Source organism: Phycodurus eques, chromosome 8 (assembly GCF_024500275.1).
Source record: "Phycodurus eques isolate BA_2022a chromosome 8, UOR_Pequ_1.1, whole genome shotgun sequence".
NCBI classification, from domain to species: domain Eukaryota; kingdom Metazoa; phylum Chordata; class Actinopteri; order Syngnathiformes; family Syngnathidae; genus Phycodurus; species Phycodurus eques.
In genome coordinates, this window is record NC_084532.1 from 13,974,462 (window position 1) to 14,046,550 (window position 72,089).

Here is a 72,089-nt window from a genome sequence, read left to right on the forward strand (position 1 = left end):
TGCTGATAACAATCATTGAACTCCTTCAGATATTAATTTTATACATGCATGGTGCGCTGTCTAATTTTCCTGCATATTTATCTTCTGCCTCTGTGCCTGCGCAAAAAAAAAAAATCCCAATTAAAAAAATCAAGTTGTTGCTTGCCACTGCAACACCAAGTTTGGATTAAAAAAAAGCACAGGCCTTGCTGTGAGGGATGTTCAAAACTGGACTTCTGTGCTCCCTCACGAAACAGGATTTGAATGACAGTGTTGGAATTGACAGAAGTGGATGAGAAGGATGTTGCTTTATAAGGTCTTCTCTGGCCTGAGGACGAGGGTGACAGGAAGAAAGATCTGGGCCATGGAGAGAGAGAGAGAGAAGGAGAGAGGGAATGGCCCTGAGCTGACAATGTTGCCCTAATGTGAATGACAAGGTCTGTGCACAGATCAGCCCTCAAACCAGCCTGGATGTGTGGGAGATGGATGATGGCGGATGAAGGCAAAGTCAGAGTGGAAGCGAGGGAGGAATAAGAAGAGACATGGGGAGGTGAGGGTGGGGTTTGAGGGTGTCCAGCCTTCAAATGCGTTGGCCTTAATGGCATGGACAGCTCTGACATTTAACCACTGAGTCATCTTTGGATGAGCGGAGGTGGTGGTTTCTTAAAAATGTAAATGTTCACGAGGCGCTTACCAACAAAGTAAATCTGCACAGGAGAAGGGAATTGTTAGCGCTCCTTATTTAGTCCCTCCTAAAGAGTTTCCCTGTACTCGGTTCTGCTTGGTGGCCAGCTCAATTCTCACACCACTACAGCTCATAATACACAATAGGTTGCCCGGCCAAAGGTGCCCTGTGGAGTTCCCACAATAGCAAACTAGCAGAGCAAGTCTGGGTCATTGATATCGTCAAGGTTTCCCTATTGATGCCGGTTACCTTGTCATAACATCCTCGTTATTCCAGAAAGACAATTTCATACAGGGATGATCAAATTACTCCAAAGTAACAAAGGAAGTGCCTGTTGTCAATATCGGAGTAGCATGTGAATGTGTGCTGAAATATCATGACAATAGATAACCTTTTCTTTCTTGGCTCAGGTTGAACTTGAAAGCAAAGTACAGGAGGGTAGAGCAGGTTCATTATCTGAGCGATATTCTTTACTTTACCTTGGTAAGGACCACCACTAAAGAAGCTAATATGGGGTTGCCATGGCAGCCAGTGTAAAAAACAAAATCACAGTTTAAAGTACAATTGTAGTATTACGGCAAACATTTGCTTCAGAAGGGTTCGCAATACATAACACTAAGGATTTGGTGATACTTTTTATTTATTTATTTATTTTTTAAATCTTTTTATGGTCAATTGATAGCAAGATCACGCAAAAATCAAACGATGACACATTTAGGGAGAGTTTTTCTTCCACTTCTGTGCAGCATTGCAAAGTTGTGGAACTCTTGCCTTAAGTTCTCATTGAATTATGTATGAATCGTAATCACAAAATTCAGGCATACACGAAGTGGGTATTTGATGATGTTGCTGATGCAAATTAGGATTGTTAGGATTTGGTGATGGTCTGCTTTCCTATGACTACCATTGTAGTTTTGCTGATCAAATTTGTGATTATTAGTAGTGCAATTTGAAGACGTTTCAGCCAGTCACGTTGGTGTTTGAGAGGAAAGCCTAGAGTTACATTTATGTGTCTCACAAGCGGGAGGACATTCCTGGTGAGGGTGCTGCTGGCTGCCCGCAGGTACAAACCGGCCTCCTCTGTCTGTCTGCTGATATCAAACCGCAACGTGATCTGTTTAGTTGCCTGACTTAATGCCCACCTGCTCACACGCCTCTAGTGTGTGTGTGTTTGTGTGTTTACGTCTTGACTTCCTCTGTCTCGTCACAGATGGAATGTTGCCTGTCTTTATCTGCAGCCCTGCAATTACAGACATACAGACACACACAGGAAATTATGTATGGTTCCCTGCTGGAAAAACAAAAGCCTAAACTGGACACGTCCCTGTCTGAATCTTGTGCACATTTGGCCAATTTTTGATCACTTGATTTGGTGGCACCTGCACAATCTTAAGAAATTCAAGATACACTACAAGATACACTATATATAGATAGTCAAAACTAGGCATTTATAAAGATTTTTTTTTTTTTATAAATGCCTAGTTTTGACTAACTGCCTGATATCTACATAAAAAATGTTATTGTGGTTACAATTTGCAGTCGTGTGTGTGTGTATATATATATTATACTTTACGGCGATCTGATCGGTATCGGCCGATAATTAGCATTTTATGCTGATCGGCTTTCATGTCATAATTCGCCGATCCGATCAATGATGTCATCGATCGGCTCTGCACGAGACATTTAACTCCGCGTCTTCGTCGCGTTATGAATCCAAAAGCGAGTTGATTTTTAGCCTTGTCACGTGTCTTGTGGCGCAGTACTGTAACTATCAGACAGCCAATTAAGTTTTTTCAATCTTGGTGTGGGACTATTTTGCGGTGTCTCAGACAAACAACACGTAAGTTATTTGCAGTCTGTGCATAACTGAAGTATGTCGTGGGGAACGTCATCGAAATGCTTCAACACAACAAATTTGATCGGGCACCTGAAGAATGTACACGAGGAGGAGCATGCCGCGTTCAAGCAACGCAGCGTGGGGGGGAAGGAAAAGTCAAATGGACGTAAACTCTGGACAACACCCGTCCATATAGCCATATTAGAAAGTTAGAGTGAGCATGTCATTAACAGTATTTGTTAAAGTAAGTTAATTACAGTAAGTTAGCAGAACATTATTTCTGTCATGTTGTAATGTTGAGTTGACCTAAATTTATGTCAGTGGCCAATCCTTGAAGGCCCCCTAGAGGACATTGATGTTTTAACTTTTGTCTAAAATGCTCGAGAATAATTTTGAACATACAGTACTCGGTATACAGTACACAAGTATATATAATTAATGAACAAGTCATTTAAATAGACACATTGTCAATCACAGTGTACATATAGTCAAACAACCATTGACACTCATATTCACACTATAAAAACTATTTCGTCTTCACTGAACATAAGAAGCATGTTTTTGGCATTTGGGAGAAAGCCGGGGTACCTGGAGAAAACCCACACAAGAACAGGGAGAACATGCAAGCTCCACAAAGGAAGGCCGGCATGTGGATTCAAACCCCCAATGTGCGACCCACTAGTGTATTGTCTTGCCAAATGTAGAGCATTGTCAATAAAAATCATTGAATCCTATGTATTGTATTTATTTAATGCAATTTAACAGTGTTACAAATATTTCATGGCTTTCAATTTGTCGATGTAAGTTTAATCTTTATTTTTTTCTTTCAAATATATATATTTTTTTACTCTTAGGAACGAGCTAATACCACTACGTTTTTTTAAATAGATTTTATTGTTCTCAGTTTTCCCTTATTTTTGTCCAAAGACAATGAATTGCAGACCTTGCTATTCATTAAACAACATTACAATGTATTTTTTTTCACCGTGAGGGGGGATTACTAAGAGTACATAAAGTCCATGCGTCTATGGATTTTGCAGTAGAGAATAATGGCATGAGAGAGGAACAAACTGAGGAGAAAGAGCGAGAAGTGAGTAATAGCCACTAGGTTGCAGGAAGAGTATACCTCTCCCTCACTTTACACTCACTTCCTTTGACATACACACCTAAAATGCAAGAGAGACTCCTTAGGGCACCAAATAATAACGTCCCCTGTCATTATCGTCACCCGGGCGAAGCACCCTCCAGTCTCTAACACAATCCGTGTCGTGTCATTTACATTGTGTGGTAAAATGGGGACATCAATAGCCTCATCCAAAAGCAGAGCAAGTCCCTTCCTCTCTGATTCTCAAGTGCTTTAATAGCCGGCAATCACACTCTTGAGTTGTGCCTTGTCAGAACTGGGAAGAGAACGAGCGACATTCAACCAAAACCCGACTGATGAAACTCAGCACAGCCAAAGCTTACCTTGAAACCAGTTGTTTTAATGCAACAATCTTGCATTTTCAGACAGGATTTCAAGAAAAACCTCATTAATTTATATTGTCACAAAAGTTATACTCACGGGAGGGGTACCTGCAGCTTGTAATTTGGGTGCTTGTGCTTTTGGAGGGAGACTGCAGGATGCTGAGGTTTGGGAGGGGCACCGGTTGAGTTTGGGGGGGTTGACTATGAAGGGGTTTGTGGGATATGTGGTGCAGCTGTTAAACCTAAGAAGATTGGTTGGGACTGCTGAAAATAGACAAGATGAAGCACGCACACTCAGGGGCCAATGCTTTTGCACGCATATTTACTTATGTAAAAGGCCAGTGAATTGAGATCTGTCATAAAGACCCATATTTCATCGGAAATAAACAGTAACTTGCCACAAAGGCTCGGCATCAACTCTTATAAAGGACATCTCCACCACGACTGTCCAGTTTGGTTATATGACTCAATTGTTCATTTTTAAATTAATAGACAGAAATTGTTACAAAATACAGGTAATCCAAAAAACAAGTCTATTTGAAGCATTCACATCCATAGCATTGTAGTCATCTTTTTGCTGCATGGCCTCATACCGTAAAAGGCAAGACTGTGTGTGGCATGCGGCGACAAATGCGGGGATGGCGAGCATGGTATACTGGTGTTAGACCACAGACAGACCCAAGGTGCCGTCGTATGTGTGCCTTCATCATATCTGGACCTGGGCAGAAATAGAATAATACAAAAAATAAATTATGATCAGAATCATTTTAGGTGTTGGTTGATATTACACGCTATTAAAATGTCATTTAATACACACACTTAGTGCTGCAGCACACACAACAAATTTAAGGTTTTCTTTCATATAATTTCATACCACGTTTGTAGTGGAAATGTGTGTTTAGAATTACTGGCTAATGAGTAACATAACTCGATGGAATAACTCTTCAGTAATGCCCTTCATCTCCCCTATATAAGTCAAACAGTGTTTTTTATATGTACAACAAGCCCACTCACAACCTATAAACACTGTGGGTGGTCTTGAGAAAAAAAGATGAAGAACCCACTTGAGTGTACATTTGCACGTGAGTCATCTTTTTTTTTTTTTTTCTTTTCCCTTAAAGCAGTACATCAGTTACGTTTCAGTGATCTCAGCATGTTGGCCAAAATGTATAAAATTACACCGTCAGCTGCTCTGTTCTGCATCTCATACACTGACTACAAAAAGTGTCACTTTTAGAAGTTGTGTTAAAATGTTTGCGAGAGAGAGAGAGATTGAAAGAACCCACCCATAATGAAAGGGGTGTCTGCCGAAAAGATCCGACATGTCTCCAATTGTAAGTAAATTCTGGGCTCATTTGTGGCCGCTTAGCCCATTCAAATTCCAGTTGAATATAATATTTAAAAGTGTATTTTAAGCCGCTTTGAACACAATACTTTGGAAAGATTTCTCAGAGATTTTCCCCACCCTATTCTTTGCTCTAAGAGGCATTTGGTTCTTGGCAAACATTCGGCAAAGGTTAGTGCAAGAGCTTCTATCTAAAAATATACAAAAGTGCACAAATGCTGTGTTTAAGCATTTTTGGTTTGCATACACAACTGCCCCCCCCCCCCCCCCCCCCTCCCCCCGATCTTAAAGTACAAATTTGCATGCAGATGCTCAGGCCAATTTCAAGGATCTCCTTTTACCCATATAGTAAGTCTCTTTCTTTACAGGCAGTAAGTCTTTTGTTATTTAAAGCAGTCTACACAATGCTCTGTTGAAAGCCATGCTGCACATAAACGCTGTTGTAATAAATTAACTTGATAATTCAAAGAAATTATAGCGACAAACTGTAAATGCAGTTGCTAAAGAAAACACAAATCGCTCTTTAAAATGGTTGAAAGGTGGCTTGCAACAAAGAAACTTGTCAGTAAAATATATTTCTTCAGAATTCCTCACAGCCAGATCACAGAGAGAGAACAATGGCTGACCTTGGTTGGATGAAAAATTGCTTCAATTGTTCAAATTTGGCTTTGATGTTAAAAAAAAGTGAGAAGAGTAAGCACAGGAAGTCTGCAACAGGAAAAATTCGATCTTTTGTGCTGCCTACGACTGATCTTGTTTCCAGTTCTCAAAATTGCATTGAGAAAGTATTTTCTTCTTTATGCTCTCAGGATCCCCTACAGTTTCATTTCCATCTCTTTCAGTCAATAAAAATCGGCAAAAGTAAATGTATATTTGTGGATAAGTTGACCAAGCTAATGTTAGTAATTTATTGGGTATTGGACAGATGTAACGTCTCAGCAAGCGAAGGCTCCCATGACCTATTGATTCATAATATTTTCTCCCATGTGTAGGGCCACTCCCCACAGATGCCACAACCCTTTATATTGTCTGCCTATTGCGTTTCATCCACTAACAATTCTATTAGTAGCCGGCAGCCAACATGTAACGTCCATTATTTGACTTGACTTGAGTGAATGAGTGGAAGGAAACCGAGCCGAAGCTAAGGAAAGCAATAAATGTACTGTGCGTGCTAAACAAATAGCCATTGTCAGTATTATGGACCACTAAAGGATTGCTATGGCTACTTAAAATCAAGTGTTGTTCCACCAAGATCATTACACAGTTGTTTTTTGTGAAATTGGTAGTTTTTGTGGACAATCATACATTGGATTAATAACCGTCCGCCCTTTTTGGGAGCAGAACACAGGTTACAATTTTCATTTGGATCACATTCAAATGTGTGCGTTTGTAACGGTGCTTGAGCTGCTTTTCCTCATTGAGACAATACCATCCAAGACACGGGTAACAGTTTCATTTAAACTGATAATATTATTGGATTCTGGTTTGTTTTGTTGAACAACCCTTGCACATCATAACAATTAGAACGTATCAGGTGGCATACGTGATGGTTGTTGCCTATGCATTTCCAGTTCACTTTTAAGTTCCCTTCTTTTTAAATCCCTCCCAATTGAAATTTACTTGCAATCTACAATTCCTATGTTGGAAAAAAAATATTCACTTTTCTGCTCACTACATTGGTGCAAATTATGGGATAAGCTGCATGTTTAGGTTTTGTTTAAACCAAATGTGCTGCCAGCTAAATGGGCCGTGTTACAAATGATCAGACGTTTGAACGTTTCATAGCCACATGGTATTAATCATAAAAATGCTGATACTCACGACTGACTACTTCAACTTCTTGCTTTGGTCTTCACTGGTTGTAATCTTTTTCAATACAGTATACTGTAGGTAATCTTGTTTGAATCACAATTTGTTTCTGTCTTAATCATCCTTTGGCGGTCACTTCATTTGAAGGTGTGCTGCTTTGTCAGCTCTCAAGTTGCATTCGCAAGACGCTGAGCGATTATTTTAGGCTATCCCGTAGCCATTTTTTCTCTCCTATGACAGCAGGGTCAGGCAGGCAATAATCACAGGGCTTACGAGTGATCAAGGGCGGGAATGAGCAAAGGAAAACAAACACGAGAGTTATGACTCCAACTCTCACCAAACAATTGAGGGCTATGTTGAAAGTTTGATGGACAGATGTTCTCTGTGGAAAGTAACCACTTTTTGGCCTTGAAATAAAATTTAATAACTGACATCCAATTGAGAAGCATTGGTAAAAATACTAAACATGTTGGTTCTTCTTGTCAAAACAAAGCCAGAACCAAATAAAAGCGGCATAATAGGCCGTAGCATATACTGCTGATAATTGCTATTGATTTTGGTTGAGAGGTTAGTTAGTTTTATTAAGTAAAACATTTTTAATACAGTACATCTAATCAGTTTTTATCCTGAAACCCATTAGGGCCGAGCTCCAGAGCTTGCTTACATTATTTACCTTATTATGTTTGATTGTGCAATTAACACACTGACTTTGGTAGTTTATCAGAATATATCTGGTTTTACCATATTGTGTCTGTTTGTAATGAAACTAGTACAGACATCATGTAGCACTAGACCACCCAGAACAACTAACTTTCCAAACTTAAAAAAACAGTGTTAATTATATCCATCCTCTAGGTGTGTCTCTCTGCTCAAAACAGACATCTGAGTGAACACAAAGGCCTTTTGGAGAGAATTGTTTGGTTAACATGTTGCCCAAATGTATGGCATACTGCATGGACATTTTTGGCAGAGATTGCAAATACTGTATATTAAAAGTTGTTGGATGGTCACAATCACCCAAAGACAGGACAAGGTTTTTGTACTTGAAGTACACAACAATGAAAGGGTAAGGGCAATGGCACAAAATTTTGAATTTTCAAACTGATATTGTGAAATCTTAAAGAATTCCACAAAACTATGAGTCAGTCCTCTGATTCAATAGAAGGCCATAATATTCATTATTGGAATTTTGATCCAATTGATCCAGCCATACTTTTATCACACAATGATCGTGGCCTCAATGAGATGCACTACAAGACTATACTGTATATAAACTGTGTTCATTTATTTGTACTAGATTTTTAAAGAATGAACATTGGTGTGTTGACGTTTTTGGTTGATTGGTAAATTATTGCTCTAAAGTGTCAAAACATTAGACGTTTTAAAAAAAATCTATTCATTAGTTTGTTTGTTTGTTTTTTTACATTTTGACACAAAATTTCATGCCCCCCATGCAAACAAAAAAAAAATTAAGTATTCTGAATTTCAAGTTAATTTGAATGATATAGATTATGTTAGGTAATACTGGAATTGTGTCGTAGTGTAAAAGAAAGCATTTCTTCGAAATTGTCAGGTCAAATAATTTGGGGGGGAAAAAGTGCTAAAAATGACAAATCATTTCCTTTAATTTCTCTAACGTCATTTCACACTTTCTTCTCATTTCATGCTGAAAGATATACATGTTCAAGAACTAATAAACAAACATTTACTTCAAAATTCAGCCGGGGTATGAATCCTTTTGGGCTGAACTGTACATGCAAACGATCACCTACACCTCTTTGCATACCTGTTTCAGACCACGAAAAAACTAATCTATTGCACCTGTGTGCAGCTGGTGGCGTTCATTCAAAAAGAAACCCCCTACGTTACACAAAGGTTAATGGCAATACAAATTCACATGCTGGGTTGGCACTTTGCCATCATTGATAAATTCTACGCAAACACTGAGGCAGCACGATGGTGGGCTCATGTTTACGATGATGCCGCACAATCTCAGTGTAAATGAGGCAATAAAGACGTGGAGTTAGTGTTCACTCAGAGCTTTGATCCTGTGCTCATTTGTCCCTGGGATTGTTGTTTTTGAAGTGAAAAGGATTTCCATGTTCTAAAACCTAAAAATGAGGACACCCAGAAGGAACTAATAATCAGTAGAGCAGCACAGGCTCACAGCATCTGACCTACGATGGAAAAGAATACCAACAAAAAACGTCCATTATTCCTGTCCACTGCTTCCCTCATAATGTTTCTATGTGCTATCCGCCACAGATCAATGGCTTAATCGTGTTCCTGTTGTATTTGGGCTGGGATGCTGTTGAAAGCTATTTGCACCATGTAGGGAGGCTAATGACCCTGATGCTCTTTGTTTGGCCGGGAGCTCTGATGAAGCGAAGGTAAGTAAACTCATGTATTCTCCAGGGGCCAAGCTAATGAGTGGGAATGAGAACACGAGCTATGGTTCATCATCTACTTAGCAAGTTCGGACTTTTGACCTGCTCGTACAATGATAATTGCAGTATTTCAGTAATAGTGATATTTAAATAAATCAACGACCTTAGTCATTACCGGACAGTGACACTTATGCTTTGCAATAAAATCTGGATATTTCAGATTTCATTCTTTGCCATATTAGAGTATACTTATTACTTTTAATTTCTTGAATATTGACAGTACTAAAAATACTATGTAAAAGTATATATAACAGCAGTCTGACTAAAATCAACATTTAATGAACAGTAAAACTACAAACAAAAAATTTACTTTAGAAAACCTACACTCTGCCATTATTTTTCAGCGCTACACTATTCTGGCACCATGGAGCCATGCATGTCACACACAAATGTCATGTTGTGTTATGGTGTGACGTAAGGTGGCGTGAGTTGTGCTGTGATTGAAAGGATTTGATTCAAATCAAGTCTGGCTACCTCTCACTACTTTGGCACGCATAGAAATATTTAAGCTTGTGACTATAAAAGAAAAAGGGCAAAAAAGAGTGACTACAAGAATAAGGACCCAAGTGCACTGTGTATATGTGTGTGCATAAGCGCTTTAGTGTGTGTTGGTAATCCCTCCACCGGCAGACTAATGATAGGTCTTATCGACACCCAGCAGTCAATGCGAGCCTTTGTCTCCTCTCAGGAGGCTTGACAGAAAGCTTTGGAGGGCCCCTGCCTCTGAGTCTGTTCGTTCTTTCAGCCACTGATAAAAATGAATGCGAAAATCGCCACTGTTTTAATGCTTCATAAGCACAATACATCCCAGTTCTTTTTTTCTCAAAGAAAAAAAAAAACAAACACTCTGCCACTCAGGATGGTTTATGGACACAAGTGTGTTAGTGCACAAATGTGGGAATGCCCAGATAGAACTAATAATATATAAGTACTGTTCTCTAAGGGATAAAAACACTAGTGTCAAGGCTTCCTTTACTCCGATGGCATGTTTTTTTTTTTTTACAGTTTCAGGAGTTAAGCTTAAGGGTTTTGGGGAAGCTATTGTTTCCTGCTGATTCTTGACCTCAACCTCATTTACAACTGGTAATTGCTTCACTCCCTATGAAAAGGCATTGAAAAATGAAAGAAAAATGACTGATTGTACTTAAAGTTGTACAATATCTTTTCACTCTGGAAATTGTACAAACAGTCCTAATGTTGGACGACAATTATAGTGTTAGCCTTTTGAGGTACAGTACAGCCCTGCGATTGGCTGGCAACCAGTTCAGGGTGTACCCCGCCTCCTGCCTGATGATAGCTGGGATGGGCTCCAGCACTCCCGCGACCCTTGTGAGGATAAGCGGCTCAGAAAATGGATGGATGGATGGGTACATTAGTTGACATTGTTCCTTGTTCAATAAAAGTAACCTTCTCCTCTACCCCTTAGTTCACAACTTAGGAGTAGAAACACTTAAATTCTACCTTATTCTTTTGTTTACTTTGAAAATCGACTAAAGCCGTGAAATAAATATCAACAGACTGACTGAATGCCTTTTAAATTACAATACCAAATAAAACATGATTATGGTGCATCATAACTGCCAAAATCTCTGGTCTGGTTTACTGTAGTCACAAATTCCTTGTGTGTTTCCAAATTCTTTGTTTTCAACATACTTGGTCAATGAAGAGGATTCTGATACACTGTTTATGTAACACACCCCTTAAATCATTTTGAGACTGCTGCCATGTCAAAGTCAATAAAATGGGAGGTCCATTAGGTTTATTCTTTATTGTTGATGACGAACGGAGTCATTTTGTGCCCCTCACCGCTGTAAACCGCCGCCCGTCTTCCGCTCGTCCTTTTGGCGCGAGCGTGAAAGTGACAATGACTCGCTCTGTCCCGCTGTCCTGCAGTGAATCAATCGGACTTGACTGAGTGACTCACTTGGCTGTCACTTCCCGTAAGCGTCTTTTGAAATATGACACCATGTGACAAAGTGTGGCGTTGAGCTCTCTGCCTGTGCACGCGAAAATAAAGCCACCCTACCTCTTTTCGTCCTGCAGGTTTAGAGAGACTTGGACTCAAAGAGCAAAGAGAGAAGACACTCAAGAGGAAATGAGTGGAGAGTGGGTGGTTTGAAGATACTGTACTTTTTTCCTTTTTTGTTCTTCTTCTTCAGTCCCTGGCTTTACGTGCTTTATTTGAGCAGGTTCCTAAAACAATAGGCTGGTATGTAGTTGTGCATGTGTTTACATTCATTCTAGTTTGTTCATGCATGGTGCAGACATCAAATCCGATGAATGAAAGAGGGGGAACAAAAACAATTTCTTGATATGCAATGTAAGGATGTGTGAAAAAAAAAAAAAAAAAAAAAAGGGTCCGATCAAGCAGTCGTTGGACCGCTGACCTCTTGTTTCCTGTTTTTGTAAAGGCTGTCTTTGGAGGCCACAGGAGATGGAAGAAAAACCTGGAGCCATGCAAAGGCAGCTCTCTGCTGTGTCCAGGCGACAGGAACAATTATGGTGAAAAGAGAAAGATGGCACATGTGTGTGTGTGTGTGTGTGTGTGTGTGTGTGTGTGTGTGTGTGTGTGTGTGTGTGTGTGTGGGCAACTAAAGTGAAGTGACCACGAAGCTGTGACTGCTAAAGAAAGAAAGAACAGAAGGGAGGTATAGGAGGAAAAAGAACTGTTGAAGATTGAAAATAACCATTGAATACTATTGCCTTAATATAAAAGCATTAAGATGAAATGAACATATTTAATACAATACACTGACTGAGGATATGGAACATGGTTATTATGGGTGGCCTACGGCAGTTTTTACCGGTTTGTGGTCTTATCATTCTTGTCAAAATGCAATTGTACTGAAACTTGCACTCAAATTATGTTTTGCGTAAATGCCTGGACATGGATACAGAAAAAAATTCAATAATACAATGCATACGTCTCAACTATATAAAAGAATAAAATAAAAATTAGGGCCATAAATCTGAGTGTGGTGTTTAATTTTGTGTCCAATACTATAAAAGCTTGGACAGCGATGCAGTCATCAGAGCTGGTGACCAGAGGTTGTTGTCATGACAAAGGCAAAGAAAAAAAACATTTTCTTCCCTTCTCCACCGCATCTCCTCTTTTACTACCCCCTTCTCCATGCTCATCTTGCATGGGTCAGTGTTTTAGTGCTGCACACAGACAGACAGACAGACATAGAGAGCGAGAGACAGACAGAGAGAGAGAGAGAGAGAGAGAGAGAGAGAGAGATGCAGTTAACTGAAAGGTGGCTCTTTTCCCAGTTTTGCTAGTCTTTTGCTTGTTATGCTCTACAGTATGTGGTAATTATAGACTATTTAGGCCATCTAATGGATGTTAGAGGAGTTAATAATAATGCATTTGGTTACAGTCTACAATATATATCATATTACATTATGCTATATTATATGATATTAAATGAATTTCTCATGTATTCTTTAAAAATCGATACAGCACTTTATACATAGGTAGAGGGAAAATGAAAAGAAATGTCACATTGCATAGACATATACCAGTACCTCGGGGCTGTGAGAAAGGTGTATGTTAGTTAAAATAAATATGCAATCTCGAATGTTACAAATTTATACATAACACGTTAAATTTTCACTGCTCACGGAAATTCAGAAATTCAATCTGACGCGCTAACTTTTCCGCACATTCCAACAACAGAGCTCACTCAGAGTGCAATTCCGAACGCATGCCGAGAATCATGACGGCCTCGCTGGCACCGCCATATTGATAGCTGTTATCATATCATATCATGTCTGTTGCGACTGCATCCGTTTAAGCTTAGCTCACGAGACGGCAGATTTATTTCTTGGAACTACTTCAGAGAGCGCATCTCTCAAGTTAAAAAATGTCAGGTAAAAGGGCAAGTTACGCTGCTCCTTTCAAGAAGAAAGTCATCACTATTGCCGACCAAGATGGGAACCGTGAAGCAGCTTGGCAGTTTGACATAAACAAAGCTAATGTGAGATTCTGGACGAAATCCAAGGAGAACCTCCTACCCCATAAGACTGTACTATTTCCAAACAGCACTATATACAGTGGGTACGGAAAGTATTCAGACCCCCTTAAATTTTTCACTCTTTGCTGTGTTGCAGCCATTTGCTAAAATCATTTAAGTTCATTTTTTTCCTCATTAATGTACACACAGCACCCTATATTGAGAGAAAAAAACATTCAAGAACAGTCACGGAGTTGTTCTGAAGCCACTCCTTCATTATTTTAGCTGTGTTTTTAGTTAGGGTGATTGTCTTGTTGGAAGGTGAACCTTCGGCCCAGTCTGAGGTCGTGAGCACTCTGGAGAAGGTATTCGTCCAGGATATCCCTGTACTTGGCCGCATTCTTATTTCCTTCGATTGCAACTAGTCGTCCTGTCCCTGCAGCTGAAAAACACACCCACAGCATGCTGCTGTCACCACCATGCTTCACTGCTCAGACTATATTGGACAGGTGATGAGCAGTGCCTGGTTTTCTCCACACATGCCACTTAGAAATAAGGCCAACAATTTCTATCTTGGTCTCATCAGATCAGAGAATCTTAATTCTCACGATCTTGAAGTCCTTCAGGTGTTTTCTTTTTTTTTTTTTGCAAACTCCATGCAGGCTTTCTTGTGTCTTCCACTGAGGAGAGGCTTCCGTCGGGCCACTCTGCCATAAAGACCCGACTGGTGGAGGGCTGCAGTGATGATTGACTTTCGAGAACTTTCTCCCATCTCCCGACTGCATCTCTGGAGCTCAGCCACAGTGATCTTTGGGTTCTTCTTTACCTCTCTCACCAAGGCTCTTCTCCCCCAATTGCTCAGTTTGGCGGGACGGCCAGCTCTAGGAAGGGTTCTGATCGTCCCAAACGTCTTCCATTTCAGGATTATGGAGGCCTCTGTGCTCTTAGGAACCTTAAGTGCAGCAGAAATATTTTTGTAACCTTGGCCAGATCTGTGCCTTGCCACAATTCGGTCTCTGAGCTCTTCAGGCAGTTCCTTTAACCTCATGATTCTCATTTGCTCTGACATGCAGTGTGAGCTGTAAGGTCTTATATAGACAGGTGTGTGGCTTTCCTAATCAAATTCAATCAGTATAATCAAACACAGCTGGACTCCAATGAAGGTGGAGAACCATCTCAAGGATGATCAGAAGAAATGGACAGCACCCGAGTTAAATATATGAGTGTCACAGCAAAGGGCCTGAATCCTTATGGCTGTGTGATATTTCAGTTTTTCGTTTTTAATAAATCTGCAAAGATTTCCACAATTCCGTTTTTTTTCTGTCAATATGGGGTGCTGTGTGTACATTAATGAGAAAAAAATGAACTGAAATTATTTAGCAAATGGCTGCACTATAAGAAAGACTGAAACATTTAAGGGGGTCTGAATTCCGTGCCCACTGTGTGTGTGTGTGCGTGTGTGTGTATGCGTGTGTATGTGAATTAATGAAGTACTAGTTTCATGAAACGTTTTTAAAAGTTCAACCAGTAAAAGGTAAAAACAGCAGAATGTTTGTGGAAAACAAGGACATGCTGGAGATGACAGACCACTAAAAGGTAAAAACAGCAGAATGTTTGTGGAAAACAAGGACATGCTGGAGATGACAGAGAGGATGTAGGAGGTGAATCAGGCAGGAAGTTAAAGTCTTCACTCGGCAGCTGTGAATCAACCAACACCAGAGAAACACATCCAAATATACACAAAACATGCAGACGAATGCAAACAGAAGATCCCACTGCAGGTATACAGCTGAATGAGGCAAACTGTAAGAAGGTCACCAGAGGTCACACAGTCACACAGTCAAGACAATGTGTAAGCCTGGGGTAAAGTGAGTTCTCTTACCTCTCTTTCATAACTTTTGTCTTTTCCCCCTCTGTGTTGGAGGCACTTGTTCTTGAGTCTTCCTCTTATGGCAGCCCCGGACATGACCTGAACTAGAACAGAGCCAAGAAGGGAAAGACAGGATGAAGTTAGCACATACTATAAACTTTATCATCAACTGGCAAGAACAATTAAATATATATCCATTTAATTTCCTTCGAGAATCCTGTTATTGCCACTTCAAGTCAATCTCACCACAGCGCGTTAAAAAAAGTATGAAAAAGATACGCGCAGATGGCTGTCATGACTAACTGCAGAATGTGCTTACATAAAAGTCAGGTATATTTACTTTGTTTTGTGTAGTGTTCAAACTTTTACAAATTTTTGGAAGGTAGAAGGAAACCGAGTGGTGTGTTTGAGGAGAGGAAAAAAAGTTTGCCCTGTGTAACAAGGAATGAGGTTCAAGTTAAGGTCAGGTAAGTCAGACTGGCAAAGTAGCAGTAAAGACACAATATACAGTACAATGATTATTTTTTTCTAAATAAGGCTGCCTCGTTGTCAGTCACAGTTTGCAAACCTGTATTGACTTGCTACTGTCTGCACACAGTGCTGCACACGTAATCTACTTCCTATAGTAGTTGACAATTAACTGTGCCACTGGGAAGCATGATTATCATCACTCCACTGTCTCATAAAATGACAGGGCTTGTGCGCGCGAGTATGTATATGTGTACAGGGCGTCTGATGAATTTGCTCACAGATGTGACAGCTGCCATCACATGCACCCGCACACACACACAAACACACACACACACACACAAGCGTTTTGTTGTCTCATTTGTATCATACAGCTGCACAGACAAAGCACTAAGGTTAAGCAAATTCTGTACAATGGCCAGTAGACAATGCAACATTCCCATCCATGGCCTATCTCACACACACTATCTTCGTGTTGGAAAAACACTAAAAACTAAATAAACGACTTGCACTGTCTGTCGTCTTTATTCCTGTGAACAGAACAGACAGCCTCGCTCCTCTCCTCATTCATTTTAATGATAAAACCTCCTCTGTCACTCTTTTTCCAGCTCCGCCACCACCATCCCCACCCCCACCCCCAAACCCGCACCGCACAAGCTGGGTGGAGACCCTCCCAAACAGCCACGCAGAAACAGTGATCCTTTGTTTAAAACACCCCAAACCCCCAGTCCACCGACAACACCCCCACACCTCACCACTCTACTTCTCTTTTGTTTGCCCTTAACCATGCTGTGGACGAGACTGTTTGGCGTTGAGGAAGGCATGCCTCATGACGAAGACCATGACTAAGCTAGGGATGTATGGAAGGGGGAGATACTTGGGGCTGGAACAAACAAACCAAAAAAATAATTGTCCTTTTTGCAATTGAGATTGTCCTCTTTTTCTTGCATGTGTCTCTATGACACTAAAAGCCACCTTCGATTCTACAGTCATAAATTCATATGCTGAAGGCATTTTGACTTTTTACCATTAGTAATTTTAAACACTAAAGCAACAATGTGGAAAAGCGAAACAAACCTGACTCTTGGTTTTATTTTCGCTTCATAAGAGGGAAAACATAATTTTACAAACACACAGCTCCAAAATAGCTGGGTTATATTCCACACAAGTCGCCCATAAAAATAGTCTCAGTACACAGTTTCAATATTTTTCTTCCAGCAGAGAAAATACTCAACTAGTCCTAGCAGAGTTAATTTTAGCCATTTCATTTTAGTACTGAAGCCAGTCCTGCGAATAAAACAAGTTCTTCTCTTCTAATTGGTCTCAAGGCAAGTACCATTTCAGGTGGTTTGGGTTTGACAGCGCAGTCTAAAAGTTCCTTTTTTTTTTTTTGTTTGTGCCAAAAACATAAATGGACAATTGGGTACAGATGCTATGGCGGTTCAGATCATTAACCCAAACTAATGTACAAATGTCAGGTTTATAAAAAAAACAAAACATATACAAACATATATATATATATATATATATATATATATATATATATATATATATATATATATATATATATATATATACACACACACACACACACACACACACAGTAGGTACGGAAAGTATTCAGACACGCTTACATTTTTCACTCTTTGTTATATTGCAGCCATTTGCTAAAATCATTTAAGTATTTTTTCCCCCTCAATGTACACACAGCACCCCATATTGACAGAAAAAAATTGCAATTGTTGAAAATTTTGCAGATTTATTAAAAGAGAACAACTGAAATCTCACACAGCCATAAGTATTCAGACCCTTTGCTCAGTATTTAGTAGAAGCACCCTTTTGCGCTAATAGAGCCATAAGTCTTTTCGGGAGTGATGCAATACGTTTTTCACACCTGGATTTGAGGATCCTGTGCCATTCCTTGCAGATCTTCGCCAATTCTGTCAGGTTGGATGGTGAATGTTGGTGGACAGCCATGTTCAGGTCTTTCCAGAGATGCTCAATTGGGTTTAAGTCAGGGCCATTCAGGAACAGTCACGGAGTTGTTCTGAAGCCACTCCTTCGTTATTTTAGCTGTGTGCTTAGTGTCATTGTCTTGTTAGAAGGTGAACCATTGGCCCAGTCTGAGGTTCTGAGCACTCTGGAGAAGGTTTTCGTCCACGATATCCCTGTACTTGGCCACATTCATCTTTCATTCGATTGCAACCAGTCATCCTGTCCCTGCAGCTGAAAAACACCCCCACATCATGATGCATGATGCTGCCACCACCATGCTTCACTGTTGGGACTGTATTGAACAGGTGATGAGCAGTGCCTAATTTTCTCCACACATACCGCTTAGAATTAAGGCCAAAAAGTTAATCTTGGTCTCATCAGACCAGAGAATCTTATTTCTCACCATCTTGGAGTCCTTCAGGTGCTTTTTAGCAAACTGCATGTGGGCTTTCATGTGTCTTGCACTGAGGAGAGGCTTCCGTCGGGCCACTCTGCCATAAAGCCCCGACTGGTGGAGGGCTGCAATGATAGTTGACTTTCTAGAACTTTCTCCCACCTCCCGACAGCATCTCTGGAGCTCAGCCACAGTGATCTTTGAGTTCTTCTTTATCTCTCTCACTAAGGCCCTTCTCCCCTAATTGCTCAGTTTGGCCAGCTAGGAAGAGTTCTGGTTGTCCCAACCATCTTCCATTAAGGATTATGGAGGCCACTGTGCTCTCAGGAACCTTAAGTGCAGCAGAAATGGTTTTGTAACCTTGGCGAGATCTGTGCCTTGCCACAATTCTGTCGCTGAGGTCTTCAGGCAGTTCCTTTTACCTAATGATTCTTATTTGCTCTGACATGCACTGTGAGCTGTAAGATCTTATATAGACCTAATCAAGTCCAATCATTATAATCAAACACAGCTGGACTCCAATGAAGGTGTAGAACCATCTCAAGGAGTGTCACAGCAAAGGGGGCGGCACGGTGGTGACTGGTTAGAGCATCTGCCTCACAGTTCTGAGGACCGGGGTTCAATCCCCAGCCCTCCCGTGTGGAATTTGCATGTTCTCCCCGTGCCTGCGTGGGTTTTCTCCGGGCACTCCGGTTTCCTCACACATCCCAAAAACATGCAGGATAGGTTAATTGACAACTCTAAGTTGCCCGTAGGTGTGAATGTGAGTGCGAATGGTTGTTTGTTTGTATGTGCCCTGCAATTGGCTGGCAACCAGTTCAGGGTGTACCCCGCCTCCTGCCCGATGATAGCTGGGATAGGCTCCATCACGCCCGCGACCCTTGTGAGGAGAACCAGCTCAGAAAATTGATGGATGGATGGACAGCAAAGGGTCTGAATACTTATGATTGTGTGATACTTCATTTTTTTTTTTTTTAAATAAATCTCCAAAAATTTCAACAATTCTGTTTTTTCTGTCAATATAGAGTGCTGTGTGTACATTAACAAAGAAAAAAAAGAAATTAAATAATTTTAACAAATGGCTGCAATATAACAAAGATTGAAAAATGTATGGGGGTCTGAATACTTTCCGTACCCATACCACATACCAACGTGTGTGTGTGTGCGCAACATGTATCTCAAAATCTACACGTACAGTATGTGTCATGGCTGCCTGCAGTTAGAGACGCAGACGGAGCATGACAGACACTGTGTGAGTGTGAACATGCATGTGTGTGTGTGCATGCAACTCCCAGTGATGCAGCTCAGCCTTGATCTAGACTCCCACCTCCCTCGGACTCTCCCGCTGCACCTCCTTCATTAATCAATAGGATGGATGAAGACAGACTTCTGCTGGGATGCGAGGCAAAACAATAGATGGCGTGTGTGAGTGTGAATGTAAAGGAGGCAGAAACGTCCTCGGGGAGAACCTAGCAGACATGATGCAAGGCTTCAAGGCTTCCTGCCCACACAAAATACATTCGCACTGGATTCGCTTTCTTGTACCAGCCGAAAAAACAGACTCCATTTGATAGATGATTTGCATACATTATGTGTCTGTATGTGTGTGTGTGTGTAAGAACCCAAACCAACTGAAAACGGCTTCATCCAAAAGATGAGGAAAAAAAATAATCTCCTTTGATCAGGTGAGATTTTCACCCCAAATCCAAAAACTGTGCACGCACACAAAACAGTTATCACGTCTGATTCGTCAGTCTACACTCTTAACCCTTAATACGCGCAAACTAAAGAAAGAAAAAAAAACTCTTTAAATTAACAAAAAGTAAAAATGGAAACTTCACAAATGACAAGCCAGTCGTGAGACCATCTGAAGACAAAAATAGCTAATCTTGTGTGTCACCACAACTGATCTACTTGGTGTATCTATTGAAGCACACCCTTGAGGAGAGCACGTTGTTAGCAGTGCTCATTGTGACTTGGCAAGTGACATTATTTCTCATTAGTGTGAGTCAACTCTAATTCAACTAGAGTAAAGCTGATTTTTTAATTGTAAATCATCTTGATTTACATGTATTATGTGTCTATGTTTAGGATGCATGCACCAATATACTTCACAAGCCATGCTTTAAACTGACTTTGACACCCATCAATCCATTTTCTGTACCGCTTATGCTCACGAGGATCGCGGGCGTGCTGGAGCCTATTCCAGCTATCTTCGGGCGAGAGGCGGGGTACACCCTGAACTGGTCGCCAGCCAATCGCAGTGACTTTGACATTTGTATTATAATTTCCAGTGGAAGAATATTGTTTGGACTATTACTTAATTTTAATGTAACCTATTTCAATCACATGGTCCACTATATTTCAAGCTTTTTAATGACCTCTGTAAATCAATTTCAAGACTTTTACTGAAGCAATCCTGAAATACGTGGCATGTGGTTTCAATTAGGAGTTACATTTGAGTTTTCTTTATAAGTAATCAGATAGAATGTGCGTTGTTTCCTGGTCTTCCAAGCCAATCGAAGCTAATCATATGTTATACAGCACTACATATACTGCATACAGTTGTGTTATGGCTATTATGTAAACACTCAGTTGCACCTTTCGTCTCAATATGATAGGGGGGAACAATAATCAAATAGTCAAGCAATTGATCGTTTTGAATTTAGTTGATTATGTAGAATTGATTGTTGATTAATCAAGTCTTTAAGTAATTGGGTTAAAATGAAGTGCAGTAGTTGGCTGCGCCCAGTAGAGGCACTGTTAATTAAATCCCAACAACTTTGTGGACTGAAGAAGAACAATATTACATTACCTATGGGTGTTTTGTTTTGTTCCATGTTTAATTGTTGAAACAACTGCTAAAAAAAATCCCCTTAATAAAGATGTATTTGTGAAAAATAACTTTTCATTCACAAAAAGCATAATTTTATTCCGATTAAATAAATGTGATTCATTACCTCTAGTTTCGATTGCTTGCCTTTCTCGCAGAGTAAAATAAAGTGACGAAAATCAATCATAATGAGGATTATTTGCTTTGAAAAGGCAGATGGCTCAGAAAGGCTCTTGTACTGAATCGGTGAGTGTGTTTTATTAGCTTGGGTAGTGGAAAGGTTCACTTAGGTCTTCCTTTAAGATACTTTTCATGTCGAAGAATCCACGTTAAAAGTAGCTGAAGCTTTAAGGACCTATTGACAACCAGCTCGCACATTACACCCAAATAAGACAATCCAGGGTGGTCTTCTGCAGAATGAAGAATGGGGGCAAAACGGCACTGAGTATCGATAAAGTTCTCCCCATTATGTTCCATTTTGTATGCAGGACAGCAGTCTGTAATTTTTATGGACTGTTGCTGCATGATACTGTGCTTTTGGTTTAGGAACCGCAGTGCCTATTTGCTGGATTGCGATTTCGTGCCTGTCAATTCACTTGTACATTTCAAGTGACTCCTATATGACCATGTTTACATTAACTGATCACATGAAACAATCCGCTTGTGCAATCCTCCAAATTGACAACTACAGAACTCAGCTGTCTGGGCCAGGCAGGAACAGCACGGAAGTAAACCGTATAATAATAAAAAATAAAAAATTACGTAACGTTTTGTTGGACTGGCCTGACTGGGCTGGGCCCGTAGACTTACAGAACATGGGGGTAACCTTGGTAATACTCCGGTGGTCATCAGCAATTATTTTCATTATTAGATGATGATGACAAATCTAATGTATCATATTTGGACCATACTTAATGATGTATGCTTTTCCAGTAGTTTTGATTTTCAGTGCTTTTTTACATGTTCATTTGTGATGTTTAGGCAGACACAGTGTGTAAAACGTCATAAATCGTTGTCTTTCACTGACATCAGACACGTGTTGACTGGGTAGAGCCAGTCTGTTGACAATGAAGTCGCATTGGTAGATATCAGATACATACCAAATTTTTATCTACAGTACATTTGGAGAAGGCGTGATTCCAGTCTGAGCAAGAATAAAAATGAAATAAAATTAGGAAAAGATTCATTTGTTTTCTCTTTACGCTGCCATGACGCAAATGCGAACTGTGGTGCTTTTGGGCAAAAAAATCTGAATTGTGTCCCTTAAACCTTGTAGTGAAACAATAGACAGAAAACATTGTCAAGTTATCGGAGATGAATTTAGGAAAATTAAAATAGAATTCTAAATTTGGAGGTTTATAGCACTAACATAGTCAGGTGTAAATGTGTATGCCACTACTAGTTTCCAACCATTAAACAAATTTGATGAAAATTACAAACTCAGACGAACTCCCGTGTTACTTTCTTACCCGAGATGCCCTGATTGTTGAAGTACATTGTGTACTGTGACATTGTACCCATGCCTGACACACAGACAAAGAAACCAATGTGGCCCTCGAGGGCAGATGACAAACACTCCTAAACCATGGCCAGACATAATCCCTCCCCTCCCGTCAAACCCCACAACAAACGCACAGTGGAGGGGGGCCTATTCAGTGCATATTAGGGAGGTGAAGGAGGCCAGGCACTGGGGGACCCTCCCCACACGGCTCTCCTAATCATCTGAGACAACTCCTCCAGAGGCAGACCGCCACGAAATCCATTCCCGCCTCAAACCATTTGCCGCCATAACATCCCTCCTTTCGCCCTCGTTGTACCCCGCCCAACATATGACCCAGACACATCTAGTGTTTACAAGGGTGGGCGGCCACGAAGTGGGGAAGCTGACCGAAATGAGCAGTCTCTTGGGAAATGTAGCATAATTGTCCACCTTCTTGGGCCAAATTACACAAACTTGAGTGAATTCAAATATCCATACATCTAATGACCCCCTTGTCATTTTAACAAACCGGCACGTTCCGTAGAGCGTGCCACTGATGCAGAATGATGAGCGAGACCCCGTTGTCTCGTTATATTGTCTTCAATTAGGTAGGAGATGATGAGAGACAATAAGAGAAGCGCTCGTAATCATGAGGCTTCCCGACTCACGCTGGGAAACAGAACTTCATTACGCCCGATGGTCCCACATCAACGATAAAACACAAAATATATATGGGCTCATTCATGGGAGGTTTTCAAGCACAAAAGGCTCAGAAAGTGGAAAAATGAAAATGTCACTTAGGATTCTGAAACAAAGGCTAACTAAAGATATCTACCCGAGTAATCACACATCCTCATTTCATGTTAAATTACCTGACTTCTCATCCTTAACCCATGTTATTTTGGGTACAATTTGTGGGTAAGCCGGAACAAGAAAGTATCTGCTTTTGCACACAAAAGCCATAGGAGGCAGTCATGTATCACAGACAGAGCCTAAAGACAGCGTTGTACTCGTTCCTGTTGTGCTATGACAACAGAAATGAACAGAACCTGGGCTGTGTAAAATACTGCATCTAATTTCGTATGACAACTCCGGCTCACTTTTGCCTCTTGAGATATGAAGTAGTAGTCCACTAAAAACATGCGCTTGTAAAAAGTACAAATAAAAAAAAACTTTAGAAGAAGGAGTCAGTGGTATTTTTAGAGATAGATACTTTTAGTGGAAGAAGAGATGAGTGCTTGAGTGAACTTCTAGGGAGGAATTTGCTGACATGAAGCGAAGCGATGATGTCTTTTCATCTTCACTGCCGCATAAATGTTGTACAAGCTTAGTTCTGAGAGAAAAAAGCTCAGACAGTGCCTACATCAGCTCAAGAAAAGTTGAGAGCACAGGAGAGCGTTCAGCTGAAAAATGACTAACCTGACATCTTGCTGCTTTCATGGAGAAACCTCCTCATTTGAATCATATTAAGCATTGCTAGGACCAGCCGACAAATACGCTACTATCATAAAACTGTGAAAATTCTCTCTATTCAACCTGGCAGCTGTATTGTCCTATCCCAGTCCTCTTACAACTACCCTTTCACTTCTGATTACAGTACAAAGAGCTAATCTGAGACGAACACTTTGTCAAAAGTAAGAGGATTTTATTTTCTTTAAATCATTAATTGAAGAAAATGGTGAAAGCCCTTCCCCAAAGAGGCCAAAAGAAGGTTTTCAAAGATAGGTCCATTTATTTATTTCCATGCATCCAACTGGGATTATTATGACCCCCATTACTCATTCATACCCTTCAGCGGTTCTTCTAAAAAGATGCTGCTCACTTTTGGTTTGTACATTTGTAAACCACAGTGTCGATAAAGGATGGTTGTCAAGTCAATCTGCCCTCGGGCCCAATTACCTTCCCATTAGGGTTTCGCTTCCTTATCTGATTCCACCAGGCAGGGTGCGATTATGGCCATGCCAGCCTGATTACTTTTCAACTATATCCCTGTTTTCACTCAGTTTCATTGATGGAAGCCAGTCTTCATTATGCTGTTACAGTAAAAGAGTGTATCAAGAATGTTCTTTTTATGATGCTATCAGCCAAAGGTCCGCAAGTGACTTCCTGTCTTCCTGGAAGTTGTGTGCACGTGACTTTGTGGGAGCCGGAAGAATGAAATGGCTTCAAACTGCCTCCAAGTTAGCATGCGTTAGCGTTATCCACCGGGCCGTAACTTAAGAGTCCGCAGCTCACGAGGCTGTGTGAGCAAAGTCATTGTTATGTGCAGTGGATTCTCCTGTGCTGTCAGGGAAACTCGGCATTTGATGCACACGAGAGTCGGTGTTGCCACTCCAACCCGCGTAGGGGCGCCACTCGTCGTCGGAGACCATAACGAGAAGAATAAAAATCCACCCGAAGGCAAAAGGAAAACCACCTACTTTTCAAGTGGAGCAGAAAGGTTCGCTTTTTGAGTGTCGTGACTCCGTATGAGTGGGTGCACACGTATTGATTACAAGTGAAGAAATAAAATGCAGTCAAATACAAGAACACTGCACGCATAAATCTTGAAAGCTTGAAATACACAGTGCTAAGTATGAGTAAAGTACAATTCAATATAGAAATTGAAATAATATGGATAAAATATTACACCCCTTGTTGTTAATTTTTAATGCCAGGTGCAACTAAAGTTACCTTTGTTTGGACAAATATAATGATGAAAACGAAAATATAAGAGTTGAATATAAGAGATATCTAGCTCTTGCTATTTTCCATGGTTTTCTTGATAATAACCCTTATGATATTTAATAATACAATTAAGCTTTTGTAGTCTTCAGGTAAAATGTCTTTAGTGGTACCAGGTAATGTAATGAAGAAATTGAAGAAACAAGGGTGGTCTAATATGTTTACCCGCCTGTGTGGAGTTTGGGTGGTCTAATATTTTTACCCGCCTGTGTGGAGTTTGCATGTCCTCCCCGTGCCTGCGTGAGTTTTCTCCGGGCACTCCGGTTTCCTCCAACATCCCAAAAACATGCGTGGTAGGTTGATTGAAGACTCTAAATTGCCCGTAGGTGTGAATGTGTGCGCGAATAGTTGTTTGTTTGTATGTGCCCTGTGATTGGCTGGCGGCCAGTTCAGGGTGTACCTTGCCTCTGAAGATAACTGAGATAGGCTCCAGCATGCCCCCGACCCTTGTGAGGATAAAGCGGTACAGAAAATGGATGGATGGATGCTTATACTGTTTTAGATTTTTGCTGGGATATTGTTTCAGTCCCAGTATCGAGGTACTTTATGCGGGTACAGTATCAAATTTTGGTATTGTGACACAACTAATGGTTATACATTAATCTCCTTTTTATTTATGATCACTTGTAATGATTGTGTCCTTGTATATGCAGACAGGAACAACATTTATTCATTTAGCCAGGCAGTTTTCAAATTTAAAGATAGTTTCTTTTTTTTTTATTGGGAAGCAGATTATAAATGAAAGTGTTTAGCTCTGCTATAGATAACAATTTAAGGTGTGCACCATGATGTGTGAAATATTTTTGTTAATGGAAACCCTTTGACCTTCAATGAAGGTTGATAACATGATATTGACCCGGATTCGGTTTAATAGGCATTCTCACCCTATACCGAGTGAACAGAGAGGGTCATGAACGGCCTTAACCACAGGCCAAATGTTAAATGTGTTCATCAAGCTGTATGGTGCCGCCATGTTCCTCCATGCATGGTGCAACAGTGTCGAGCAGCGAGCATCTGCCTTGTTTCTCCTCCAGATGGTAGCGGCAAGTATGAAGATTAGTTCATTAACCTCACAGTGCTTTAACCAGTGGCCCATGCAGAGATCTTGCTCCTTCCACATCTTCTTGAAATTTATTAACACTTATTAATAGCGCGGGGAAACTTTCACTAATGGCCCGAGGTGATTTGTGTTGCTGTTATCAAAAACTGCAGTAATTATAGAGTACATGACATGCTTCTGATTAGCACTCCTGTGATTATTGCACCATGTCAAGTCATCAGGTTTTTTTTAAACCCCTTTTTGAAAGATGTGGAATAAATTTTCCAGAAGAGGAAACATTTTAGAAGAGAAAAAAAATACTATGACTTACTAGCAGACTTTAACCCATGACAATAGCATGAAAATAAAGAGAAAAGCATCTGCAATTTTATTCCCCTGTGCTCACAGTGTGAAAATGTAACTTGCAATACTTGTCTGTGTGGGAGCTGCTGACATTGAAGGCTTGCACCTGAAGAAAGAAGGAGCATGCAAGGGGTCAAGGGTCGTCTTGTAGGCTAAACCGGAATGGAGTGCTCCCTCTCCCTGCAAGGACCAGGCAACTCCTGCGGTGGGTTCACACAACGCGAGGCTTTCACACCCCTTGCTTGCATTTCCGCCTCCACCTCCTTTTCTTTTGGAACGGTTGCGGTAATCCATAGTCGGCCCAATTATCCAACCCCCCGTGCCCGTTCCATTCAACCGTTTTCTCCCCATGGATGGAGATTCAAAAACAATTAACCTCTTCACGGCTAGGACTTCTCCCAAGAAAGGGCATGGTGGTAATTGAATGACTGCGTTGACCATTCCTTCACCACTTCACGCATAAATCTGGTTATTGAAAATCCTAATCTGTGTCTTTATGATTGTCCAAAGTCATTAACATGGAGGTTGTTGGGTCACACTAGGTATGCACTATTTCACTGCAAGGAGGATTTAACAGGTCTGTTTACATTTGACCTACTTAAACTGATTGTTTGCATAATTTGTGTTTCTCAATGCAATTCTGACATTTTTCGCACAGAGAGAAAGACCTTTATTTCAACGCAGCAGTGCTGATTTGCGTTAGACTATTTCACACCAAGTGTCTATAAGTCGTAAGAGCACCCCCCCCCCCCCACATCCTTAGCCTTCAATAAAATGTTCTCTTTTCCCCCTTCGTTTTGGAGGGGCCTCCTATTCATCTCCAGGTAGAAAGCCTCAAAGTGTAGGAGGGAGAACAGCTTGTTGCACCCATTGAACTTTTTATTACTTCCCCCTTCAAAGGGTGGTGGCGGAGGAAGAGATATCCTCAATCTCCTTGACGCCATGACAAACAAGTCAACTTTCAGCAAACGCACAAACAAGTGTCAGGATTGCGACTGGACCCATGTGCAAATTTTTTTCTACACTTGTCACATGTGACAAGATTACGTACGCTGTTTTGGAAGCTGAGGATAGAAATAATCCTCAAACAAACATGTTTACCAAAACTGTCAATGTTTGGATCAACAGCATCAATGTTTTTTTGACAGCTGCAAGAGATACTAAATAACAGGATATTGTTTTTTCCAGGGTTATGAAACTTATACCCCATAAATATATGTATGACTGTATAGATCTACCTACCAATCTAAAATGACTGTTTTCCATGAAATATTCTGTCTCATTATCACACAAATGCAGCAGCATGAGTGTGATGTAATCCCTAACCAACACATCAAGACGTCTGCCCTCCTCTAAAGGAAGATGCTTTTGAGGAAGACGAAGTCAAAATGAATGTATGCTGATGCATTTTACCTATGACCTCCTATAATTAGAGTTTCTTTCTGCTGGACTTCAGAAGCAACTTTCAGCCCCCCTGCTGAAAGCCCCCGGCCTCCTGAGTGGAGCGGGGGTGGGTGCGGCAGTCAGCAACTGAGCGTCTGACTTAAAAAATAATAATAATAATAATAAATGCAAGAAATGGCATCTAATCTTCAAGGTTTGTTTCATTTTGGAGATTTTTGACATTCTCCTGAGTGCATATACAGTATTTATGAACATAGAAGACAATCCAATGGAGCCCTTGTACATTCACTTACTGGACAAAAAGACACAATAACTAGAGTTTTAATGTAGAAGAAGCGTGTTCAATGAAACTAGCATACACACGGAAATGCACGCACACACACGCGTACAGAACTCTTTGATGTTTCCTTGTGAATGTCTGCTGCAGCTGTGTGAGTCATTCGTTCTTCAATCTAACATTTATGTACAGTGGACCCCCGCAAATTCATGGTTTGGCATTCCAGAATTCACTTATTCACAGATTTTCTTTTTACGCAGAAAAATTAGCCTATTCACATAATTCCGTAACAAGGCAAAAAGTCTGAAAATGAAATTGGTTTTATTGTTGTGGCAAAATATTGTCTATGTATTGTCTCTTTAATTGAGACAACAAAGGGTTATTTTCAGCCATAAACACGCCAAAAAAAAACATCCAGCCAGTTGTCAGCTCAATCAAACTTTCGCAGCCGAAGGCAGAAGGTGGTAGTTCCGCACACCCACATGCTAACTTAATCTAAAATCATAAATCTAACAGCAGCAGTGTTAGATTTGTGATTGACAGTAAGTGGGAGAGGATAAATAAGATGGTGGCACCCATGTTTGGTGAGACTGCTTTGACTCCAGATAGTTTCACCAAACTAGGACTAAACACAGCATCAAAGCTGGTTGAATCCGTAACAATAGCTAACTGGAACATTGCTAAACCTATCTAAGACCACCAGTTCGTGTTGTCATTACATGGATCAAGCGGTTTCGGGTCAGTAAACACAGAAGCGTAACCATTCTGGGCAACCTCGGCCTAGGAAGGAGCAGGCTTCTGGACCGCCCAAAGAAGCTTCAGCACCACGATGTAACTCAGTGCTTGGCTGTGCCGTCAAATGTTTGTTTTATGCTGAAATGCACAGCTAAAGTAATTCATCAGCATCATTGTTTACGTGTACGTACAGGTACTGCACATTGTGTGTTTGCGTGCTTACCTGCAAGCTAAATTTACTGTAGTGTATTTTTAAGGGTACAGCAATGTCTGAAGACATTTGTAAGTGTTTGAAATGCTATTAAAATGTTTTTGGTGGCATATATATGTTTTAAACTGTTAATATGGGCAATTCTAATCACTTTTAGGGCAGTGTCAATTATTCGAGGTTGGGCTCAGTCCCTAACCCCCGCGAATAGTGGGGGTCCACTGTAGTCTACACAACAACAGCAGTGGCGTAGAAACTGGACGCCCAGCTCCCACATGAGCAGAAACTCCTAAACAACATTGCGTGCCTTAAAAAGTACAGACAAGGATGTGAGCGGGGGCCAGCTGGAGCGGGAGGAAGACATAAAAAGAATAGGAAAAGGCAAAGGAAATGAAAGAACCACCTGTGTTTCAGGTGGACTGGAACATCTCTTGATTATTATGTCTAGCCTTCAGGTGTCTGGTATTTGGAGCGACTGTTAGGTTGAGGGTGGTGGCGTTTGGGTGGGTGCACACATGCACAAAGAGGGAATAAGAAGGTTGCCTACATACCACCAGCATCAAGGAAGGGAGGGGGTGAGAGGGGTGCAGGGAAGAAAAAAAGTAGGCTCATAAAGATTTGATAAGAAGATCTTCAGCTAAGTGACATTCTGTGTTGCTTTCCTTTTTTAATAGATCAGCTCCCCTTCTTTGTAGCTCCTCAGTGCCGCCTTAGAGAATAGGGCAGACACATTTTATAGGTCCTAATTAAAGCCATATGATGCCTTTTAGAACATCAAATGGCGCTGGTCCTGCGCGCCATTGCCTGTGATTGTGCAGAACAAACGCACGATCACGAGGAACTCATTTTTAGGCTAGACTTTAAAATTTAAATCAATTCTACATCCCCCACTGCACAGAGCCTGTTGACCCCACCAATTTCAAATCAATAAAGAGGTTCTGGGAGTGACATGACCTCTCTAGGGTGCAGCCGTGGTGGTGGTGGTCGGGGCTGGGGGGGGAATGTTATGCGACCGGGAAATGGACTAAAGTCAGTAGAGCATGTTCTTTCTGAAAATGTATCTCACATTTTCCGAGCGTCATCGTGAATATGTTTCCATATTTATTTCTCTATCGAGCTATTTACTGAAGTAGTCTAGTGCTTTGAACCTGACAAACGACGTTATGGACTGTCCACCCTTATCCTGCCCTGAGGGTTGAAGTGAAGTGCAGCCCTGTTTATAGAGTCCTTTAAGAACTCATTTTTTCCCCCCTCCGGCCGCCTCAGGCCCCCTCCCTAATTGTCCTCATTGAGCCTTGTGGAGCGGGTGCACAGCCGGCCGGCCAGCCAGACGGCCAGGCTCGGGTCATCGGGTTTACCGTGTGCTTTTTATCTATATTTCATGCTATGGCGCTGTGCAGACAGCCCAACCCACCCCCACCCCACCCACCCCTGCATGTATCACAAAGGAAAAAAGCATGAGGGTGCACAAAGAGAGGTGACATGATAAGCACACGTGCAGATCACATTGTACATTTTATACAACACTAATTGTGCTTATTTCCTCTGTGAATGCAGACACTTCGGGGGACAAAGTATTACATTTGAAAGAAAAAGATTGACCAGGTTCTTAAATTGCTGATATTGAGATTTGCCATTTTTTAAATGAATTTCTAGATTAGCATCAAACAGAAAGAAAATATATCAATATGTTCTACTTACGATTCATTTTAGCAACTTATGGGCGTTTGTGTCTCGCCCCGTGCATCTCCGGTCGTCTGCTTGCGGAAAAGTGTGTCGTCCTTCCTCGGCAGTGAGAGTCATCATGTGCACATCTTCATGTGATGGATTTTATTTTTTTTTTTAAAGCACATTGTCACTGCACACCATAGATGTTGGACGTCCCATTTGGCCGGTGTCAAGTCTGCAATGATGCCTGTGTTGGTCGCTATTGAGCATTGAAAGGAGAGCCAACATATAGAATGGCGTCATGTGAGCAGGGGGGGCGTGCGCCATTGGCCAGACACGCACACTGCGACCAAGCTGCGCCGTGTGCCATTGGCCCAGGACGCTATGCGAGGCGCCTCCTCACTTGGCCGTGCACCACAGTGGGAGTGCGCCTCTTCTGTTCATATTTTCATCCGCGGCTGCAAGGGAGGGGAGGGGCTGTGTGGGTAGGACGGGTGCACTCAATTCAAAGAGAGTTTAAAAAAAAAAAATTATATATATATATATATATATATATATATATATATATATATATATATATATATATATATATATATATATAGTTTTTTCCTTTTTTTTTTTTTTTTTTTGCAGTAGTAGTCGACCACCATTGTCAAAATTACATTTTTAACTTATCCCCATCATGATTGCAAAAATAGGATGCCATGCAATCACTATACAGTAGCTGTGGAATTTAGTGGGACGAATTTGTGACAGTTCCTCTTTTTCTTGAATAAAATATATTCAATTAGTGAAAGGTGGTCAAAATCTGTCACACCGAACACAAATTTCAATAACTGCTCCTACTGTATGTTGGATAGACCTATACCAACCTTCCTAATCTATGTTTGATGGTAATGAGGTCTGAAGACATTTATTATTTAGAAGGCAGGGAGCTAATTGGAAGGCACAAGCAATAGGTTCGGATGCCAAGGAGATACTTTGATCTTCTCTATACAAACAAAGGGACCATTAATTTACTATTTATTATGTATTGTATATTTTGTTCTCATCCTCCATTGGTTTGTACACTGCTGGACTTCACAAAGGCCAATGAAAGAACATCCTGTCACTATCTCCATCTGGTTCTCGAGAGTGTGCAGGCAGAGGAACTCAAGGTTCTGTATGGTTGGGAAATAGAGCGCATGTAATCTGGAGCGCACATCTTGCCGCCCTCCCCTGCTCCGGCTGCGCCATTAAATCAATATTCCGCAAAGCTTTCTCTTGTTTTCACATTCACTTGACTGCTGCCATGATGCGCCACAAGGGTCGGCAGGCTCTCCCTGATTTTTTTGGGCACTTGCAAACCCTCATCACCATGACCTCTCCTACCTTTTCCATCTACTTCATGACAGACACCCTTATTGCAGTAGCTTCCAGGCATGGAATTTGTCCCCTGCCATAACTGGAAGTGACAGCAATAAGACAACATGCTATTGTGACACAAAATATAATTCCAGCGACACCCCTCCAATGTTGCCAGACAACACTTAATAACTGCTTGAGGAATATGTTCACATTAGGGACATTAAATAGCTTTCAGAAAACACAATCCAAAACAATTCAGCTCAAATATAACGATGCTTGTGAATATTCTCAGCATTGAACTTTTGGATTTATGGATGATGGTATTTTGAGTGGATGTTTTGTCCAGATTATTATTATTGTTATTATTATTTAACCAGACAGCATCTTAATACTTTTCAAGATTCACAAATTGTGTCGTGCTACATCACCCTGTTGCAAGCTACTGGATATACATGTGCTCCTTCACACTCCATCGTTATGAAAGCAAAAGCCTGCCTCTGCAAAATGGGTCAAACACACTGCAGTCGCTCCATCTCAGCAAATGCATTGTGTCTGTGTAATTGTGCGAGTGGCGGGCTTGCGCATGTGTGATTGCACATCAAAGGCAAAAATTCAATATTAAAAAACGCAGTCTTAGCCGAACGAACCAGGGTTTGAGAAAGTCAAAGCATTTACTGTTTTCAAAGGGCGGGGGTTAGGGGCTCTTTGTGAATCTGTACAACATGGTTAACCCCCAAAGCTGACATGTCAGTCGTTAATACCTTTAAACAGCCAAGAGGGAGATGCTCACCCTGGGAAAAATCTCCAGTGGCGTCATATTTCCTGTACCGCATTGCGTCGCATGCCCTAGACATCTACCAGACATTTGAATGCACTGGATTTGCCCCAAACTCTGAACTGTTATTCACCCTTGGTTCTTAGGTAAAGATACAAAGTAAGACTCCTAGGTAGACACGTACACACCCACAGATATTTACTCACTGAATTCAATCCGTGGGGTTCAAAGCTGTGTCAGTCAAAACGGGAAGAAAGCTGCATGCCGCTGTCTTCGAGACCCATCACTGTGTGGCGTTAATCTGTTTCATGTTCCATCCCTATATTTAGACTCGTGTTTTGTGAACACTTGGCCTAATTCTCTGAGAGGAAAGGAACCTTTTCAAAGCCGTTAACTAGTTGCAAGACTCATCTGGAGATTTTCAGCTGCGCATTCCAACAAACACCTGTTCTTGTCTTTGTTAGGGCTAAGAAATACTCTCCGTTTCAGCGAGGAAATTGTTTATTGTGAATAAAGAAGATGATGCAATGAGTCCTTGAGAAATGTTGTGATGGGCTGACTGATTGCTCAAATACAGATATTTTCCAATTACTTCCAAAAATGACATACACTTATGTTGCCTTTTCCACCTTAAGAGATGTTCTTCTCATCACCATCATTACATTACCCTAAGGATCTTGTTAATCATTGAGGAAAGCAACATTAAATCGACCAAATAATTTTCGGACATTATAATCAGTTAACTATCATGTGGAGTCGTTCCTCTTTTGCAGCAAAAACTACTTCTCTGTATCCTGTAGAAAATGGCTTTGCCCGGACGGTTCTCAGAAAGTTAAAAGCATAGAATCGTCCAAAATGTCTTTTAATTAGCCTTCAGGTGTCATTGTGATACATGGCCGTTACGTCATAGCCCATTATTTGAAAGTGGTCGGGAAATAACTGGCTAAAACCTATCCTTTTATGAATCCTGATCTGGTCCAGGTGGGAAAAGGGATGTGGTTCTACTAAAAGCTGTTACCTTCATCCTCTGCACATTTACACATGGACACAAAGATGGACTATGAGGTTCAAAAGCTTGTCTCTTAGGTATTAAACGCTACAAGCTTTGTCCACAGTAACAGGCTACACTGGGAGCCTACATGGCATCTGCCTCCCAGCTTCTGGAGCCAAGGCATGAAGCCAAGGGAGGGGGCCTGAAGCCCAGATAAGCGCTTCCTCCCCTGGTCACCGCAACACCACAGGGACCGGACAAGCCTGGAGCCTCAGCTGAGCACAACTGATAATATCCACATGAGTATGAGTATGGGTGGTTGGGTGCATGGGTGTGAGAAGCTCGTTTATAGGGTTGCGTGTGTGACTTGGTTAGGAGCATGCATGGATACACAAGCTTGCATGTTGGTCTTCGTGTTCATATTTAACAGCTAAGACACCATTGCCTTTCCCAATCAGAATAAAAGTGATAAAGCCTGATGCCAAAAGAAATGTGTTCACATGGATTTCATCACAGGAAACCTAAATGGCGCAGCACCAAGCCTACAAAGACAAGATGTATAGATCTGTATTTGTAACCAAGAACTCAATTCTGTCTTTTATAAAAATAACAAATAAGAGTAATTCTTATTTGTTATTATTATAAATGTATAAACTATTTTTTAAATAGGAATTGTAAGCAGTTTTTAAGTAGGGCAAAAAATGGTGTATGAACATATTACATTCACCACATTTGACATTTTACTTGGTTTTTATCCTTTTTTTTTTTGCATCCCGAGAATAATTGTAACATTGTGGGCAAATCAATTCTGTCACCATTGTTTTTTTCGAAGGCGAGGAAGGCAAGGCAAAAACGTGGAGGACCCAAGTGCAGCGAAGCAGGGAGGCAAGGCAGGATTGTGGGAGTCTCAAAAAATTAGATTTAATCTCCCAAAAAGGGCAAACAAGGAACATGGGTAAAGAAAATTAAACGAAGTCCCACAACAGATAACCAATGTAACAAAGAAACACTTGAATAAACCAAAAATGGAAACAAAACATGACTGGTGAGTAAGAACAGTCAAACAGTTTGACGAGACAATGAGGAACACCTGGACAAGACACGAGTGGCTGGAGAGAGCCGATTGGTCGACATAAGGTGGAAGGTTGATGACGACAGGTGGACACAATAACTAAGTGAGCACACAACAAACATGGAACACAGGAAAACATGGAACAAAACTAAACAACCCAAACCAAAACCCAGACCATGACAAATGCCCTATTATTTTTCTCTAATTAATTATATAACCTGATTGTAATATAGTCTTATTTCAAATGATTTTTAAAAAGTCTAATTTTTTTCAGCAGTTTTGACCTTATAATTTTAACTTATGTTTTGAGCACTCATTTACTTGTCATGCTGAGAGTCACCCCATAATGAGGGAGTGAGGCCAAATAAAACATTTTTTTTCATGTAGACATTTAAAAAAACAAAAACAAAAGAAGATGAACCAATCACTTTTTATAAAAATGTGTTCTCAGTGTTGACATTCATTTGGAAAATTATGAATCAGTTTCACATGAATGCCAGTTGTTAATACATTTAAAGAGCCAAGAGTAAGAAAAATATATGACACAAGAGTTGCAGCATTCTGAAAAGATGACTCTGATGGTAAATATACAAAACAAGAAGAGTCCAGTTAGAACTAACTACACTAATTACACTATTTAATTTAGACACACAAATAAGTACACTTAGACACCTTGGTTGAACTGCACTAATTATACTGAGAAATGTTTCTAATAATGAAAGTAAGAGAGTGTATTCGAATAAACCTTGGTGCAGGAAGTAAAAATGTTACTTGCCTCATGTGTATCCAATTGTCAAGCCAAAAAGAGTGTTTTTGCTTTTACTGTGAGAGACAAAAAAACATGCTGCAGTAAAACAGACAGCTCAAGAGATAAATGTTGCTGCAACTAGAGTTACATAACATAAACATTCCAAAAGGTCACATCAAATAAAATTCCAACATATTTGCTGATTCTCAGGTGTCACATTGGCCTGGTGTATTAATTTGCTCTGTGATCTAAAAAGCTTTACATTCCAAATTCCACATAGTTGTTTGCAATATTAAGTTATTGTAAAGACTGAGGTATTTTCCTTAACTGCATTGTATTTTCAGTGTATGGCATTGTGTGGATGACAAAACAAAGCTTTATTGTTTCAACTATTTTATAAATGGTAGGTTTTCACAGTGACTGTGTTGTCACCTCCAAATGAGAAACCCCATATTAAATCAGATGACAAACAACAAACATGAGAGGGAGAGAGCCATAGAGCGAACTATCCAAATATTCAGGTCAGCTTTGAGGCCTCAGCTGGAGCGGAGGCCCACACCTGTCAGCACCCGGGGGCCTCTCGCTCTCTGTCGTCTTTCTGTCTCTCTCTTTCGGTCCAGCTGGACGTGCAGAAGCTGCTCAAACCCCCACCCAGCCTTTACCTCCTAGATCCAGGCCAATTCAGCCCAGCCATGCATAACCATCTCAGGGAATTCAGTCTGGATGCTTCTTGTTCATTGCATCCATTCCTTTAACTCTCTTGGTAGCTTGTCACTCTGTCCCCATCGCTGTCTCTTTCATTTTACTGAATGTCCCATCACCCATACAGTATATTGTTGCCATATTTCATTTTCTGGCACATGGCGGAACATTTCATTGTTACCGCCAGCTTGTAGATATTATTTGAGTTGACTTATCTATTTTTATGCAACTTAAACTGGGTTGCGCTGGTATGATGTCACTTAATTTACATATCTTATAGCTATTGTCATCCTCTCGACACTTCCTGCGGTGGAAATTCAACCGAGATCAGGGTTAATCGTTCCAATGGAAATAAAATGTGGGGGAAAACGATTTTAGATTGCCAATGTCTGACCTGGATCTAAAATCTGATGTTATTTTTTCTTCTTTTTTTTTTGTCTCTGCAGGCAAAATCCTTCTTTATTGTTACTTGCTGTGCACCAGCTGGAAATAAAAGGATGGTACATGATAAGTTACAGTCAGAATACATTTTGTAGCAGACGTCAAGTAAGTCCTCCTCGCCAGCAGGTGGGACAACACTGAGACCGTTTGACACATCGGGGAATCATCATGTGGGTCAGAAAGAAAAGTCTTTGTTCATAAATATCTGTCAATGCGTTTATTCATTCACTCATTCATTTTCCGTACCGCTTATCCTCACTAGGGCCGCGGGCATGCTGGAGCCTATCCCGGCTATTTTCGGGCGAGAGGCCCTGAACTGGTCACCAGCCATTCTCAGGGCACATATAAACAAACAACCATTCTCACTAACATTAACACCTATGGGCTTTTAGAGTTTTCAATTAACCTACCGTACATGTTTTTGGGATGTGGGAGAAGACTGCAGCACCTGGAGAAAACCCACTCAGGCACCGGGAGAACATGCAAACTCCACACAGGCGAGGCCGGATTTGAATCCGGGTCTTCAGAACTGTGAGGCAGAAGTGCTAACCAGTCGTCCACCGTGCCGCTCATTGTGTTTATTGAAATGGTATTAAGCAAAATTATTTGTGGTGATCTGCACCCTGTGCCTCCCCTGCAGAGCACGGGGGGTGCTCCGTTCCTCTCTCTCCCTCCTTCTCCAGCAATTACCACCTTCTCACCTGCGCTCTCTGGATCCGGCGCCAGAGTATTCCCGCACTTATGTGGTACATTGGCCTACTCGTCGGCTGCACTTTTGATTTGAAGGAAGTTGCTTGATTGCCTGGGCTTACACTTACACTCTTGTGTTCTCCTTCTCCTCCAGTGCCTTCCTGTGTCTCCTGCGACGTCGTCCGCCCCAACCACACTGCTAGGCTCACTCACCTGCTCACCCTTCAGTCTTCCGCATGCTCCTGCCCTCACGGACCACCCCCACGCCTCTGGATTCGGGATTTAGCACCATCCACAATAAACCCCCTCTATAACCGCTTCTTCTGTCTCCGTCTGCTTTTGGGTCCAGTTTAAAACATCTGGTTATCAACCTTGACAGTATTAGTGGTATCAGTATTGGTGAATAGTCGAGTGAATAAGTAAGCCCTCCTCGGTAGTAGTACTACACTGCGACCGTTTGACACATCGGCAAATCATCATGTGGGTCAGCAAGTAAGATCACAATTATCTGTCATTGTGTTTATTGAAATTTTATTGATCAAAAGTACTGGTGGTATCAGTATCAGTGAGGATTAAAGAGTGAAAAAAAAGTGGTATCTCTTACTGTGAACCCATACAAATTTATGATCACTTAATATTACTACATATACACAACACATACATGGATACCTAATTTTGAAATCAGAAACCAGCAAAAAAAATAGATATATAAAATATAATTATAGTAATAATAACAATAATAATAATAATAATAAGAAGAAGAAGAAGAAGAAGAAGAAATTTTCAGTAATAAATGTTTCAATTTATTTTAAAAAGTGTGATTGGAAACCCAAAAAAATCTTGCAATATCACAATATGCAGTTCTGGTATTTTAGCAAGAGAAGTGAAGTCGACACACATGATTTGCTTTCGCGGGCCACATAAAACGATATGGCGGGTCAGATGTGGCCCCCAGGCCATGAGTTTGACACCTCTGCTACTGCCATTTAATCTGAGCAAAAGGGCACTCTGTAGTGTCATAGGTACTTCGTTTAGATGTGTTTATGTGTAACTCATTCATATATTATCAGCATAGAAATTGTCTCTTGTGTATTTTAGAAGTTGCGAAAGTACTCATACAATGTACTTAAATAGAAGTACAGATGCTTGTGTAAAAAAGGCTCTGATAAAAGTACAAAATACTGATTCAATTCTAAAACTTGAGCAAAAGTAAAAAAGTACATATTATACAGTATACCCGTTTTGACTTGGCACGACAAAAAACAACTCACAAAGTAGTTTCCCTCATTTTACTCTATATAGTGTTAGAACTGAAACGAAGGGGTAAAACATATCTCGTTGTTGTTTTTTTCAAGACCAAGCGCCAGCTAGCATTGGGTCGACTGTTATTCTATCAAAACAACGTGTTCCCATAGCTCTGTTAATGTTTTCAGGGGCCGAGCTACGTGGTGGGTGTCTGTCGAAGTTAAGTCAGCCACCATTGGTACCGGGTGCGGCCACTCCGTGGAAATACTTCCGGCTGTGTCCCTGAAATTGCGACCTGAGTAAATAAACCAATGAAAAAGCAACATGAGCTTATGATAACAACTGAATTAAAAAAGAACAAATAAACAAGTAAAAAATAAAAAGCCTAATTCAAAGAAAATTTGTGCTGCGTATTACGCTTTGTTAGTTCCCAGCACTGGTATACCTCCACCCGCGACCCTAGTGAGGATAAGCAGTACGGAAATTAGATGGATGGTATACCTCCAGACGGCACGGTCAGACTGGTTAGCACATCTGCCTCACAGTTCTGAGGACCGGGATTCAAATCCCGGATCCGCCTGTGTGGAGTATGCATGTTCTCCCTGTGCCTGTGTGGGTTTTCGCCGGGCACTCCGGTTTCCTCCCACATCCCAAAAACATGTGTGGTAGGTTGATTGAAGACTTTAAATTGCCCATAGGTGTGAATGTATGTGCAAATGGTTGTTTGTTTATATGTGCCCTGCGATTGCCTGGGGACCAGTTTGGGGTGTATCCTGCCTCTCGCCTGAAGATAGCTGGGATAGGCTCCAGCACGCCCGCCACCCTTGTGAGGATAAAGCGATACAGACAATGCATGGATGGTATACTTCCATTTAGCTCCAGGATATCATGTAATTTCTCAACCTGCATTGCTTTGTATATAAGAGTATATATTAAAATTGAGATAAAAAAGGATAGAATTTAGTGGTACCCCTTCGTCTGTGTATTCATTTTGGGATAAGTAGGTTCCCAGCAGTATGCTGTTTTTTGAAAGATGTATTTAGTTATTTTAAGTGTGGCTTCATTAACCTCATCGAATCTCCATTTTGTCCTGCAGCAAGATGGAGAAGAGAATTGAATAACAGTGGGTATATTTTCTCTCGCTGTATTCATGCTGGATCCTAGCTGACAAGTTCACTGCTAAATTATTTAACTGTTGGTACCTGTGAGGCAAGCAGGCCGTGTTAGGGGCTGCCCCCGTATGATCTATAATTAAGTATAATGCAACATGAAAGTGCATAAGTCATGAGAGTAGGGTTTGGACAAGTCACTCAGACTTCCTCCTTGTTATCCATTTGGTTTGTATGCTGACTCCAGCTGTTTTCCTTTTGAGTCATATTTTATAGACTTTTGCACTGCCATTTTCCCTTCTGCTTGCTTACTTGCTGAATTCGTGCTGTTCAATGTTTGCTATCAACAGTTGACACTCAGGAGCCAACCATATCACGTCATGTTTGATCATGCTATTATTGCCTCGCTCCTTTCTGAGTACACCGTATTAGATCCAACAGGGCCCCTGTCTCTTGGGAAATGTTTGTTTTGTTCCTCCTGGCAGCTCTATCTTAAATCCTTTCAAAACTCTCTCATGGAAATAATCCTGACGTGCCTTTTAAAAAATGGCCACATCAAAGATGTTTGGTGGCCATTTTAATTTCCCATTCTTTATTACTCAGCATCCATCCATTTTACTAAGCAAGCATCTGGCTTGATAGAGGTAGATGCAGTTGTCTTGTACCTGTATAGGACACTGTACCTGGATTTGTAGCTTTGCGTCAAAGAGCACCTTTCATGTAACAAATGCAACTCAGCAAATTTACTCAAGGCAGTTTCCACCAAGCTTTCCAATTAAGCTTGTTATGGTTTGGAATGCTTCAATCACGAACTCACCTGCATGAGCTCAATAGTTTGACACAATGTGATCTGTAACAAATTCAATGAACAAACATATCTGCCAACCCGTGAACATTTTTGTGACAGCTTACACGTTTCTGGGTAACATTGTGATGGAACTCTGATCAAAGTCATGCCCCTCCCTGCTGTGCACGAGACCTGCAGTGTACGTAACTTGCAGTGTAAACAAGCCGACGTTAGCCACGGATGCTACAACGGTAGCATGACTTATTCCTAATGGAGTGTTACTATGACATGAAATGTTATCGGCTTCAAGATTTATTTATTTTTTATTTAATTTAACAATCAATAAAAAATTTAAAAAGAAGTGATAATCTTACATGTCAAGCAGAAATGTTGTTAATTCCACGTCGGTTCTCAAGCCGCATAGTTGCCTTTGTCCCCTCCACGTCTGAAAGGTAGCGCCTTCGTCCTGGTTTTGTCTTAGGATCGCTCTAATTCTTTCTTTTTAACTTTTGGAACTAACCAGAGGTGGCTATTCCACCACAGTTTCAGCAAAGCTCCTCCAACATAACAGGTAACAGCATAACATAATGATGTACTCAAGATGACACTATCTGAGACCAATACTTGACCAGAACTCCCTGAGACCAAGACAAAGTCGAGATCTAGTCAAGACTGAGACATGTCGAGACCATGACATGACAAATAAAATGAATTTTAAAAACCATGATGAGGTTGAAATTAATTTTCTTTTAAATGCATTTGACAGCCAAAAACAGGGTGTCTGCAACTCTTTCAAAGCACAACATGCAAATATTTCAAGTTAAAAAAAAATCAACTAAATTCTTGCAAAACAATAGATCCTTGTATGTATGTATTTAAAAATGAAGATTTAAAGAAGAGCTTGGTTGCATTTAATAAAGATAAGAGACTGCAGCATTTTGTGACCTAACCAAGGGGCCATTATTATAAACCCCCCCATACGAAGAGTGAAAAAATAGCCAATTTATTTGATTTGGCACAAGCTTCAGCCCAAATAAATATAATGATAATGTCTGTTAAATAAAACACTCTACTAAAAGGCGCTTGTACACAAATTTCACACACACTCTCGTGAGGACACTAAAATAAGTACACTTCCACATTGGCCATTGTGTGTTTGGAGAAATGACAAAATATGCGACTATCTGACCTGTCTGCAACATACATATATTATTGTCAAGCAGCGATGTTCAAACTTTGTCTTGTGTCTGGGAGTAAACACACGACCATGTATATGCATATGTATTCAGCAACTTTGAACAAAAAAAATAATAACGCATCCACGTTCTGGCAATGGCATCCAGCTTGTAGGCTAGCGGTGGGTCATATATACACTAGACGGCTTCTAATTGGCCAACCAATAGGTCATATCCTACATTCATTCATCCATTCATCTTCCGTTCCGCTTATCCTCACTGGGGTCGCAGGCGTGCTGGAGCCTATCCCAGCTATCCTCGGGTGAAAAGTGGGGTAGACCCTGAACTGGTCACCAGCCAATCGCAGGGCACGTATAAACAAACAACCATTCACACTCACATTCACACCTATGGGAAATTTAGAGTTTCCAATCAATGTACGTTTTTGGGATACGGGAGGAAACCGGAGTGCCCGGAGAAGACCCACGCAGGCACGGGGAGAACATGCAAACTCTGCACTCTGAACCCCAGTCCTCAGAACAGTGAACCAGATGCGCTAACCAGTCTCCACCGTGCCGCTCCATATCCTACAGTACTTACAAATTAAAAGTATACTGTACATATTAACTCAATGAGGAAAAGTGCTACTGTAACACACTAATCAACAATACAAATAGATTATGTTGAGTAATGCAGCTCTATCGGGGGTACAAGCCAGTGCAAACTGTAGGCCGGTCCCAAGCCCGGATAAATGCAGAAGATTGTGTCAGGAAGGGCATCTGGCTTAAAACTTTGCCAAACCAATATGAGCGTTCATCCATAGAATTCCATACTGGATCGGTCGTGGCCCGGGTTAGCCATATCCGCCACCAGTGCCGTTAACCTTCAGAGCGCCGATGGAAATTCAGTTACTGTGAGTCGAAGAGGAAGGAGAGGTGGAAAGCAGTTTCTTAGGCAGAAAGAGAACAGGAAAGCACAGAACTGAACTGAACTGATTGTGGGGACTTTGAATGTTGGGACTATGACAGGAAAAGCTCGCGAATTGGTTGACATGATTACTGGGAGAAATGTTGATATATTGTGTGTCCAGGAGAGCAGGACACACAAGGCAGTAAGGCTAAAAGTTAAGGGGCAGGGTTCAAATTATTTTACCATGGTGTATATGGGAAGAGAAATGGAGTAGGGGTTATTTTAAAGGAAGAGTTAGCTAAAAAATTTTTGGAGGGGAAAAGAGTGTCAGATCGAGTGATGAGGCTGAAACTTGAAATTGAGGGTGATATGTATAATGTCATTAGCAGCAATGTCTCACAGGAAGGAGCCGGAAGAGCCGGTGACCGAGAAGTGGAGGGTCCGATAGGATTTTGCAGGCTCTTGTCTTAGTTCTGGCAGCGTCCAAGTCCTCAAGAGTGGGTAGGGGGGTACCGATAATCCTTTCAGCAGTTTTGATTGCAGTTGGAGTTTGTCCTTTTTGTAACATCACCAAACCAGACTGTGATGGAAGAACACATGACTGATTCGATGACCGCTGTGTAGAACTGCCTCAGCAGCTCCTGTGGCAGGCCGTGCTTTCTCAGAAGCCGCAGGAAGTACATCCTCTGCTGGGCCTTTTTGAGGACGGAGTTTTTGAGTACTTCAGGTTCTGAGAGACTGTAATTCCCAGGAACTTGAAGATCTCGATGGTTGACACAAGGCAGCTGGACAGCGTGAAGGGCAGCTGTTGCGAAGGATGCCTCCTGAAGTCCACAATCATCTCTACAGTCTTGAGTGTGTTCAGCTCCAGGTTGTGTCGGCCGCACCACAGCTCCAGCCGCTCCACTTCCTATTGATATGCAGACTCGTCACCGTCCTTGATGAGGCCGATGACTGTGGCGTCCTCTGCAAACTTTAGGAGTTTGACAGCCAGGTGCGTTGAGGTGCAGTTGTTCGTGTAGAGAGAGAAGAGCAGGGGAGAGAGGACAAAACCTTGGGGCACCCCAGTGCTGATGCTGCGTGTGGATGAGGTGGCTTCCCCTAGCCTCACCTGCTGTGTCCTGCCCGTCAGGAAGCTGTAAATCCACTGGCAGATGGCAGGCGAGACGCTGAGCTGGAGAAGCTTGGAGGAAAGGAGTTCGGGGATGATGGTGTTGAACGCTGTGCTGAAGTCCACGAAAAGGATCCTTGAGCTCAATGACGTCCGTACACCAGTTTTCGTGGTCTGCTCAGTGAAGATGGAAGCTGGGAAGCATGACGGCGCCATCGGGTACAGCGTCACAAAGCCAAGTCTCCGTAAAGCACATGGCGGCGGAACGTCCGAAGTCTTTACTGGTCTTTATCAGAAGATGAAGCTCGTCCATTTTGTTGGGTCGGGAGCATAGATTCGCGAGGTGGATGGACGGAAACGACAGTCTGTATCCTATCTTGCAGAGTTTCACCTGGATGCCGGCTCGCTTCCCTCTGTGGCTCCGCCTCCATGCGCCAAAGACCGCAGTCGCTGCTCCGGTGAGTAACTCAGGGAAAAAACTGAGCGGCTTTGCGAAAGTTGGTAAAAGAAAGTCCGGAGTAGACTCATTGATGGTTAGCAAGTCTCCCCTTGTGTAAGTGAGTCGTGTAATGTCTTCAAAGACGAACAAAAAACACAAAAACAAAAACAAAACTAGAGAGCGTGTAACCGAGGCGACCACACGGGAAGGCGCCATCTCATTTTGAAGTAACCTATAAAAAAGGAGCTCCTTTTCAAGTCAGCCACAAGACGACAAAGGTTGCAATAATTATATGGTTGGTTGGGGGTTAGGAACTCATGAATTGAATGTATTTGTTGTTTTACCAAGTGCTTCTCCTCCTTCTCCTTCTTCAGAAGTTGTGTAATACCAGATCAGTGCTGGTCTTGACCAGTCTTGACGGAAAATCCAGAATCCGGCCACTTTGAGACCGAGACAAGAACAAGACCCTTGGGTGTTGAGTCCAAGACAAAACCAAGACCTTCAAAATGTGGTTTCAAGACCAGTCTTGAGACCAAGACCACTCTTGAGTGTTACAACACCGGCGTAACAATGTAACAGTGTAACAGAGTAACAACGTGAAGCCGCCTGCTTGTGATTGCTATGAGTGTGCCCGCTGTGAGTGTGTCTCCCAAAAAGCATTTTTTTTCTTAATATTGCTAACTTCTCCTTCAACGTGACAGACTAATTTCATTCAGTGCACTCATCTCTTGCAGCAAGCACCCGTGCCTCTTCCGCAAGCCAAAACGTGATCAGCAACGAGTCAATGTCATGCTCTGAATGTCACTGTGGAGTTGTAAATTCGACGAGTCGAAAAATTAGTCCAAAAGAAAAATAGAAAAGAAAATTACAGATCAATTATTTTGGTATGTTTAACAATAAAATCACAAAGAATTCTGACCTCAACCAAACTACCGCATGGTGGACAGATTTTTCTTGATACACATTTGCAAAAAATATTTAAAAAACTTAAACCTGCAAATACACACACAGATACACACACGCACGCATGCACGTACACGCAAGCACACACACACACACACACACACACACACACACACACACACACACATACACACAACAGTGGGATCCATGCGTAGGTCCAAATGTGAACGGCAATATCTCCTCTTTGCAGGCGGCTGCATGGAGGAAGGGCTTAGCGTCTTGCTCACTTTCTTCCTTCAGTGGCTGTGAAGTGGAGTCTGAGGTGTCACTAGTTTTTTTTCCTCCAACTACCCCCAAACAATCTCCCTGCATTTATGTATCTCACTCTGTCTTTTCACTGTAAAATATGTCATCAATTCTGTGCTTTACACGGAACGCTGTGACGGCCTCATAAGAAGCTGAAAACACATATGTACATAATGTGTATATGCAGAAGACAGTAAAGAATTGTATCCAGTTAGTTGTAGTGTGTGATACAGAAGCTGGCTCACTATCTAAAATGTAATCAAATTGATTGTCCTGAGCATTTATCTGTAAAGAACTGCAACAACATGCCTAATTGCGGATTCGACAAGTTTAATTGACTCTTACATCACTGTTGTGTAGAAACAAATTGATATTTATTCTGATCAGTGAACATCATTCCATCCTGAAGTCATGTTGTGTTGGGAGATTTTAATGTATGCATCTACTCGGAAGTTTTTAACACTTCACTTTTACAGAGACCAAGCAATTACTTTGCTGACACCCTCAATGCCAAAACAACAATGCCCCTGCTCTGTCTTTTCTGACTCCCCCCAAGCTCATAGTCCCCGCCTAAATACCCCACACCCCCCCACCCCGTTCCCCCTGCTCCTCTTCCCGGATCCAAAGTTGGCTATGGTTGCCATGACAACGGGAGTTGATAAATCCATCTCTTCATCCGTTGAAAATTACCGAGAGGATTTATTTTCAAGAAGAAAAAAAAATAGTTTGAGGAGTAGTACACAGAGTAAGAGAGGAGAAAAGATTTGCTTGGGGGAGAAAGAAGACTGACGTAGGTAAGAAGCCCCTACTCCCACTTCCACTGCATGTCCCACCGAAGCAGATGGTGTGACTCGATGGCCGTGCCTTCTGAGCGCTATAGCCATAAGGAGGCAGGTTAGGAGGAGATTTGGAGTGGCAGAGTTTGGCAAAGGCTACAAAGTAAGAAATGCAGGGCGGGAGATGTCGCTCTGTGCCTGAGGCCGGCACTAAGGTGAGCTGCTGTTATTTCTCTGTGATTTAAGGCCCTATGGCGCAAGTAGTGTAAACATTCGACATGATTAGGATGGAATTTCACAGCAACAGGGAGCTAAAGGAACTGACTCAATGGGAGGCAGTGATGCTAAAATCACAACTTATAGTATTACATTTGTGCTAAGGAATGACATAAAATAGAATAATTTTAACTTTCTTTTTAAATTAACAGCCTCGAAATCATTCATTCATTCATTCATCTTCCGTACTGCTTGTCCTCACTAGGGAGGCGGGCGTGCTGGAGCCTATCCCAGCTGGCTCTGGGCAAGAGACCCTGAACTGGTTGCCAGCCAATCGCAGGGCACATATAAACAAACAACCATTTGGACTCATGTTCACACCTAAGGGCAATTTAGATTCTTCAATTAAGCTACCATGAGTGTTTTGGGGAAGTGCGAGGAAACAGGAGTACCCGGTGAAAACCCACAATGGCACACAGGTGAGGCCGGATTTGAACCCGGCTCCTCAGAACTGTAAGGCAGACGTGCTAACCAGTTGAATACCGTGCCGCCTCCTCATAATCATTTAATGGTAAATTATACTTCAAGTGTCTATATTACACTGGCAGGTGGCGAGTTTCACACCTGGGTCTTCTTTGACCGAATCCACCTATTAATAACACCTTCACGCCGCAAAATAATGTACAAAAATACTATATAACATCAGTATGTGTGGCTTTAAAGAAGAGACAGAGGCATTTTGCGTATTTGAGGATGAAGACCATTATTACGAAAGCAAGGAACATACAGATTTTTCAAGTTTTTCTTCAAATGTGAGCTTTGAAATTTTATTTTTAATCATGTCCGACATCATCCTACCCAGTAAATCAATCTAAATGCGCATATTCAGCTCAACCAATCACAGGGGTAAACACAGTAGACTATTTAGCTGAACCAATCAGAGGATGAAAAAATGCCCTCAGCACCCTTCGTGAAGGCGCAGAGTGGTGAATGAAAAATATTCTGTAATTGGTTCAAAAAAGAAACAATCAGGATCATCTTTATTGAATTTACCATTTCATAGAATACCATTTCAAAGGTGTGCGTATGCATGTGTATATATATATATATATATATATATATATATATATATATATATATATATATATATATATATATATATATATATATATATATATTTATCCATCCATTTTCTTTTCCGCTTATCCTCACTAGGGTCGCGGGCTGCTGGAGCCCGCCCGCCCGGAGAAGGTTTTCGTCCAGGATATCCCTGTACTTGGCCGCATTAATCTTTCCTTCGATTGCAACCAGTCTCCCTGTCCCTGCAGCTGAAAAACACACCCAGAGCATGATGCTACAACCACCATGCTTCACTGATGGGACTGTATTGGACAGGTGATGAGCAGTGCCTGGTTTTCTCCACACATGCCACTTAGAATTAAGGCCAACAATTTCTATCTTGGTCTCATCAGATCAGAGAATCTTAATTCTCACGATCTTGAAGTCCTTCAGGTGTTTTCTTTTTTTTTTTTTGCAAACTCCATGCGGGCTTTCTTGTGTCTTCCACTGAGGAGAGGCTTCCGTCAGGCCACTCTGCCATAAAGCCCCGACTGGTGATGATTGACTTTCGAGAAGTTTCTCCCATCTCCCGACTGCATCTCTGGAGCTCAGCCACGGTGATCTTTGGGTTCTTCTTTATCTCTCTCACCAAGGCTCTTCTCCCCCGATTGCTCAGTTGGGCCGGACAGCCAGCTCTAGGAAGGGTTCTGATCGTCCCAAATCCATTTAAGGATTACAGAGCCCACTGTGCTCTTAAGCACCTTAAGTGCAGCATAATTTTTTTTTGTAACCTTGGCCAGATCTGTGCCTTGCCACAATTCTGTCTCTGAGCTCTTCAGGCAGTTCCTTTGACCTCATGATTCTCATTTGCTCTGACATGCACTGTGAGCTGTAAGGTCTTATATAGACAGGTGTGTGGCCTTCCTAATCAAGTCCAATCAGTATTATCAAACACAGCTGGACTCCAATGAAGGTGTAAAACCATTCTAAGAATGATCAGAAGAACTGGACAGCACCCGAGTTAAATATATGAGTGTCACAGCAAAGGGCTGTGTGAAATTTTAGTTTTTCTTTTTTAATAAATCAGCAAAAATTTCAACAATTAAGTTTTTTCCCCTGTCAATATGGGGTGCTGTGTGTAGATTAATGAGGAAAAAAAATAACTTAAATGATTTTAGTAAATGGCTGCAATATAACAAAGAGTGAAAAATTTAAGGGGTCTGAAAACTTTCCGTATCCACTGTATATATACAAATAAATTGGCCCAGTCCTTGCCTGGAGGCTCCCTCACACACAGTGGCTCCATTCTTCCAGGCCATGAATTGGAAGGGGGTTGCTCAACCTTTTAAGTCTATGGTAAAGAGTGTATTGAGTGTATTTGTGCAGACAGTGCATGAGTTCAGCTGGAAAGTTGGAATGAATGTGCGCTCATGTAAACTCACGCAAAGGCTGCAGCTGAATGTTTTATGTATTTGACTGTGTGTCTGTGCATGTGTGTGTGCGTGTGTGTGTCTGCCTTTCTGTCTTGTCTTTCTGTCTGTTTTATGTACAGAGGTCTGAGGGCGCAGCTGGGTTCCATGCATGTGGGACCCAATGTGTGCATGTGTATGGTGCATGTGACACAAGAGAGAGAGGAGGAGACCTACAGAAACAGCATGTCAGGATGTGTGCAGGAGTATTCAGGCAGATGACCCCATGCACCCCTTCTGTTACACACACATTCAAACCAGTGCCTTCACTCACCCTGTAGCCCCACCCACCAATGCTCTGGCCGGTACATAATGTTCTCACCAAGCGCTCCCTGTCATCTCGCTACACAGAATGTGAGATGACTAAAGAACAGCAAATGCAAACTTCCCAATGTGCATGTTTAGGTTAAAATAAAGTTTAGATTGACGTAGCTGTTCCTGCCTCGTCCAATAAAATATTTCCTCAGTTACGACTTCCAAACGCTGATAAAAGTTAAATATACAATATTTTGTAGGGTTTCTTAACAACCCTAAAAACTGTAAATGATGATGATGATGATGATGATCCGCAGTGAAGAATGGTGATGATGAATTAAAAAAACTAAAGACGTAACGTAACAGTGCTGAAAGTGACACTTGTTAAAAGGAAAGATTGATGACTGGAATGTCACAATAGTCACGATTGTGATATCGTGAAATTAAAAGTGCCTTGATATCGTTGTGGTCTTGTCTCAGTATAAAATAATGATGGCTAAATAATTGAATTCCAATGAAGTTGGGACATTGTGTTAAACATAAATAAAAACAGAAAAAAATTATTTGCAAATCATGTTCAACCTATATTTAATTGAACACACTACAAAGACAAGATATCTAATGTTCAAACTGATAAACTGGATTGTTTTTAGCAAATAATCATTAACTTAGAATTTTATGGCTGCAACATGTTCCAAAAAAGCTGGGACAGGTGGCAAAAAAGACTGAGAAAGTTGAGGAATGCTCATCAAACACCTATTTGGAACATCCCACAGGTGAACAGGCTAATTGGGAACAGGTGGGTGCCATGATTGGGTATAAAAGGAGCTTCCCTGAATTGCTCAATCATTCACAAGCAAAGATGGGGCAAAGGTCACCTCTTTGTGAAAAAGTGTGTGAGAAAATAGTTGAACAGTGTAAGGATGTACAATTGCAAGGAATTTAGGGATTTCATCATCTACGGTCCATAATATCATCAAAAGGTTCAGAGAATCTGGAGAAATCACTGCATGTAAGCGGCAAGGCCGAAAACCAACATTGAATGCCTGTGACCTTCGATCCCTCAGGCGGCACTGCATCAAAAACCGGCATCAATGTGTAAAGGATATCACCACATGAGCTCAGGAATACTTCAGAAAACCAATGTCAGTAAATACAGTTCGGCGCTACATCCGTAAATGCAACTTAAAACTATGCAAAACTAAGCAAAAGCCATTTATCAACAACACCCTGAAAGTTCTCTGGGCCCAAGCTCATCTTAGATGGACTGATGCAAAGTGGAATAGTGTTCTGTGGTCCGACGAGTCCACATTTCAAATTGTTTTTGGAAATTGTGGACATCGTATATATAAATATAGGTTGAACATGATTTGCAAATCATTGTATTCTGTTTGATTGGCTGGCGACCAGTTCAGGGTGTACCCCGCCTCTCGCTCGAAGATAGCTGGGATAGGCTCCAGCAGCCCGCGACCCTAGTAGGGATAAGCTGTAAAGAAAATGGATGGATGGATGGAGGTATTCTGTTTTTATTTATGTTTAATACAACATTCCAAATTCATTGGAATTGGGGTTGTAATAGTGGAAAAAAAATAACACCGTATTTGTCTTTGTTTTTCCTAATATTTATTAGCTCGCAGTCTCCTTAGTGGTTTATGGAGGATTAAGAACAGACAAGAGGTGAGACATTATGATAACTCTGGGAGGTGGACCGGTAGCATTGATTTTGACTAACAGTAAATTGTGACTCAAATGGTAAAAAAAATATAGAAACTATACATACCTGTATTGGTACTTTTATCCAGATTGACGCCATTTTCTTCCTCGTGTCTTGTACTACCCCTTTTTTGAAATTGTTTTTTGTTTTGTTTTGTTTAATCATGCTTCATATATATGTCCTACATATCTGGTTGATATGCCAAAAGGAATGATATACAAAAGTTACATGATTAAAAACAGAAATTGGTCTATTTATGTGCTCTTCTGAAACGAAAACACTTGAGTAAATAGAGCCAAACATTACATCTTTCTGGTTTTACAAATGTGAGTCAACAAACAGGACTAACTGTTTTTGTGTTTTGCCCGATTGGTCTTTATAATATCATGTCTGTAGATGCGGCAAAGGCTAGTCCACCAACATAATGTCATGGGTGTGTGTTCTGGTTGTTGTCTTCCCCCTGTCTCGTACACATCTGCTCCTGAGAGCATCTTCACCACCTGTGCCTCATTCACCCTAATTACCCCTTGCATTTAACCTCGTGTCTCATTCTTTCTAGTCGCCAGTTCGTTGTACCTTGTTGTCGCGTTCCAGCATTCCTTGTTTCCACGTCACCGACTTACAGTAAGACTAGACCCTGTTCCGATTATCGACCTTGCCTTTTTGCCTCACGTTTTTGGATACTGTTGCCTTTTCGGATTGCCTGCCTGTGTATCGATCTCTGCCCGTATATTTAACCTCTCTTTTTTGAAACTGCCCATTTGTAGTGGAGTCGTGGATTTTTGGGTCCTGACTCTGTTCCGTTGATGACACATAGGGCACTGAAGTACACTGTAGGTGACCCGATCTGCCACGGATGTAATAACAGTGGTGTACACTCAGGGTATTCAAGGCCTTCTCTCTTGGCCTAAACACTATCAAAAGGACTGACCTACATTTACAACTTCATTAAATTAGTAATTAATTGTTATTAATATTTATTATAATATATGTATAATATAGTAACAAATATATAATCATAAACCGGTAAATGCATTTTTTGTCTTCATTTCAGAGCATGTCTTGGCTGCCCAGCTTCCAGTCGTATACAGTATATGTAGATTTTTTTTTCTTTTGTCCAATCAGATTTGAGCTGTGTTCCCATGTACAACGTGTACATATAATCAGCCCAAGACCTTCACAATCCTGAATGTAGGCATCAAACACAACCCCCCCCCCCCCCCACACACACACACACACACATGGCCACGTGTATTGTGATGCAGGAGGTTTGCAAATATGGTCACTTTTTGTAATGTATGAGTAAATTTTAAAAAGTGACAAATCTCGGCCCTCATATTGTTGAAGTCAAACAACAGCAATCTGGGGAATCTGTCGTCGCTTCTCCAAAGTACTCCATTTGAAGTTACAGTTGACTTTAAAACCTAGTTTCATAAAATATTAAAATAATGGCTGCTTCCTTGCTAAATTTAGAAGCCTGTCATGAAGCAGCACTCAAAAGATTAGCACATAAAAGCACTTTCAAAGAAACGGTGAATGCCCAATGAAAACTATCATTCTCTGGTCACCTATTTATTAGCTGAACCTACACCGAAGATCACAGAAGAACCAACAGCAGCCATTTTATACACACATGATGCTGACAGCTGTAGAGGATGTGCTTGGCCCATATAGAATGGCCCATATAGAACATTTATCTAAAATCTGGATTGATTTACTAACTCCATTAATCAAAGGAAAACATTTTGCTGAACTATGATTTAAAATCCCTTTGTCTTTTCACCATCTTTGACTCAGCAATAAAGTATATGATAAAATTGCTTACATTGTAATTTCTTGATTATTTAGATTATTCATCATTTACTGATAGTTTTTCTTTCAACTTTTATGACACTCAACTGAGATTCGAATCAGCAAGGATTTAGACTGAGCAGGTAAAACGATTACCAGGTACTGGTTATGCTGCAGGATTCTTGTGTTTCCACTGTGTGGTATGTAGACCAGGTGATGTGCATCTGCTTCTACTTTACTGCATCAGATACCTAAATAGGGTGACATTGTAGGACTGCGACTATAACTTCAGTTTATTTAGTAAATATAGAGGAAGAAGACAGAACACAAAAGACAACTATGGAGGACATTCAGAAATTTTTTTTGGAAGGGGAATGTTACTACCATTTGTTTATTTCTGTTGCCATTGTGACAGTCAGAACGTCTTCTTAGAACGTAGTGTATAAACTGATGATCTGATTGGTGACTATAGCATTTCGATAACTACAGTAAAACTCCAAATACTATCATCATGATAGCATCATCAAACAAAACTGACAAGTACGGTATAGAACCCACGCCTGCATCAAGAGCTGGAAAAGGCTCCAGTGCACTCATGACCTCAATGACGACAAGCGCTACAGGAAATGGATAGGTTCAAATAAAACACTCAAATTCCAGGAATTCCCTTGACAATTATTTGTTTTGTACAATATATATGCAGAGGATTCCAGTTATCCAGGGTGTCCAATGTTGTCATCATCATCACTGTCAAGGATTTCAGGGGACACACATGAATGGTAGAAGGCTGCTGTTTTCTCAAAGGGAAGTAGGTGTCTCAATGGCAAGACCATTTTAGAATTGTGTGTATCATCACTCCTGTGGAGTATTACACATCTAGAACACGTGTGTGTTTACACTTAATGATAAAAGTATTATAAAAAAAATAGACTCCTGAGTTTTACTGTTCTTCTAGGTGTACAGTATGTTTCAAGTGAGGTATATCATGAGCCTGTACATTTCACAACAATGAACATAAAAAAACAATATGCCTCAAAGTTTTACTCACTGCTTTTCAATCCATCCATTTTCTTCCGCTTATCCAAGGTCGGGTCACAGGGGCAGTAGCTTTAGCAGGGAAGCCCAGACTTCCTTCTCCCCAGCCACTTCCTCCAGCTCTCGAGGCGTTCCCAGACGTAGTCTCTCCAGCGTGTCCCGGGTCGTCCCTGGAGTCTCCCCGGTGGCACGTGCCCGGAATACCTCACCAGGGAGGCGTCCAGGAGGCATCCTAAACAGATGCCCGAGCCACCTCATCTAGCTCCTCCCAGGAGCAGCGGCTCTACTCTGAGCCCCTCCCGGACGACCAAGCTTCTCACCCTATCTCTAAGGGAGAGCCTGGACACCCTGCGGCGGAAACTCATTTCGGGCGCTTGTATCCGGGATCTTGTTCTTTCGGTCATGGCCCACAGCTCGTGACCATAGGTGAGGGTAGGAACGTAGATCGACTGGTAAATAGAGTGCTTTGCCTTTCGGCTTAGCTCCTTCTTCACAATGGACCGATACAAAGTCCACATCACTGCAGACGCTGCACTGATCGTTCTGGCAATCTCTCATTCCATTCTTCCCTCACTCGTGAACAAGACCCCAAGATATTTTAACTCCTCCACTTGGGGCAGGATCTCATCCCCGACCTGGAGAGAGCAGTACACCTTTTTCCGACTGAGGACCATTGTCTCAGATTTGAAAGTGCTGATTCTCATCCCAGCCGCTTCAGACTCGGCTGTGAACCATTCCAGTGAGAGTTGGAAATCACGGCTTGATGAAGCTAACAGAATCACATCATCTGCAAAAAGCAGAGATGCAACACTGAGGCCATCAAACCAGAGCCCCTCTACACCTCGGCTGCGCCTAGAAATTCTGTCCATAAAAGTTACGAACAGAATGTCCATAAAAGTTACGAACAGAATGGGTGCAAAGGGCAGCCTTGGCGGAGTCCAACCCTCACCGGAAACACGTCCAACTTACTGGCGGCAATGCGGACCAAACTCTGACACTGATCGTACAGGGACCGAACAGCCCATATCATGGGGTTTGGCACCCCATACTCCCGAAGCACCCCCACAGGACTCCCCGAGGGACACAGTTGAATGCCTTCTCCAAGTCCATAAAACACATGTAGACTGGTTGGAATCAGAATCAGAATCATCTTTATTTGCCAAGTCCAAAAAACACACAAGGAATTTGTCTCCGGTAGTTGGAGCCGCTCTAGTATGACAACAGACAGTCAGTTGACAGAGAACACTTTTGAGACATAAAGACATTGAGAAAAACAGTCACTGAGCAATAAAGGGTTGCTAGTTATCTGGTTATGCCAGTACAATTATTATTATTATTATTTTTTTTTTTTGGACAATTGTGCAAAAAGTGGCAGAGTCCTCTAGCACTGAGAGCAGTTTGAATTACTAATATAGCAATAGTCCGGTGCAATGACCATTGTGCAAAGGGGGCCGAGACTTCAACTTCCATGCAGGCTTGAGGACCCTGCCGAGGGTGTAGAGCTGGTCCACTGTTCCACGGCCAGGACGAAAACCACACTGCTCCTCCTGGATCTGAGATTCGAGTTCCCGACGGACCCTCCTCTCCAGCACCCCTGAATGGACCTTACCAGGGAGGCTGTGGAGTGTGATCCCCTTGTAGTTGGAACACACCCCAGTCTGCCAATTCAGAGGCACTGTCCCGATGTTGCAGAGGCGTGTCAACCAGGACAGCCCCACAACATCCATAGCATTTAGGAACTCCGGGCGAATCTCATCCACCCTCGAGGAGCTTTTTAACCACCCCGGTGACCTCAACCCCAGATATAGGAGAGCCCGCCTCAGAGACCCCAGACTCTGCTTCCTCATGGGAAGGCGTGTTGGTGGAATTGAGGAGGTATTCGAAGTATTCTCCCCACCGCCTCACAACGTCCCGAGTCAAGGTCAGCAGTGCCTATCCTCACTATGCACAGTGTTAATGGTGCACTGCTTCCCCCTCCTGAGACGCCGGATGGTAGACCAGAATTACCTCAAAGCCGCTCGGAAATTGTTCTCCATGGCCTCACCGAACTCCTCCCACGTCTGAGTTTCTGCCTCAGCGACCACCAAAACTGCATTCCGCTTGGGGAGCCGGTACCCATCAGCTGCCTTAGGAGTCCTACAGGTCAAAAAGGCCCAATAGGAATCCTCAGCTTGACAGCATCCCTCACCGCTGATGTTCACAAACGGGTTCAGAGATTGCCGTCATGACAGGCACTGACTACCTTACGGCCACAGCTCCGGTCGGCCACCTCGGCAATGGAGGCGCGAAACATGGTCCATTTGGGTGAGACGTGGGTGAGGTTCTGCCGGAGGTGGGAGTTGAAACCCCTTCTGACTGGGGATTCTGCCAGATGTTGCCAGCAGACCCTCACAATATGTTTGGGCCTGCCAAGTCGGACCGGCATCCCCACCATCGGAGCCAACTCACCACCAGGTGGTGATCTGTTGACAGCTCCACTCCTCTCTTCACCCGAGTGTCCAAGACATGCAGCCGCAGGTCCGATGACACAACCACAAAATCGATAATCGAACTGCGACCTAGGGTGTCCTCGTGCCAAGTGCCCATGTGGACACCCTTATGCTTGAACATGGTGTTCATTATAGACAATCCGTGTTGAGCACAGAAGTCCAATAACAAAACACCACTCGGGTTCTAATCGAGGGGGCCGTTCCTCCCAATCATGCACTTCCAGGTCTCACTGTCATTGCCCACGTGAGCATTAAAGTCCCCCAGCAGAACGATGGAGTCCCCAGTGGGAGCGTTCTCCAGCACCCCCTCCAAGGACTCCAAAAAGGGTGGGTACTCTGAACTGCTGTTTGGTGCATAGGCACAAACAACAGTCAGGACCTGTCCTCCTACCCAAAGGCGGAGGGAGGCTACCCTAGTTAGAAGTTCTCGACTTCACACACCAGCTCAGGCTCCTTCCCTGCCAGAGAGGTGACATTCCAGATCCCTAGAGCCAGTTTATGTACCCGGGGATCAGATTGCCAAGGTCCCCGCCTTCTGCCACCGCCCAGCTCACACTGCACCCGACCCCTATGACCCCTCCCACAGGTGGTGAGCCTACAGGAAGGGGGACCCACGTTACCCTCATTGGTGCAGGTCCAGCCACGAGGCGCTTGCCTTCAAGCCCCACCTCCAGGCCTGGCTCTCACTGCTTGTGTTTTCACATTTTTAGCATATATTCATTGTCGTTTGGAAAACTACATCCAAATTTGGTCAATTTCTTATTTTTTTTCACAAATCTATACTTTTGGTCAGTCGCCACTGGGTTTGTTCTTTTTACTAATTATTATATTTTATTACTGAGTAATCCAAAGTGTTGAAAATGGCTTTACTCACTTACTTGCATGGCGGTGTTCCTGAGGCCGGCCCCCCCGGGCTGGATGACTGCTTGGTGCTGGGGCTGACCTCTCATGGCCCGCGGCTGCTCCTTTGTTTTTCCCCCCCCCCCCCTTATCGTTCCCTTGTCAGCTACCCATATTCACGCTCCTTTCCAACAAACAAGGGACACTCTCCCGCCCTCGGGCTGGGCAGGGACTGGCTGCATTGCGGGCCTTGCGGGTTGGGGAGGGCGTCTTGCTCTCCTGGGGGTGGAGTGGGGGCTTGCGGGGTGGTGGGTGGGGTTGGCTGGGGGGTTGGCATTGGGTCCTTGCGGCCCCCACTGGATGGCCGGTTGTCAGGGCGCCTCGGTGGGGCCGGCGGACTGCCCTGGATCCCTCGGACCGCCCTGGGTCCCTTGGTGTGGGACGTGTCCCGTCCGCCAGGCTGCTCTCAGGTGGACCCCTGGGACTGATCCCTCCCCTCGATTGATTGGGTGGGGTCCTTAGCTGCCGTGGTGCGGCCACAGCAATTAGAGGACACTTCTGTCAGTCTTTGTGCATGTAAAACGGTATCAATTCACTTTTATCCGCAGACACACACCCCTAGGACTCTTTCACTGGGTGTGGGGTCATGCACCTACTGCGACAAATACCTCATGAATATGCAAATCGCTTGTGTATCCCCTCACTTACACACTCGTCCTGCAGACCTTTATAATTCACATAATTAATACCAACACACTTCAGTTGTACAGTCGGGTTCACGACCCTTGCCCTGCATGCTTCTTCTCCTGTCCTTCTCCTGTTCTATCTTGTCCTGTCCTTCCCTCACAGGGTGTAGCACTACAGCCCCATGCAACACTCATATTTAATGTTTCATTGTTGTAGATAAGGTAATGATTTACTTCTCTCATCCTGTTTACAATTAGTGCTTTGTCTTTTGTCTTTGTTTCTCTCTCCCTTCTAGAAACTTTGTTCTGTTCGACTGATCAAGTCTGGTTCTCAATAAACCTCAATTATAATACCACAGTGGAAGCTTAAAAACTCCACTGTGACACAGTAAAACTGTTCCGGCATGAAAGGGATAAAGATTTTCCATTCTGCTTGAACTAAAAGCCGAACAGGACAAAAAAAAAAGAAAAGAAAAAAAAGAAAGAAAATGGCTTGTCCTCTTTAATGATGCAATGGTAATGACTCAAGAAATTGTGTCGTTTGTTTGGTTCCCTGAAAAAGCGATGGTTTTGAAGATACAGTACTATGATTCCGCCTGACACCAGCCATATGCATCTTAAGGTTCAAAGCACAGTCTACATGGGAAAAAGACAAAGTCAGATAACATTAAATTTAATTGAGCCAGCAAACTATTGGAGGGCCTAGTTGAAACAAACATATCCTCACTATATTATCTTGAGAGAGAGATGGGTGGGACTCGAGTCAACTTTGACTTGCCACTTTTATGACTCTTGCACTTTTTTGAGTTTGCATGTTGTCCCTGTACCTCCATGGTTTTTCTCCGGGTGCTCCACATTCAAAAAACATGCATGGTAGGGTAATTGAAGACTCTAAATTGTCGTCCAGCGGCCGCCACCCGTCCTTGCTCCGGCGGCACTCGTCCAGTGGCCGCCACCCGACCCTGCTCCGGCGGCGTTCGTCCAGCGGCCGCCACCCAACCCTATTGCCTGGCCCCTGCATTACCATTGGCTTCGGCACCGTGGCCGTCCGCCTGAATGGCCCTGTAAAGACCCTGGTGCTTGGCGTCCTGGACGACCTCCTGAACCGCTCATCCAAGCACCTCACCTCGGGTGGCCTGGATGGCCACCAGACTGACCTGAGGGGTGGACTCTGTACCCTCCTCCAGGCCCCCTTCCGCCCACCCTGGGTTGGTGACTTTTTGGTTGTTGTTTGGGGAACGTCTGGGATCCGTTCCTTTAGAGGGGGGGGAAGGGGGGGGGGTACTGTCATGGTCTGTCTTTTGGTTTGGGTTGTGTTTAGTTTTGTTCCATGTTTTCCTGTGTTCCATGTTTGTCGTGTGCTCATTAAGTTGTTGTGTCCACCTGTTCTCGTCTACTTTGTGTCGACCAATCAGCTCTCTCCAGCCACTCATGTCTTGTCCAGGTGTTCCTCGTTGTCTCGTCTATCTGTTTGTATTTATTTCCCTGGTTTCTTTCAGTTCTTGTTGGTTCATTGTCGTTGTCACATGTCTTTGCCATGTCATAGTCGTCAGTTGTCTTTATCATTGTGGTATGTCATTGTCAGGTGTGATTTTCCCCATCTATTCCTCGTCTTACTCGCAGGTCATAGTTTGTTTCCAGTTATAGATATTCAAGTGTTTCTTTGTTACTTTGGTTTGATTATCTGTGGAGGGACTTCGTTCAGTTTTGCTTTAGCCAATATCCTTGTTTCCCCTTTCTGAAGATTAAATATTATTTTGAGACTCCCGCACTCCTGCCTTGCCCCCCTGCTTCCCTGCAATTGGGTCCACCATGTTCTTGCCTTGCGTTACTCGCCCTCGCCCTAACCACGTACGTGACAGATCCCTCACATCTGCGGCTCCTTCTCAAGGTTTATTTTTCCCCCAAATGGGGTTTTGAGTTTTTCCTTGCCCGGTTGGGGGGTTTAGATTAGATGTCGTCAATCATTGCCAACTGTGGGCCTGTGAAGCCCTTTGAGACTATTTTGTGATAAAGGGCTATACAAATAAAGTTGACTTAACTTTAGTACAGCTAAGTAATGTAACTAGGGGTGGGTCGGTTTATGATAATAGTCCGAACCTTTCATTTCAGTTCAATCTCATTTCAGTGCAATCTCTCTTTTTTTCACTAATGAGGCAAAGCGGTGTGTGCTCTAGAGCAAAAAGTAGCACCTAAAATATAATGCCAACTGCTGAATGCAAAAGTCAAGCGGTGTTGCTAGCGGTTAGTTGTGGAGATAAAAAGAAAAGGCGTGGAGATGTTTGCGGGCATGACGAAAGAGTCGGTGCTAGAAGATGTCAGGTATAGGTCTGCTGTATCGAATCACAAAAAAAACAACAGCTTTTACATGCAATGTAGTTTTTGTTACTGCCCAAAAGTGGGTATAACTTGAGAAAACACAAGTTGCAGATGTTTTTGCTCTTGTTTTGGCTGTGCATACGGCAACATTAGCACAATTTTATGGTCAGAAGTAACTGTAAAACATGCAACTTCTCTGGTACATTATGTGCTCTCGCTCTCGCTCTCATTCTCTCTCTCTCTCTCGCTCTCTCTCTCTCTCTCTCACTCTCTCACACACACACACTCTGACAAACACACACACAGACACTTGATCAATGAGTCTGGTTATCAAAAAGCTTCTTCATTCAGTCATTTTAGTGCATAAAGCAAATAATGCTTTTGGAAGGCCCTATGCATGTGGTGTTTTTTTCCACTTAAAAATTTAAACGGTAGCAGGTGTGTGTGGACACCTATTGAACATGAGTTTGAATGTGATCTGTTACTCCTAAACACAGCCACATGCCAGTTATAAGATGGAGTGCATCCCTGTGCAGCCAGATTTATTTTTATTTATTTTATTTAAACTTTATTTAACCAGGTAAAGTACCAGTTAAAACAGAATTAACAAAATTATTTTACAACACCAAAACCTGGCATTTGAACAGGGGTGTGTATACTTTTTATATACACTGGAGCATTTTTCCTGTTTTTGTAATCTCTGCCCGGTGAGCCTATTGTGGTCATTAACAAGTGGGAAAAAAATGGTGTAAGACCATTTCTTGGAGCTGAATTTGCCTTAATTTGTTATTTTACCAAGATTTTATTTTATAGATTTTTTTTATTATGTTTTAGATTAAGTGATATTGTTCAGCAATATCTAAATTTGCACAATCATTCATTCATTTATCTTCTGTTCCGTTTATCCTCACTAGGGTCGCGGGCGTGCTGGAGCCTATCCCAATTTGCACATTCATATTTTATTTTATTTTGTTTTTTTATTTTTTACTTTATGTGATGTTCATGCTCTAATTTAAAAAAACAGAGAAGTTACTCACTTGTTACTCAGGACTTGAGTAGTTTTTTTTACTGAGTTCTTTCTACTCTTAAGTAATTATTTGGAGGACTACTTTTTACTTTTACTTGAGTCATATTATTACGGGCGGCACGGTGGGCGACTGGTTAGAGCGTCAGCCTCACAGTTCTGAGGACCCGGGTTCAATCCCCGGCCCCGACTGTGTGGAGTTTGCATGTTCTCCCCGTACCTGCGTGGGTTTTCTCCGGGCACTCCGGTTTCCTCCCACATCCCAAAAACATGCATAAATTGGAGACTCTAAATTGCCCGTAGGTGTGACTGTGAGTGCGAATGGTTGTCTGTTTGTATGAGACTTGCACATATGTGACTTACTCCCACGTCTGTACTGAAAGCAAGAGCCCTAAGTCACACAAGTTTTTTCAAGTTTTACCTTTCTCCCTGTTGGATAAGGACCTTTGATGGAAGTGGTGCATGAGAAAAGGTAAAGAGGGTTTGCATGGCAGAGGAGACAAGTATAGAACACTGGAAGTGTGACCCAACATTACTCGCATCGTATTAGATAAGCTGATTGGTAAACTAGATTGTGGAAAGATATGCATCTAATGCCTTGGGACGAAAAATTGAAATATGGAGAGAAGTGAGGAAGGTCTATCCTTCAATGAGTCAAATAAAGATCCATGAAAATGGGCATATCTTGCATAATGACAATACTTTGAAAGGGTTCAGCATACAGTATTTGCCTTTGAGCCATCAGACAAGAAACATCAAACATTTTTAAAAATTGTCCCTTCTACCTTTACCGCATGAGTTATAAATATAGTTCAATTGTTCTCATTCGTGCTAAACATCTGCTCCATCCACAGTGAAAAAAAGACTAAATGTACGTCTACATGAACACTCGGTATGAACAAAAATGCGGAAGTGCTATCAAACGGTTGAAGACGTGGTTTTGTGGTTTGGCCTATGTGGCTGATGAAGGAAATATTCGTTAGAGAATAGTGGAGATCTGTAGATGGCACAATGGAAAACAATGATGTATAAATATAAAATACAGTATACTGTAAGAAAGGTGTGGGCTGAGTGAGTAAAATACTGTAAAAGGCAAGGCCTGACCTGTATTACATACTATTTTCCACCAGTAAAACTCAGTTGGGAACAAGTTTGAGTGCTGCATATGCAACATAATTTCCTTGTTCCATTACAATTTGTATTTAAACAGTCCTCTTTATCATGCTGTTCACATTTTGACATCAGGAGACAAAGACAGCACCTAACAATAGATCAATAATACCTCACCGTTGCAACCCTTCAAATCTAATGTTCTCAATGGGAAATGGGTGCTTAAGAGTGTCACAGAGTGTCATCAGCAGGTTGCAAGAGAGATACAAAGGGACTGGAAGAGTCACAAAAAGGCATAGAAGTGGATGTCCTTGGACACATATTGGTAGATTCATTGACCACATACATGTGAATTTTGCCATTCAGCACCTTATGAGGGAACAGCAAGTTTTGCAAAAAGTTACGAAACACTGAAGAGCTGGATATGCATTTCAAAGCTTGGAGAAGGTTAAATTTAGTAAATTCACCTGTAAACGTTATACTGTACTGCATTTTAAGTTCTTCCTGCAATTTCACCCAAAAGGTGAATATCCTAACTTTTGTGCGTAGTGTATATTGATCAGATGTTTATCCATATTTGGAAGAGGCTTGATTTTGATCTAAGAAAATACGATTTCACGTTTTTTTTTTTCTTTTTCGTTCTCCCTTTACACTGCCATAATGGAGCCTCAAGTTGTCTGGTATCGGCCTTTTAGCAATACCCAGTGTCAGACCTAAGACCCACCGCGAGGCCTGGTTCCAGGTCCACGGCCCTCGTCGGTGGAACACCCTACCAGAGGAATTCAAAGAGCGTTGGTATTTTTATCATGAATAAAATTAATCAAGACTCACCTTTTTGTTTAAAAATGTTTTGGGTGAGAGTCATTGTCTTTCATTACCGGTGAAGCACTTTGTGGTGATTTTCTATGTAAGAAAAAAATAAAGTATTGACGTGAAATGTGTAGAACATCCATACTTGTAGGTACTATATATCTATGTATACATTTTTATGAGATTAATGATTGTGTTGTGGAAGAGTAGCGATACCGTAGGCGTGCAGCTGCTTCGCTCATATTCAAGACAACATTTCCCAGAGGGAACAATGACGTTTATGCTAACCCTGATATGGGACTTTATATCATCCTCATTCATTGTTTGAAATAATTCTGGAGATCCAACCATCCATTTTTTGTTGCGGGGAGCTGGGGCCTATCCAAGCTGACGAGCGAAAGGCAAACTACACCCTGGATAGGTCACCATGCAGTCAATCACAGGGCGCATACAAAAATAGTGTATCTATGGAGATATACAGAGATAGACAACATTCACCCTGCCTGCAAGGAAGTCAAACAAATGCAGGGGTATAGTTGGGAGGGGCACGGGGGGACATGAGCCCTCGAGCTTTCTGAATCTGTCCTCTCTGTTCCCCTCACACTATACAGCTGTTAAAACACTTTTATTTCGTTTTAACATGTCTTAACCCGTTTTTCCCGGCTGCTCTTAAAGGTATCATGAACAGTGGCTGTGCCATCAATCACACACACAGCAGATGAGACAGGCAGATATGCTGAAATTTTGTTTGACATAATCAGCCTCAAGAGGCACAAAACTTTGCATGGATTTTTCAAAACGAGCGATGTAAGTTAAGTGAACCTGTTACTGTTGAAAATCTAGCCAATAAATGACAACTCAACAGGTAAACTAAACAAAGAACATGTGTGGAATGAGTTGGTCATTGTTGTCATAATTATCATCACTCATCTCTTTAGATAAAAAGGAGTGAGTTTTTTAAACTGTAATGTACAGAATATGTCATAAAGTCCAAACTGCAATCTGTTTGACTGCTGTGGCTCACTTATTTTAGCTTGTTGCAGAACAATAGTGCGAATCAGAGCCCTGATGCTAAAACTAATACAATAGTTTTGACCTACAGTGTGTTAGCTTGCTTGCTAACTACAGGACTTTGAAGCTCGAACAAACTCAATCCTTAGATTCTGATAAGAATTTGCGCTCGCTGTTTTGCACATACAGTCCAATATACAGTACCGCTTATCCTCACTAGGGTCGCGGTCGTGCTGGAGCATATCCAAGATGACTGGGCGGGAGGCAGGGTACACCCTGAACTGGTCGCCAGCCAATCACAGGGCACACAGAAACAAACAACCATTCGCACTCACAAATTACACTTACGGGCAATTTAGAGTCTTCAATTAACCTACCATGCATGTTTTTGGGGATGTGGGAGGAAACCGGAGTACCTGGAAAAACCCACTCAGGCACGAGCAGAACATGAGAACTCCACACAGGCGAGACCGGATTTGAACCCGGGACCTCAGAACTGTGAGGCTGATGTGCTAACCAGTCAACCACCGTGCCACCTATTTCTCTTTTAAGTTGTAGTCATGACAGCGTTAATGTTTGTTGAAAACATTACAGACAAGAGGCAAAAATGTTAATCAGTTTTCCTAAATCCAAGATGATGTCCATGAGTGTGTTTGCTTAAAAAACAAAACAAAACAAAACAAAAGGAGCAATTTGTCTGCTTTCATGGACTACTAAGGAATTTGGAAAATATTCACATTTGAGTCTGAAATCAGATGATTTGTACTTTTTAAAATAATATTTTAAAATGTTTGAAAAGTTCTTCATTTCCTTTACATTTTGCATTCAATAAACTTGCTCACAATAATTACCTTTTATTGAATATCTGTGTCATTTTAATTATCTGGCCACTTATGCTCTGCCTGTCATTTTGTCTTATCTCAACCAGAGTTTGACACTTTGGTTATTTCGTTCTAAGGCCACTATGGAGAGGAGCAGTTAAATGCGGGAGGAGAATCATTTGCTCATAAAAGTTGGCTTGAAAAGGCTTGATCAAGTGATATTACTCAAACAGAGATCAATAATCAGCAACAGTAGGTACGAGAAAAAACGACCCGTTTTAATTTAACGGGGGACATAAAATAACATTAAAAATAAGAATTTACTTCAATTAAATTATTGGAAAATCCTGAAAAATAACTAAAACCAATAATAACATAAATATATATTTAAATTGCAACATATCCACTTCTTAACTTAACCATAAGCATATACTACATTTGAATAGATTAAATAAATATAAATTAGAAAACCATGAAAAATAACCTCAATAAATAATGAAGACAAATTGTACTTAAAATAACAATTATCATTGAATTGAATAACTTCAATTCAGTTATTATTTACTGTCAGTATATGGTGGAAACCGCATTTGCTTTCTCCACATGTGCGGCAATACACTTTAGTTTTATTGACGTTATCGTGGCGGATAGGAGTGAGGCTCGATGTGCTTAGCTCTCTCTGTGCATGCCTTGGTGAGAGTGCTGTTCCTGCTGTGCAGGTCTTGACCTCTGACAGGGCAGTGTGGTTCACGCAATGAGATACACATTTGCAGTAACAAAGAAAGTAGAAGAAGTCCATCCATCCAATAATTTCTGTAACACTTAAACTCACTAAGGTCGCGGGCGCGCTGGAGCCCATCTCAGCTGACTCTGAGTGAGAGGCAGGGTACACCCTGAACTGGCACATATAAACAGGGCACATATAAACAAACAACCATTCACACTCACACCCACGGACAATTTAGAGTCTTCAATCAACCTACCATGCAAGTTTTTGGAATGTGGGAGGACACCACATAGGCGAGGCCGGATTTGAACCCAGGCCTCTGAACTGTGAGGCAGATGTGCAAACCAGTCGTCCACTATTTCAGCGTAGAGGTTACGATCGAATATTGTTAGAAAATTGATTATTATAATATTATATAATATTGAATAATATATGCCAGAGAATATTGTTCTCTTGCCTGTTTGTATGTGGCTATACAACATTAGTGTACCAATATTCATTATTTTGAGAGCTATAAGTGCCGCGAGTTCAGAGCTAATTTTCGCTACCTCGACAATGGTGTTTTTCGTTAATTGTGTGTTAGCTGTGCGCTCGCAATTTTTGTGTACAAAAATGAAGAAAGAAACAAAGTCTGTGATTTCTTTGAACATTCAATAAGTGTAATTCTTTTGTTATGTGTGTTTAGTTTTACACTGAACTTCAACTAAAGTGTCAATAAATGACTGTAAACAAGCAACATTCACTCTTTTTCCTTGCAACTATGGTAGCACCTTAGCATCCTGTTGTTCTGATCAAGTGGACTCTGCATGTCGTCTGGGTGCTGCTGGATAGAAGTGCTGGAGCGGCGCATGGAATGGACTGCTTGTATAGATTTTAGATTCAGTCTGATCTAATCTGAGACACGTTTTCTTTTTGTTGCCATCACTCCGATTTCTGATCTCAAAGATCAGATCGGGAACGCCTGGCCCCGGGCAAATGTACTCCTACATCATGACGTTGTTGACCCTTTTATAAAAAAAAAAAAAAAAAAAAAAAAAACATTGTAAAAATTGTCAAACAGGAACCCTAAATACAGTATGATCAACGTTGTCATCATTTTCGAGCAGCCTGTCACTGTGATGGCTGTTGTCATTGTAATCCTGCGTTGGATATCTTTTGATCGAAGTATCTCCTTTCTTGTGTCCTGTGACCTCAATAGATATTTTACAATCCTCCGACTGCAAAGCACTCAATGTTCGCATGTGGTTGGATCCTCGTAGTTTTACTCTCGCAGGGTTTGGAATTGCATGAATATGGATGCGGTGATGATGAACCTGATGGTGAAGGTAGTTTGGTTTTCCTTGAGATAAGCGCTAATTGCATTTAGAGACCATGGCAGCAAAACTAGCTGTAAAGTTGGCTTGCGGCATATGCAGGATAGGGGGCTAAAGGAGACTAAAAAAAGTGTGTGTGTGTGTGTGTGTGTTGGGGGTTAGAAAATTATACAACGCAACCTTGAAAGTCTAAACCTAATAGGAGTCAGATCTCTGTAGTGGGGGAGTTATTATGTAGGATCTTATCTGAACACACATAATCCCAAAATGTGGGTTGATCTTTTGACTCCTCCCTCCTCGCTCAATTATTCCTCTTTCTTATTTCTTCTTTCCTTCCTCCTCCACTCGTACTAGAGTTTTTGGATTCCACCCAATGTCGCTTGACACTGACGAAGGAGTGGAATAAGGGGCTATAATTAGCCCCCATATTCCTATTCATATTCAAATTTCATCTAATCTCACCATAGATTTATAACAAGGAAATGGAATGGGATGCCCAGTCACATCACAGAATGTGATCTGTTGTATCACATTACTTATATTTCTCTTCATATTTCCATGATGTGGGGTTTTCATTTAAAAATAGGTATTTTATTCCCAGAATATGTGCCCTCCATGCATTAGTATTTAGAAATACTCTGCTCCAAAATTATCTATTATACACCCCAATTCCAATGAAGTTGGGACGTTGTGTTAAAAATAAATAAAAACAGAATAAAATGATTTGCAAATCATGTTCAACCAATATTTCATTGAATACACTACAAAGACAAGATATTTAATGTTCTAACTGATCAACTTTATTGTTTTTAGCAAACAATGATTAACTTAGAATTTTATGGCTGCAACATGTTCTAAAAAAGCTGGGACAGGTGGCAAAAAAGACTGAGAAAGTTGAGGAATGCTCATCAAACACCCGTTTGGAACATCCCACAGGTGAACAGGCTAATTGGGAACAGGTGGGTGCCATGATTGGGTATAAAAGGAGCTTCCCTGAATTGCTCAGTCATTCAAAAGCAAAGATGGGGTGAGGTTCACCTCTTTGTGAACAAGTGCGTGAGAAAATAGTCGAACAGTTTAAGGACAATGTTCCTAAACGTACAATTGCAAGGAATTTAGGGATTTCATCATCTACGGTCCATAATATCATCAATAGGTGCAGAGAATCTGGCGAAATCACTGAATGTAAGCGGCAAGGCCGAAAACCAACATTGAATGCCCGTGACCTTCGATCCCTCAGGCGGCACTGATATCAAAAACTGACATCAATGTGTATAGGATATCACCACATGGGCTCAGGAACACTTCAGAAAATCAATGTCAGTAAATACAATTCAGCGCTACATCCGTAAGTGCAATTTGAAACTCTACTATGCAAAGTAAAAGCCATTTATCAACAACACCCAGAAACGCTGCTGGCTTCTCTGGGCCCGAGCTTATCTAAGATGGACTGATGCAAAGTGGAAAAGTGTTCTGTGGTCCGACGAGTCCACATTTCAAATTGTTTTTGGAAATTGTGGACATCATGTCCTCTAGGCCAAAGAGGAAAAGAACCATCCGGACTGTTATGGACGCAAAGGTCAAAAGCCAGCATCTGTGATGGTATGGGGTTGTGTTAGTGCCAAGTTGCCCATGCCAATTAATGCTGCATTAATGCTGAAAGGTACATACAGGTTTTGGAAAAACATATGCTGTCATCCAAGCAATATGCTGTCATCCAAGCAACATCTGCTTATTTCAGCAAGACAATGCCAAACCACATTCTGCACGTTACAACAGCGTGGCTTCGTAGTAAAAGAGTATGGGTACTAGAATGGCCTGCCTGCAGTCCAGACCTGTCTCCCATTTAAAATGTGTGGCGTATTATGAAGCGTAAAATACGACAATGGAGATCCCGGACAGTTGAACAGCTGAAGCTGTATATCAAGCAAGAATGGGAAAGAATTCCACCAACAAAGCTTTAACAATTAGTGTCCTCAGTTCCCAAACGTTTATTGAATGTTGTTAAAAGAAAAGGTCATGTAACACAGTGGTAAACATGACCCTGTCCCAGCGTTTTTGGAACGTGTTGAAGACATAAAATTCTAAGTTAATGATTATTTGCTAAAAACAATAAATTTGATCAGTTTGAACATTAAATATCTTGTCTTTGTAGTGTATTCAATTAAATATAGGTTGAACATGATTTGCAAATCATTGTATTATGTTTTTACTTATGTTTAACACAATGTCCCAACTTCATTGGAATTGGGGTTGTACAACGACAACCATATTTTATTTGCATTGAAAAATGTTCTATATTTTCTGTTTACTAACAGCTAGCAGTTGAGGAAATTGTGACGAATTAATCATTAAATTTGTTTTATTTAATGTAGACACAGAACAGATTTAAACAAATCACTCAATAAATCCACTCCATCATACAATATTATTCTCCTGTTGTGTTGAAAATAGTATGAAAGTATCACAATTTTGTTCTGAATAATGTTTTATAATGCATCAACACAAGTATTGAAACTACACTTGCATCAGTACTTTGAGAGATACAGTAAATAGATTCAACTAACACAGAAATAAATATGCTTTGTGAATAAAAATTTATTGCTTATATATAAATATATATATAAATAGTGAATGCAGTTTACAGTGAATATATGTATTTTTTATCATCATTCAGAATTTTATTGACCAAAACTATTAGAATGACAACCATATATTTTTTTAATCGAACATTGCATGTTCTCCCCGTGCCTGCATGGGTTTTCTCCGGGCACTCCGGTTTCCTCCCACATCCCAAAAACATGCATGGTAGGTTAATTGACAACTCTAAATTGCCAGTAGGTGTGAATGTGAGTGCGAATGGTTGTTTGTTTGTATGTGCCCTGCGATTGGCTGGCAACCAGTTCAGGGTGTACCCCACCTCCTGCCCGAAGATAGCTGGGATAGGCTACAGCACGCCCACGACCCTACTCTTTCTTATTGATGGAGACAATTAAGGCCTTACTGACAATGAGGATGCGGTCCTGGATGCTGACTATCTGAGTGAAGCAGCATGAGGTTGACAGCAGTGATGAGGACCCATTGAGCACAGCAGGGGGCGTAAACAGCTTCAAGTAAGTTACCCAGTGGATATTTGTTTATTTTAGACAGTTAGGACTTCAGGGCTAAAATAAGAGGATTTGGAGGAAAACATACAGTAGATACATTATCATTCAATGTTTGTGTCAAAATGCTAATTTACAAAGCCAGGTACACGTTCAGACGATGACGCTGCCATAACTGATAAAAGCAGAAAGCAGTACCGCAACAGAAATTTCCACTGCAGATGTAAAGTTGTGCGTCATGAAGTGGTGCAACAACAAACCTCTACTGTGAATGTCTGGTGTTCTCGATATACAGCCTGAAGACACTTGCCAGCGCTGGGACAAGACGGTGAAACGGGTCTCTCTCACGACCAAGCATTGTGTGTTTCTAGATTTAGTTGACTGAATGATAAATGATGATATATATATATATATATATATATATATATATATATATATATATATATATTGTGTATGTTTGCGTGTGCGTGTGTAACACACAATGTTGTCATAGTGTGAGAGACCTTCGGCATAATTACACTTTATAAAACCAGTTTATTGCTTTACAACCTCTTGTATTATCTCTTGTGTATACTGTATGTATTTTACAAAGCAGCTATTTTTCTTTATTAAAACATGCAACAAAAAATGGTGGTGGCATTTCAGGGGCTGCAACGGTCATGACATTTCCATTCATTTTTATGCTGAAAATGTATTTGATATATGAGTAAGCTGAGTTAGAAGCTTGGTCATGGAACAAATTTAAAGGTACCACTGTATACCCACATAAAATGCATCATTTTTTTTCACATGAAAAAACTGACCTAATCGCTGTTTATGTGCTTAGACCAAAGCAATAGCAGTATTTCTGGACATTATCTAGTGCTATCTTGGTGCCAACTCTTGAAGTGAGTTGAGGCACTTCACTAGGACAAAGGTAGTCATTTGCCGGTTTTGTGGCATCGAGAGTCAATTACAGTGCACTATAAACCTATTGTGAGGGGGTTCGATTACTCATGAATAGCGGGGGTTCACTGTATAAATATTTACTCACATAAGGTGCAATAGTAACACACATACATGCCATTTTTGGTTGAACTGTGTGCTTCTTTTGAGTTCTTTAAGAAATCAGTTATTTCTTCAAATAATAACTTAATCTTACCGCTGTAATTTATTCATTTAATTTGTATGCTTCATTTCATGAATCACACCACACAAGTACTGTCTTTCAAACAGCTAACTACTTTCTGAAACTATCACTTTTCTTGCGGCAATATCTTGATTGATGTCTGTTCCTGATTACATGTGATTACGATAATACTTCCCCCACTTGATGAGAGCAGGATTTAAATCTTTCTTGGTTAGAGGATAGTATGGGGTTCAATCCCTAAAGTCATACCATGTTAGTACTGACCCAGATGTGAATCCCCACTGTGACAAAAATTGAAGCGGTTGAGGTTTGACTTATCCCTATGCTGTAGTCATGTCATAGTTAAGAAATATACAGTATAGGGATATTTTCCAGTATTCATCCCTAATGCACTACTGTATTTAAAAATAGATAAACACCCAGCCTTTTTATGGTTATATCTGTAGTATTACTGGAAAAGATGTAAATCCGTTTACGTCAAAATCAAAACAAACCTTTATCTTTGATTTTCTACTTATTTTTTTCCCTCCAGATTGCTTAATTCTGTCTTAAATAAACAAAGATCTCATTATTTCTTTCCCAGAAACTGAACAGTATCAAACCAAAGCATCCCCATACATTTTCAAATAAAGAACTTTAGTGAATCAAAATCATCACT

At 41.5% G+C, this 72,089-nt stretch overlaps 1 long non-coding RNA gene across 2 annotated transcripts; it reads right to left on the reverse strand.

Annotated features, from left to right (window-relative positions):
* Window positions 1-1,018: 1,018 nt before the first annotated feature.
* LOC133406696 (uncharacterized) lies at window positions 1,019-31,229 on the reverse strand. 2 transcript variants are annotated; one of them, XR_009769085.1, is made up of 4 exons: window positions 31,017-31,229; window positions 15,408-15,499; window positions 4,562-4,686; window positions 1,019-1,904 (listed from the first exon to the last, which is right to left on the reverse strand). It is a non-coding gene; the product is annotated as an uncharacterized LOC133406696 (long non-coding RNA). The 2 variants fall into 2 exon arrangements; XR_009769086.1 differs by lacking the exons at window positions 1,019-1,904; window positions 4,562-4,686 and adding an exon at window positions 11,912-12,731.
* Window positions 31,230-72,089: the final 40,860 nt, after the last annotated feature.